Below are 72,089 nucleotides of genomic sequence, written 5' to 3'. Positions count from 1 at the left end.
AACTTGCCTAAGGTCACACAGCAGACAAGTGGAGTTGGGATTTGAACCCATGACCTTCTGATTCCCAGGCCTGTGCTCTATCCATTAGGTCATGCAGCTTCTCATTGGCTTCCCACTGGCTCAGTAATGCAGAAGAAGTGATTTCATAAGATAGCAAGACAGTGTTTTTCAAGAATACAACTTTGGGGCTGTGTGAGGTTTTAATGTAACAAGAGGGTGTCAGAACTGCCTCCAGGCTGGCCACTTGATGACCTGAGATCACCAACTTAATTGTGGGGGGGAGGAAGATAACAAATTGACTAAGGGTGACACGCCCAGAAGGAAGTTAAATTCTTTGGGTTTCATCTTTTATTTGCCACCTGCTCATTTGAGGATGAAGGTGAATACAAGAAATTTGGGTCAAACACAAACAAGATCATCAGTTTCAGGGTAATCCAGAGTGAAACTTTCTCATTCCAGGTCAACTAGTATCCTATAGCAATTCAATCAGTGGTATTTATTGAGGGCAGAGCACTGTTCTTAAGCCCTTGGGTAAGTGCAAAAGAAGCAAGACCTATTCCTTGTCTTCAGTGGGTTTATAATCTAATGAAGGAGACAAAAACACTTTACACATAATAGGAGCAGGTGAAGGAAAAGGCTAGATCAAGTGAAGTACAAATGAATCAGGATGAAATAGTGTACATATGAGCTAAGGACAAAAATAAAATGCTTAAGTGCTAAGGGTAGCTGCTAGTTTTACAGATTGAGGTGTTATTTGGGCAAGGTGTTTTAACAAGGCTGCCATAACATTTTCAACTTCAAAATCATGCTGTCATTATGTATTATGAATCAAAGCTTTCCAGTTGAAGAAGTTGAATAGGGAAGTACAGTGTTTCACTTGGGCATAGGGAAGAAGGTCAAACAGGGGAAAGAGGGTAAGGTGGGAAGGGAGAAAGTGTGCTCCGCAAGAGAATGAGGCTACAGTCTGCTGAAAAAAAATGCTTAATGAGTCAAATTAATTCCTGGGAATTTGAGGGGAGATTAGGCCTTCCTTGGGACCTTAGGTGTTGTGCAGATAATGGAAAAACAAGAAAACAAACACCTCCAAACCCCCCACAAAAAGGCAAAAATGAGATGGCTGTCTGTCCTGCTTCCCCTTAAGGAATGAAATGTCTTCTTTCACTCTTTCAAGGGGCAGACTTGAGTTGTCCGGAGTACCTGCAGGGGGTTTCTAAGATGAATCATTTTCAGAGGCACTTCTGACCAACAGAGGGAGAGAGGAAATGGTGGAGTCTCCCATCAGAAAGAAGTACTTATTAAGCGCTTGGCTGTGTGTGCAGAACACTGTAGTCAGTGCTGGGAAAGAACAAAGAGGTGTATTCTGTGGCTGTTATCTCATCCTTAAAATGGGGATTAAGAGTCTGAGCCCTGTGTGGGACAGAGAATGTGTCTGACCTGATTAGCTTGAATCTACCCCAGCATATCACACTACCTGGCTCCTAGTATGCTCTTAAATGCCATAAAAATAAAAAAAAAGTGGGAAGCATGAGAACCTGCATGCAGCAACAATCTCTGGGTCAAGTTCCTGCCAGGCCAGGAATGCAATGAGTACAGAGGTGGCGGGGGTGCTGCACACCACAAAGTGGCATGTCTGTTCTTTGCCCATACGGGCAGATGTGGGACCAGCCACCAGAGCTAAGGGAGCGTGTCTGCTAATTCTGTTGATTTGTGACCTCTCAAGTGCTAAGCACGGTGTTCTGTACCCAGGAAGTGCTCACTGATTGGCTGATAAAGGGACGGCTGAGGTGGGGAGGGAGATTCTGAGAAAGAGAAGAATCAAAAAAGGAGCCCACTGCCCTCCTCATCTTCAAGGCCCTTCTGAAATGACATCATCTCCAGGAGACTGTCCCTGATGAATCTCATCTTTACACCCTATTCCACCCCGCAACATCTGCCAATAGTCCTGCTTGGGTACTCAAGCGCTTAGTACAGTGCTCTGCCCACAGTAAGCGCTCAATAAATACGATTGAATGAATACTCAACACCATACTGTTGCATTTCTGTACAAATATTTACATTCTATTCCTTCCTCCTACCCATCATTTATTTTGATGTCTGCTTCCCCTACTGCACTGTAAATGTAGGTAAGGATCAACTAACTCTACTTTCCAATGCAGAGAGTAAGTGTTCAATGAATTTGATTGATAGCTGAGGAAGAGATGAAGGTTGTGAGGAGAAAATGCTAAGCAAAGAGGAAAAAAAAGCATTGTGGGAGAGCAGCTTTGCTTATAACTTCTCCCAAATCAATGATTGACAGACCCCAGATAACATGTCTTTAAGACCTTTGAAGCATTTCTTCTGGCTCACTAACAGCTTCTATTGGTTATCAAGGCGAGAATTGATTCATCCTATAATAGGGAAGAGAAACTGTTGGAGGGGGTAGGGGAAGAGGAGAAAGGACCTGAGTTTGAATCCCGGCTTTACCATTTTTCTGCTGTGTGATCTTGGGCAAGTCACTTAACTACTCTGTGCCTCGGTTACTTACCTCATCTTTAAAATGGGGATTAAGCCTGTGAGCCCCATGTGGGGCATGGTTTATGTCCAACCTGATTGGCTTGTATCTACTCCAGCACTTAGTACAGCGCCTGACACATTAAATTTGGAAATACAAGTGGTTAAAAAAGGCCTCTGTGCTTTGAATTTAACTGGGGGAAGCCCCTGGAAGTCTCACCCATTCGATAAAAGTACTGACTTTGAGGCCAGCTCCTGCTTGGCCTTACAGTGAGAGCATGGGCCTGGGAGTAGAGAGAACATGGGTTCTAATTCTGGCACCACCACTTGTCTGCTCTGTGACCTGGGGCAAGTTACAACTGCTTTGTGCCTCAGTTGCCTCATCTGTAAAATGGGGATTAAGACTGTGAGTCCCATGTGGGACAGGGACTGTGTCCAAATCAATTACCTTGTCTCTTCCCCAGCATTTAGAACAATGCTTGGCATATAATAAGTGATTATATGCCATAATTATTATTCTTATCCAACTCTGTTCTACTGTATTCTCCCAAGCTCTTACTATAAAGCACTGCATATAGTGAGCACTCAAATACCACTGATGATAACAAAAGTGATAATAATAATAATGTTGGTATTTGTTAAGCGCTTACTATGTGCCGAGCACTGTTCTAAGCGCTGGGGTAGACACAGGGGAAGCAGGTTGTCTCACGTGGGGCTCACAGTCTTAATCCCCATTTTACAGATGAGGGAACTGAGGCCAGAGAAGTTAAGTGACTTGCCCACAGTCACACAGCTGACAGGTGGCAGAGCTGGGATTCGAACTCATGAGCCCTGACTCCAAAGCCCGTGCTCTTTCCACTGCGCCACACTGCTTCTCTAGCGCTTTGGACCTTAGGATCTGATGTTGTAGACAGGATCCAATTAAAGTGACAGTTTAGGATTGTTACAATTTGAATATTCCAACGTCACCCCTTCTCCTGGAAACGTTATCCAACCTTGGCTTCACTGCCTCTGTCCTCTTCTGGTTCTCCTCTTCTCTCTCTGGCCATTCATTCTCAGTCTTCTTTGCAGGCTCCTCTTCTGCCTCCCATCCCCTAACTATGGGGGTCCCTCAAGGTTCAATTCTGGATCCCCTTCTATTCTCCACCTACACCCATCCCCTTGAAGAACTCATTCACTCCCATGGCTTCAACTACCACCTCTATGCGGATGATACCCAAATCTACATCTCCAGTCCTGTTCTCTCTCCCTCTCTGCAGTCTTGCATTTCCTCTTGCCTTCAAAGACACCTCTACTTGGATGTCCTCCCGCCACATCAAACTTAATGTGCCCGGAACAGAGCTCTTTATCTTCCCTCCCAAACTCTGTCCTCCCCAACTTTCCCATCACTGTAGATGGCACAAACAACCTTCCTGTCTCACAAGCCCATAACCTTCACATTATCCTTGACCCCTCACTAATTCAACCCACATATTCAATCGATCACTAAATCCTGTCAGTCTCACTGTCACAACATCACTAAAACCTGCTCTGTCTTCTCCAACCAAAGTGCTACATGTTAATACACTCCCCCTTACCTGACTGGATTACTGCATCAGCCTCCTTGCTCAACTCCCAGCCTCCTGACTCTTCCCGCTCCAGTCCTTACTTTGCTGCCCAGATCATTTTTCTACAAAAACCTTCAGGACATGTCATCTTACTCCTCCAAAAACTCCAGTTGTTTCCCATTCACCTTCACATGAAACAAAAACTCTCACATTGGCTTTAATCACTTTGCCCCCTCCCATCTCGCTTTGCTACTCTCCTACTACAACTCGATTGGCACACTTTGCTCCTTTAAAATGATAGAGATAGGATAGAGATGTTGAGGGGATTCTCCCTGCTACCACAGCACCAGCATCTTGTGGCTGCAGGCTTGGTATATGAACTCTGCACTAGCTCCCTCCTTCATCTGCTCCCTCACCAGACCAAATCTGGGATGGTATTGGACCCTGGAACTGGTTCTTCCCAGGCACTCTGAGGGCAGGGGATAGTTCAAGGAATAACAGGAAATTTTACTCACTAACCTCAATACCAGGAAGTTTCACATTAACATCCCTACTTAGCCCCTCCTCCTCCCAACCCATCTCATGACCAGACCATGAAATGGCTTCCCAGGGCCATTGAACTGCTAAAGTGGGGGTGGATGGGGGAGAGTTTACAATCTTGAAAGTTTGCTTTGAGTCTAAAATTATCTTTTCCTGGCCTTGGGAGCAGGGGGAGAAATGGTGGAAAGGAACAGGAAGGGAAGAAGATAAGGAGGATTCAAAGTGGAAAGATAGGGAGAACAAGATAGGTTTGGCTTAACTGAAATTCTCCCCCTTCAGGTTATATCTGACTGGGGTAATACTTTGGGGGACTCTACAATATGACCTGGATAAGAAAAAGACAAATGTGGGTATCGTCCGCTGTGAGGAACACTTTACCATTTTCCTTTCTCTGTGGAATGGGAAAGATCCATAGATCCAACCCACAGATACCCACACAACAAAAAATCAGGTTACTGTAACATTTAACTAAATCACAAGGTAACATGAAGATTTTTAAGTCTAGTATGTTACAGGCCCTGAGAATGATCAAACAAACAAAAATATCCTAGACCAAGAACTGATGGTCCAGATTATTTTTCCTTGAATCCTGACAGGGGAAAGTGATAACCGGGACTATTTGTCAAGGGTTTACCATGTACCAAGTACTGCACAAAAAGAGATGTGTAGATACAATATAAGCTGATTGGACACAATAATAATAATAATAATGTTGGTATTTGTTAAGCACTTACTACATGCAGAGCACTGTTCTAATTGCTGGGGTAGATACAGGGTAATCAGGTTGTCCCACATGAGGCTCACAGCTCCCCATTTTACAGATGAGGTAACTGAGGCACAGAAAAGTTAAGTGACTTGCCCACAGTCACACAGCTGACAAGTGGCAGAGCTGAGATTTGAACCCATGACCTCTGACTCCCAAGTCCAGACTCTTTCCACTGAGCCACATTCCCTTTCCCCAGTGTGCTTCACACTTTTAGAGGAAAAACAAAAAGAGAGAAGAAACTCCCTTTTGTCCTTGAACTGAAAAGAAAGGGAGGTGAGGGGTTGTGTGTGTACTCCTAAGTTCTCTTAATGTTAATTTTTGGGAAGCAGCTACTTAGGGGATCAATTTGTGTGTGGAGGTGGTAGGGGGAGAAATATGTTAACATCTAGCTTTTGGGATGCTAAATGACGCTAGTAATGCTGGGAAATTGAAGAGCCATCAAAAGTGGCTGATGTTTGTACTTGGTGCTTCCATCTTCTGCCTCATCATACCCTTTCTGAACTCAGAAATTCATAATTGAATACCTGCTGGGAGGGAGGAGAGGAAAAAAGACCTTCTAGAGTACTAGCTTTCCTATTGGCTAAAGTCTATTCTACATCCGTATTTGGACCTTTAATCAGGTTGGCTTGCGAAGAATTTCGGCATTGGCACCTGTATTTTGACATTAGAAACTGAAGAAAGAGTGGATTAGTTTTGTTGGGATGACCAGTTTTGAACATCTGCTTTCCTTTTTATTATCCCCAGTTGCCAATTTAATAATCAAATCCACTTCCAAAGACAAAAGACACTCAAAAGGGTCTAGTCAGCAGAGTATTGTAGAATCATCCTCACACGAAGCCCTGAATCTTCCCTGCCATTCCTCAAACTTTGGTGTTGCCATCTTCCTAGTAAAATGGGTTGCAAGATGCTGAGAGTAACATAATAATTGTGGTATTTTTATAAGTAACTGCCATGAACCAAGCATTGGGTTAAGCAACAAGGGCATATACAGGATAATCAGATGGAACAGGCAGATGGGACACAAAATATCACAGTTCATCAGTTGCCACAACTCATCTAGGGGAAAGGAAAAGAAACCCGAAAAGCTGAAATTGTGGTCAGAAAACTTTCCTACCCCTTCATTCTCACTGATACTACAGCACTCCTTGGTTCTCTGCCCTGTTTGGGTTTAAGTTTCTCTTTGAAAGTTATTGATAGGAAAGATAAAACTGCACCTGAAGACTGATGTAACTCCTGACTGCCTGAAAAGATTCATTAAAAAAAAACCTTCTTAAAGTCAGTACTTGAGGTAGAAAATAATTATATTTTAATGGCCACCTCCCATCCCTGACTAAACTCATAAAGACCCTGATTCCAGGGTCTTCATCATGTTCTTAACCAGGAAGGCAGCTGGGAGTAGAGAATCAAACATTACCCCCAAAGGATGGAATTCCCTGTTTCTTGACTGAACAGGGGTCTGGCTGGATTCCCAAGGAATAGTGAGTTCCCGGGTTAGGTTTCAGTGGCTTAATATTGGCCTCACTCCTGATAGGAGATGTTAATGAATACCCACAGTGAAAAGGCGGACACCTCAAAGATCGCCCAGTGTTCCATATCCATGCTGTTACACAACCCTGGGCCAGAGACTCCTCATTGCTGACACCATGGAAAGATTGTTACTGAAACCGAAGCCTGAAGAGGCTTGGGCAGCTGGCCAGGGAGGAAGCCAAGAAGTAGGCAGAAGCAATTCTTAGTATTTACCTTCAGGCCTTTGGGGATATTAGGGTTTTCTGCACCAGGGCCCGGGCTCTGACTTAGAACATGAATGAACAACAGAGATGATGTCACCACCCACTAGGCAGGCACATTCCAAAAGTGAAAAAGGGATTCAGCAAAACTCTGCAGCCTGGGCGCAGCAAGAGGTTCAGACTTGCTGCACTTGAAGGGCAAACACAGGAAAACCCCATATCATCTCCCATGCAGGGCAAAACACAGAGGGGACTTGCATTCAAGTTCCCAGTTAAGGGGATTGTGATGGAAAGTGAGCAAATATCTTTCTTTGAACCAACTTCATTCATTCAATTGTATTTATTGAGCACTTACTGTGTGCAGAGCACTGTATTAAGCGCTTGGAATGTATAATTCGGCAACAGATAGAGACAATCCCTGTCCAACAATGGGCTCAACAATCTAAAAGGGGGAGACAGACAGCAAAACAAAATAGGGAACTTCAGAAGGTCCTTCAGATACTTCAGATACTTCCCAGTAAACTAAGAGCCCCAGGAGGGGCAGGGACTGTGAACAACCTGATTAACCTCTATCTATCTTTGCAATTGGAAATGCTTGGTACAGAGTAAGAAATTAAATGCCACATCTGTTATGTCACCTGGTCTTTGTTGCACAAACAACAGAGAAGCATAATTTAGAAATAGATTGGAAGCTGGTAAGATACCGGGCTCCCACAAGAAATCCTATCTTTTTCCTCAGAAGTTGAGGAGAGGGGTTCTCTGTTTTACCTGAAGGGGGAGGGAGTTCCAGGCCAGATGAGGGAGGATGTGAGCCAGGGGTTGGTGGCGAGGTAGATGAGATCGAGACACTGTGAGTTGGTTGGCACTAAAGGACCCAAGCGTGTGGACTGGGCTGTAGTACAAAATCAGAGAGAGAAGGGTGAGTTGATCGAGTGCTTTCAAGCCAAAAGGTGCCTCTACCTCAGCAGAATTTTACTCACTTGTGTGAGTGTTCTAGCCACCTCAACAACCTATGTGAAAGTGCATTCTAACAGAAGCCCCACAAGGAATGGGAATTTTGGATTTGCTTCAAAATTCCTGATGGATTCTAAGTGCAGTACCTCTGTGAATGAGTGGCTCTAGCAGATTTAAATGACATTGTATTCACCAGGAATCTCTGAAATATGTGGAATAGGCTGATTAAAAGTTTCCAGAGTGATTGAAGGGATCACTGACCTTTTAGCTAAGGTTTTTTGTTTAATCTGGACCACTAAGTCTCGTGGTCCATTTCTTGAAGACTAAACTATATACGTTGAGTCACCTCACAGGAATGAAGTAAACTCTAGGCAAATAGACCAGGCATTAATTATGGAATTGATAGAGTACAAATAAATCATTCACTGAAATTACAACACTAACTAAATCCTTTACAAGTACAAATGAGGAAAAGTTTGAGCAACAAACGCTTTTACCTCTCCTAAATCAGTTTTCTCTGGATTCCATTGCAACCCCTACCACCTCAACTCCTTGCTTAACAAATGCCATTAAAATTACCAATTACCTCTAAGGTCTAATTCAAATCACTTTTGTCTCCGATGACCTCTGCACCTCAATGTAAAAATCCTATGAAAACTTGGGAGAATTGAGCTAGTTATATATGAAAACAAGGAAAAAGTAGCCCAAACCTCTTTGAAGACTTTCACTTCCTGAATCTGTGTGAACTATTTGTCATGCTGGTAAATTCTTAGAAATAGATTCTGCATTTCACGAGATTTTTAGGGTATTGACTATAAATGTCCATTTGTGGTATTTTCCATTTGGTTAAACTTGAAGCAAAAGGAAACACTGAAAATCCAGTTTTACATAGTTCATCCCCTATCCCCCACATATTCCTGTGAAGGAATAGGAAAAATTTAGAAGAATGGCTGAAGTGTAGTTGCTGTAAAGAAAAAGGGGGTGGTATTTGATCAGGACAAGGTATCACTTCCCCTGGCCTGTCACCCCTTTCAAAATATGAAACAACCAGCTTAACAGAAGTTTAAAAAAATAGTTGTATACCAAAAAAATCAACCGACTTCCAAATCCTTGCAAAAATAAAGACTTGAGACACGGAACAAGTCAAGGTGTGTCTAATAGATTCCAGGGACTATTCCGCATTTTCTTGTTTTATTTCTCATGCTGTTGGATTTGTACAGTTTCTCTCACTAGCCCAGGATGAACTGGCACTCCTCTGTCACTAAAGTGTGAAGAAAACTGAGTATTCATGAATTTCTAGGACATTTAGAGGATGTAATGAAAATGACTGGGAGGTTGGAGGAGACATAGGGTTGAAAGAATTTCAGCCTTCCAACAAATGGAGATGACTTATTAGAATGACAACTAAATATTCTTGATCTGCACTAAGCCTGAGAGGGGCAAAAGCTGGCTTGAATGGCAGCAAAAGGGATTTGTATAAAGAATGAGGAAGGATTTCCTGATCACAAAGATTATTAGAGATGGGAAGAATCAATCCTTAGTGATAAGAGCATGCTGCTGGGAGTCAGAAGGACCTGTGTTCTAATCCTGGTTCTGTCACTTGTCTGCTGTGTGACTCTGGGCAAGTCACTTCACTTCTCTGTGCCTCTGCTACCTCATCTGTAAAATGAGGATTAAGAGTGTAAGCCTCATGTGGGACATGGACTGTGTCTACCCCAGCACTTAGAACCGTGCCTGGTACATAGTAAATACTTAAATACCATTTAAAAAAAGGAAAAAGTTGTTTTGGATATTTTAGGTTGCAGCTCTGACTAGGAGCAGTGGATTAAGCCTTGGGATTGATTCTACAAACTAAAAAGCTAATCAGGCAGATTCTAGATCAGGTGGCTCTGAAATCTAAAATTCTACTTTGTCCTAACCTGCCCTCCCTTTCACTCCTGGGCCTTTTCAGGGAAGGAAATACCATTTGTACCTAACTGGTATAGCCACTGTTCACTGCAGTAAGCAGTGAAAACTGAATGGCATTCATCACCAAAATGTATTTTACTCAAGAACAAAATTAAAGTTTCCAAAGGGGGGAAAAATGGATCCCTTTATATTTTTTCTCCACTGGGTCACTTTTTGCTCCTTAACCCCACTTTAAGAAGTCATAATTGTCATGAATCAGTCATCTGAATCCCTAGTGTTCACCCCCCCCCCCCCCCGCCTTTATTTCCCCAGTTGGGTAAATTCCATATAACTCTTCTCCCTCCAAATGTATTTCCCTTCCTTCCCCACTCCTATACATCCCATTCAACTCCCTGGTCTCCTCAGCACCAGTATGGCTTCTTTTGCAGTAAGACTTCCCTCTGCCCAGATCAGATACAGAACCTAACACCTTCACTCAGGAGCTGGGAGCTGGTGGATTTTGTGTGGGGAGAGAGTTCCAGGAAGAATAAACCGTGTGAGTAACCTGAGGGGTGGTTGGGAGCCTAGGACCTTTTCTTTTCTGGTTACGTTTTTCTTGGAAAATATCCTGATTTAAATCCAGTCCAACCACCTCAGTGCTAGTGAACAACTTTAGAACCGACCAAACTATAAACCTGCACCCTCAGATGCAACCAGATAAATGGACAGAGTAAGGCAGGATGGGTCAAGATTCACACCGGCAGCCACTACTATCTGTGGACCTACTCTACAGCCTAGGGTACACCCCGTCACCATAATGTAGACCTATCTACTCACGACCAGTAGCCACAATTGTCATCTTGAAGTCCAGATATCAGTTCCAAATGGCAGAGACTAGGACAGACTCCATCCAATCATAGTTTTCCATGAGAATCTCGCTCCTGCTCCTATTCTTGACCCTCCCCATGGAATGACTCATCCTCTCCATAACAATTGTGGTATCTGCTAAACTCTGACTCTGGGCCAAGCCCTGTGCTAAGCACAGAAATGGATACAATAAGAATAGACAAGTGACTTATTCAAGATCATACAGCAGGCAAGTGGCAGACAAGGAATTAAGACCCAGGTCTTCTAACTCCCAGCCCTGGTCTCCTTCCAAATAGTCTCTAACCTTCCAATCCACCAAGGATAGGCAAACCTCTCTCCCAACATTAGGTTTGAATGGGCCTTGAAGTCAATCAAGGCTAGTGATCCAACCCTAAGGGCTGGGGTAAGAGTGTTAAGGAACTCCAAGGTCCATATTGACTCATCAGATATTCCAGAGCAGTGTGCTAAATGGAAGCTTGACAAGACAAGGTAGTTGTGATTTTCAAACAGGTGGAGACCAGAGTGGAGAGTTTTTACTGAACTAGATGCTGTAGGGAGTTAATAAAGGAAAAGCGAGGTACACTCCTTGAAGAGATTACAATCTAATGTAGGTAAAATATATCAAACAAATGAGTACAAGCTATCGAGCTTGTTTTCAAACCCAATATCCAGTGATGCTACACCCACTCGTGAAATCCACAGCAGTCTACTTGAAACCCAGATTAAGAGAGGTGGAAGTACATTTGAAGGTTGTTACAGTCGATACTTAACTGGAAGAATGACTGTAAAGACATCTCTCTGGTGTGCCCTGTCCTGATCTGATGTTCCCCAGAAACTGATTTAATCTCTCATGTTATTGATTAGGCCATGAACTATCCTGTCACCCTAAGGACAGGATATTGCATCTGTGTTTCCTACCCACACTTTGCCTCCCACTTACAGCCCAAATTTGATCATTCTTCCTTCCCCAAGTGACTGCGTAGAGTTTCTAAGCCAGATCCGGAACTATCGCAGCCTCTTCTTGACTGGTCTCCCTGTTTCCTGTACCACTTCCCAAAATCGGCCTCCTATGTAACTGCAGTGCAGAATGCTCTCTTCATTAAGCAGCATGGTCTAGTGGCTAGAGCATGGGCCTGGGAGTCCAAAAGACCTGGGTTCTAATCCCAGCTCTGCCACTTGTCTGCTGTGTGACCTTGGGCAAGTCATTTCACTTCTCTGGACCTGAGTTATCCCAGCTGTAAAGTAAGAATACTGTGAGCCCAATGTGGGACATGGACTATGTCCAACACAATAGCTTATATCTACTCCAGCATTTAGTAGAGTGCCTGGCATTAGTAAGCACTTAAAGACAAAACAAACAAAAAACTCACTTTATTGCCCAACAGTTGATACAAACATGAAATGTATTGAATGGGACAGCTAAAAATATCAGTAAGCTCAAGAAGCATTTGATTAAATTTATGTATGAGACACTGATAAAGAAAAATTAGAAATTTCAAAAAGTCTACAACTATGAACATGAATGTCAAATAATGATAATAATATCAAATAAGCCCTTACTATGGCACCAAGCATGGTACTAAGAACTGGGTTAGATACAAAATAACTAGGTTGGACACAGTCCCTGTCATACTTGGGACTCACAGTTTAAGTAGGAGGGAGAACAGGTATTGAATCCCCATTTTACAGATGATGAAACTGAGGTCCAGTGAAATAAAGTGACTTGGACAAGGTCCCAGAGTATGCAGGTGAGGGGGAAAAGTGAGATTAGAACCCAGGTACTCTGACTCCATGCTCTTTCTGCTGGTCCATGCTGCTTTTCAAGAAAACTATCACATTGTCCCTACAACCATCCTCTTGCTACTTCCAAAGACAGAATTCTAAAATGAATGAACAGTTGACCTATCTTAAAAATGATATATTCTTATGCTCTACCATGTACAAACCTATGGATTTATTTCTTGTGCTTCGCATTCAGTAAATACCCAGCAGGGAAAGAGTGAACAATTAGCTTTTTCCCCCCACAGCATCATGTATATTTGGGTATTTAGGATTTTTAGATAAGGATATGATTCAGAAATTGCCTAATTGCACCTTCTGAATAGTATTTGCCTCATTTAAAATGCTCCATAATATTTACAGACTGAAAATTCAGGAAGAGCAAAGTAGGGTGGAACATCGGCCAAGGTCATTTTGTGATTTAGAGAAGGCGGGTTTCCTCATCTCTCTATTGAGTAATGCCCTCACCCCTGTCATTTGCATTCAAAAACAAATCTGCTGACTTGACTTTCCAGGCAGGAACCGATTGTTGAAAGCAGTAGTCCCAATTCGTCTCTTGCCCACTGGAAAAAAAACAAGGATCTCAAGACTATATTTAGGATGAAGATATTTTAAAATGTCACCCCAATTCCACCCCCGGATTCCTTTTTTAAAAATTATCTCTCTATATATTTTTTAAAGTCTAATGGGTTTTGGGATTAGGCTGCTTCTGTTGCTGCTGTTTCTGGTTCCTCCTCCACCAAAATCACAAGCATGTAAGGGCAGCTGACCAGCCTGCAGAGTGACTGTCAGTAACTGTCCAAGTTTCTAGGTCATAGCAGACAAGTGGCAGAACTGGAATTTGAACCCAGGTCCTTCCGACTCCCAGGCCTAGGCTCTATCCACTAGGTCATGCTGCTTTCTGAAGATAGATTACCACCAAATGTTTTACCCCCACACACACAAAAAAATCTATATTCCAACTATAAATGTATCACATCACTGCATTTCCAATTACACAAGAAAAAAAAAAAGCCCCAAAGCACTTGTTGGTTGTATGCTATAGTAAATTTGATAGTCACAAATTTCAAACTAAATGATAAATCCATGCTCCACAGATAATCTCTAAATAGCCTCTCCCTCCTCATTAAACCTACAGTAACATTTACACTTCATGTGTGATAGTTCAGGGTCATAGTTAAAAATGACTGAATGCTTGGCAGAAAATTTATCAAATCTGCTAACCACAGTCAGTTTGGTCGTGGTTACCAGTGTGGACAGAACAAAATGAGTCACACTGGCTTTATATCACACCATAGGCAACAGCAGAGAACAAGTAATCTGCTTCATTTATGTAAAATGGTTCTTTTGGCAGAACTTTTACCACCAATTTCCTTATCAACTAGTAAAAGCTTGCAACATGTGACAGACCTTGTTATGAAGCCACCGGTTAGGGGTAAAATTTTTTTGAATGGTTTCCACATCATTCATGGATTCCAGTTATGGTTAAAGTACCCCATTAAACATAAACCTGGCCCAGGGCATCCATAGATGAATTCAGAGACCAGAAACCTCTGACCCAAAGTGGGTGTCAATTTAACCACCTATTCTGCCTGACCAGTGTCCAGAACAGCTCATATAGAAATGCAGAACTCTCTGAAAGAATCCAGGTTGGGAACCATTTTCTCTCACAGCAGAACATCACGAACTTCAGTTCCATAAGAACAATCAAGGTCCGGTCTCTAGTTTTTGTGGAGTCTATTTGGCTCTAGAAACCTGGCCATTCTATGCCTTGGTATCCCCAAGTAAAATTGGACTGATCTTCCTTAAAACCACAAGATACAGAAAAACAAGATAAAGTTTCATCAGTCATCATGACTCATAATAATGACTCTCTTTTGAGTAAAAAGCCAAAGGATTGTACAGAAAGTGAATAATCACATAAGATCCCTCTAGGTGTTTTCTTTCTCCAACTCCCAGGGGATTAGTCACTTACCTGGTCAGCTGGCTCCAGGTGAATCTGTAAAGGTGGAGGCTTCCTTGAACAGCTGTTTTCTTGGCATTTCTGGGCCTGACCTTGGATGCAGCTCCATCTGAATAACCTTCTGAAGTACAGAATGAGTCCTTGTTCCCACAGGCATTTTCCATCACTGGCAGAGCAAGTGTCAATGTTTTAAAAATTTGAGCATCCAATGCACCTTTGGCTGGAAATCACTAGTAGAGACACCATTACCTTTTCCTTCAGTGTAATTGTAAAAAAAACACCAAAAAACAAAACATAGGTTTCATCCCTTAGGAGGTAGCTATCCTGAAGCCCCTAAAACATACTTGGCTTCTGGAAAGTTGACAACCTTCATTGTCTAGAGGCAACATGCTTGACAACATTAAAAATAACTGATCTAATATTAGTGGTACTCCTATGGCCCTAGTTTTCTCAAGCACACTTAAAATATGCAGAAGTCTTTTTTTCTGCTGCTTTTGTGCTTCTAGCAGGCTCTCCCTCTGGCGTTCAGCCTTTTTCACACGTGGCTCCAAGCTCCTCACCTCACACGTGGGTCCTAATTGCCTCAGCTGGGCTTCAGCTGTTATACAACCTCCCTCCTCCAGTCACCACGACACTTTTACCTCACCTGAGGCCCCTCCTTTTGCCTCCAAAGCCAGTTTCAGGTGACAAGTGGCCTGAGTAAAGCTCCCTGGTTTACCTGTTTTCCTCTTAGCGAAAAACAAGTCAACAAAGGAAGGAAAATCTCCCCCTTGAGGCAACTTCTTACTCTCACTTTTGGTTATGTGGTATTTTTCTGTAAACTCACATCTTTTCTTAGCCTCCTGGCTGCGTTGATTGAGTTGATTGTTATCTGTCTAAAACAAAACAAATAAAAGGTTTCAGATACATTATGAAAACTCCACTTTCACAAACTACAGTATTAGAGAGAGGAAAAAACGAGAAAAAACACACTACCAAGAACATTTTACCACTGAAAATAAAGCATCTCACAGAACTAAAATTGATCCAAAAGAGAATAAACTTCCAGCTCAGTGGTGGTATTTTTAAGTGCCCAGTGCATACTCTATAATTTCTTTATACTTCTACATTTCTCCTTTACACGATATATAGTCTATATAGTGTATATTCTCTATATGCTCTCTCTCTCCATGCTCTATATATGCTCTATGCACTCTATGGCTATAGTGTAGACCATACCCTAAGCCGGTGAAGCTTGTTATGGAGGCAGCCCTACCATCTTATATTAATAGCATTTCACTTTGAAAAAAACTCATTTCATTTTATTATCAAAGATTTTCTAAAATAGAAAGTTGTACTGAAATGGCTAGCCAAATATGCAGAAAATAGGAAACCATTTTAAACTTAAAATAACAAAATTTTCTAAAGCTGCAAATCTTCAGTCAATTTATTTTGGATGTTCCTTTTCACTTGGCTATGTTTTAAAAAATAATCCATATTTGAACTGTTCATATTATTTTCATTAATTTTGCATTTATTAATGCTTCTCTCCCCACCCTAAGCAGTCCAGAGACATTTTACCCTAAACTTTAACTCTCAAATTTCTGAATTTCTCACTTTTGCCAACTGCATCGTACAAGGTCTAAGGAGGTATATAATTCAACAGCTCTTACAAGCTTTTCCTTGTCACTGCCTACTGCTCTGGGGGATGATTTATCATTATCTCCCTGAATCTTTTACTACCTCCAGGAAGCAGTTTCTTAAACTCACACCATCCCTGCTAGGCACTCACAGGCTCCGATTGATACCATCCCCTTTTTATAGTATGGGAAATTATGGCCCAGAACGTTTTATTGTCACCTTTAAAGTAACAATGCTGGGGATAAAAGTCAGGTCATGCCTCCCAGCCTTGGGTTTTGTGTAAATCACCCTACTTGGCAAGAGTAATGGAAAAAGAAATAGCCTGCTGGCTTTCTATCTCTAAAACATAAAAACCCCAGTCTAAAGAGGATCACAATTTATCTCTGTCAGCTTGTTGTGGGCAGCTTGTCTCCCCCCTCCTCCAGAACCTCCAGTGGTTGCCCACCCACTTCAACATCAAACAGAAATTCCTTACCATCAGCTTTAAAGCACACAATCATCTCACCTCCCCTCCTAGTTATCTTACTGATCTTCTACTACAGCCCAGCCTGCACCCTTGGCCCTTCTAGGGCCTGCTTACTCACTGTCCCTCATCTATCTGGTTGTCAACACCTTCCCTATGTCCTCCTCCTAGTCTGGAATTCCCTCCTCATCTACCAGACCACCCACCACTCTCTCCACCTTAAAATCCTTATTAAGGTCCCATCTCCCCCAGGATCTATGACCTTTGGGCATTTGATATTTGCCCTGCCCTCAACCCCACAGCACTTATGCACATATCCAGAAATTCTGCATTATCAATTATTTATTTATATTAATAGCTATCTCCCCCTCTAGACTGATAGCTCATTATGGACAGGGAACATGTCTGCCAATTCTGTTGTATTGTACTTTCCCAACCGCTTAGTAGAGTGCTCTGCACACAGCTCTCAACAAATACCATTAGTTGCTCTCACACCTGCTCTTTCAGATTTGTCTTTTCAGGCAAATTTTTAATCTTGATGCAGTAACTGATAATTTCTGCTTATACAACTGCAATATTTTCACAGGCCTCCTAGTTGCTAAACACTCCTTACGATCAGTGCTGCTGGTTGTTGTTGGAAATCTACAGTGCTCTGCGCACAGTAAGTGCTCAATAAATACAATCGAATGAATGAAGTCACTGCGGCCAAGGGGAAAGATCATGGGACTGGGAGTCAGGAGACTGTTCTAGTCCTGCCTCTGCCACTTGGTTGCTCTATGACCTTGGGCAAGTCATTTAACTTGGGCCCGTTTCCTCATCCACAAATTGGGGATAAAACACAACCTACAGATACATATATCTGCTCTATTTTTTTTTGGACTATCCTAGTTGTCAAATATGATTTTCTTTCCTGTTAGACTGTAAGCTCCTTAAGGGCATGGAGCATGTCATTTTGCTATTCTGTATTTCCTAAGAGCCTACTATGGCATTCCACACCAATTGGGTGCTCAATAAATGCTGCTGCTACTAGTTTCTTTTGATTCATCCATTCATTTTTTACTTATCCCTTTCAAGAGGTCCCTCATTCCCATTTGGATGGTTTCTCTTCCAGGCTAAAACATCTTTCCTTCTCTTTCAAATTTGTTTTCAATGACTCCTCTCCTTCAGATCAGGTCTTTGTTAGGACTATAAAATGGTCCTTATCTTAGTAGAATTGAAACCCTCCCCATTACCATCAATATTCAGGATTGTTTCAATACCCTCCTAGGTACTGATTGGGTGTTTTTTAAAATGCTATAGAAGTCACAACTACTAATGAATGAGGCTCTGTCAGCACTAACTTAAAGGGCCCACAAAACAACACTGACAGATTCCAATCTTCCCAAAGAAGTCTTTTTATTCTTTTTAAATTGTTTTTGTTAAGCATTTACTATGTGCCAGGAACTGTTCTAAGGCTGGGGTAGATACAAGCTATTCAGGTTAGTTACAGTCCATGTAGCACATGGGACTCACAGTCTTAATCTCTATTTTTCAGATGAGGTAATGGGTAACAGAGAAGTAAAGTGATTTGTCCAGGGTCACACAGAAGACAAATGACAGAACCAGGATTAGGACCCAGTACTTCTGACTCCCAGATCTGAGCTCTAACCCACAGGCCATGCTGCTTCTCAACTTATCTACTCAGCAGCAGCAAAGGTGTTTAAGGAGCATCTACTGTGGGCAGGGTACTGTAGATGCTTAAGAACATACAATGAAATTAAAAGAGGTAATGATAATATAATAATCATAATAATTATGAGAGCCCCTTGTGGGACTTGTTTATCTTGTATCTACCCCAGTGCTTAATACAGTGCTTTGGCATATAGTAAGCTCTCATCAAATTCAACAATTATTATTAATAACGATAATAAAAATGGTATTTAAAAAGGGATTGGGGGATACGAGAATAGGTCTTCCATCTCCATTTTACAGATGAAGAACTTGAGGCATAGAGAAGTTAAGTGACTTGTCCAAACACAGAATCTATATCAAAAATAGGAAAACCAATACATTATATAAATCTTTGTTTTCTGGATCTTCATATTCCCATTGGATTCATTTATGGATCTCTGTCCCTATTGATGTTGTCCAGTGTAAAACCTAAAGGGCCAAAAATGTATCTGTGGATATTGCTTTCAATATGCATCCCAAAGTATCTCTTGATTAAACTTTACCAAAAGTGGTGATGTTTCCTTTTACCACAGAAGTGCCACTATCATGAGTGTTTGAGTTCAAGTGAAGAACAAGAATAGAAATACACAGGCAATATGTATTTAGGAACCAATGAGACCAGCTGTTTAGAGTGTTCCGACTAAAAACTGGTGCCTTTTTCCTCCTTAGGAAAGAAAACCTAAGCTCTGTGGAAGGGGATGGAGCAGCTAACCCTCCTTGCCAAGTGACCAGTGATGTTTCCATCTCATTTTAACCTCCATATTCAGATTGTTAGATCGGTTCCATCGAGAGCCTGAGTCATTTTGTGAGTAGTGCAGCAAAAGAGGAAGTGTCCTTGAAGACAGGACACAGAAAGTAAGGTTTTTCTTATAACAGAAATTTAATGAAAGGTTTTCTTTTGAATTATAGACAGGTAGACAGGTGACATGGGGAAAGAGAGAGAGTTTCAAACAGAAACTCCTTACCACTGGATTTAAAGTAGTCATTCAGCTTGTCCCATCCTACCTCACCTCACTGATCTCCTACTTCAGCCCAGCCCGCACACTCGGCTCCTCTAGCATGAGCTTACTCACTGTGCCCTGCTCTTGTCTATCTCTCAAAGACCCCTTTCCCATATCCTCCCCCTAGCATGGAACTCCCTTCTCATCCATATACTCCAAACCACTACTCTCTCCACCTTCAAAGAATTATTAAGGAGGCATCTTCTCCAAGAGACCTTCCCTGGCTCCCTCTCCTTTCTACGTCATCTATGCCCTTGGATGTGTTACCTTTGGATATTTGATATATGCCCCACCCCTAACCCCACAGTACTTGTGTACATATTTTTAAACTATATATTATAAATTACTTATTCATTCAAATTAGTGTCTGTCTCCCCCTCTAGACTGTAAGCTCATTATGGGCAGGAATCGTGACTGCTAATTCTGTTGTGCTCTTCCAAGTGTTTAGTTCAGTGCTCTGCGTGTAGTAAATACCACTGTTTAATTGATTGAGAACCGCCATGGCTGAGTGGAGAGAGCACTGGCCTGGGACAAATGTACATGCTGTGTGACCTTGGGCAAGTCACTTTGCTTCTCTGTGCCTCAGTTTCCTCATCTGCATAATGAGGATTCAATATCTGTTCTCCCTCCTATTTATATTGTGAGTCCTATGTGGGGCCTGATTGTCTTTTATCACCCCAGCACTTAGTACAAAGCTTGGCACCTAGTAACCACTTAATAAATACCACAATTATTATTAATATACTTAGAGTGAATTGGCACCCATAGTGAGTCCTCACTGGATCCCAAATATTCAGTCCTTTATTGCTGCTCACTCATTTCCCTCTCCATCTCCATTGCTGGAGTTGGGATTTAGGAGAGTCAGGCTGACAAAATGGAAACACACATTCAGGTTAATGTGGGGCTGATCAAGGGATGATGGCATAAAGCGACTGTGAATGTGTGCGTGTGCGAAGGGTCATAATACGCATTTAAGCCAGACAGATCCCCAAGTGATATGAAACCCGAGGAATGATTACCAAACTTCTGGCCAGATCTGCCTCTGATCTACAAGTGATAGCTAATGCCCCACCTGGGTTTGATTGATAACACTTCATTTACAAGCTCTCCATAGGGCAAAAACTTGTGCATGACTCATGATTTTCCTCTCAGGAGACCCGAGATCTCGTGTTCCAGCTTTTCCAACGCAATTTAGACTACAACAAGCTCTTGCTAATAGCAGTGTGACACAATCTCAAAATCCATTTAATGAAAAGTGAGCATCTTTTGTGGAATATGTTGCCTAATGGGAGGGATAGAATAAGGACGAGGGAATAGAAATTTGGATCTCTAGATTTTTGGCCGAGTTCCACTGCTGATGATGTCTAATAAGAAGTGTGGCCTGGTGGAAAAAGCATAGGCGTAGGCGTGAGAAGACCTGGGTTCTAATCCTGGCTTTACCACTCTGTTGGGTGATCTGGGGCAAGTCACTTAACTTCTCTATGCCTCAGTTTCCCCATCTGTAAAATGGGGAATAAACTCCTGTTCTCTCCTACTTAGCCTGTGAGCCCCATGTGGGGCAAGGATTGTGTCTAACCTGATTATCTTTTATGTTTAGGACAGTGCTTTTCACATAGCATTTAACCAAAACCACAATTACTATTATTAGGTTAGCTTATTTTTTTAACGGTATTTATTAGGTGCTTACTAAGTTCCAGGCACAGGACTAAACACTGGGGTAGACACAAGATAATCAGGTTGGACACAGTCCCTGTCCCACATAGGGGTCAAAGATGAGTCCTATGATGAGGTTCAGACGAGGTAACAGAGACACTAAGAAGTTAAGTGACTTATGCAAGGTCACCCAGCAGACAAGGGGTGCAGTTGGGATTAGAACCCTGGTCCTCTGAATCCCAGGCTCGTGCTCTTTCCACTAGGCTTCGTTCCTTCTCTGTGGTTAGGTTTCTCTAGGGGCCTTAGATAGATCAGGTTTTTTTCACTCATTCAGTCATATTTTTGAGCGTTTATTATGTGCAGAGCATTGTACTAAGCATTTGAGAGAGTACGCTACAACAGCAAATAGGCACATTCTCTGCCCACAATGAGCTTATGGTTTATCTTACAGTCTGTAATCTTATTTGTTTCAAATAAGCATAGCAACAATGGCTATAAACTAAAGTTTTGAAGGGCTCCAATAAAAACCAGAAGGCTCAGGAGTGTAAAAGTAGAATACATTCAGTTCTCCCAAAATGCAACTTTTCACTTTGTGTTCTAGATATAATATTGTTAGGGGGCTAGGGAATGCTCTTTTGATAACATATATCTATTTAGATAGAAGGCAATGTCATGTTGGAAAGAACTTGCATTCGTTTGGTGAAGATCTAGGGTTTGTTTGCCCTTACCCTGGGGTTTGTCAAAAATATAAGCAGCATGGCCTGGTGGATTGAGCATGGGCCTGGGAGTCAGAAGGAACTGGGTTCTAATCCTGGCTCTGCCACTTGCCTGCTGTGTGACCTTAGGCAAGTTACTTAACTTCTCTGTGCCTCAGTTCCCTCAGTTGTACAATGGGGAGGAAGACCATGAGCCCTATGTGGGCCAGGGACTGTGTCCAACCCGATTATCTTGTATCTACCCCAGCGCTTAGAAAGTGCCTGGCACATAGTAAGTGCTTAATTATTATCATCAAAATTATTGTTGTTATTCTCTCCATTACTAAGAACTGAGTGTAAAGCCTGGGAGAGGAATAGGAATTTTCAGTAGTGAATTATATTACAGTGCACCTCAAAAAATATGATAGCATTCTGTTAAACTTTGAAATCATTTTACAATAGAAAAGCGAAACCTTATCCTTACTTACATATCTCCTCCGTGTCAATATCACCAACAAAGGATTAGCTCCAGTCTCTGAATGCTATCTGTGATGTCCTAGGTGTCAGAATGCTTTTGCTAAGAATGGAAACCTATAACTGAAAGTGGAAAAGGATTTAGTAAGAGTGCCTGAAATGATAATAGATGGTAATTGAAAGCACTGGTTCTGCTGCCTGATAGAAAGGACTTACTAAAATATTGACTCCTCACTGCCAGCTGAAGCACAAAAGCTGCCGTAACAGCGTGGCCATCCTGTTACTCTGACTGGCTTTGTGGTCTTGTGGTTTGGCTGCCTCTGGTCACCAGGTCAGAGTCCCCCTCGAGGGCTGACACAACTTCAGGATATCCCAACAGGGCTTTAAGTCACACTCTAAAAGAGTCTTTGCAGTGGTTTGGGGCCCAGAGAACTCTGTGCTGAGTCAGGCAGGAGGCTGAAGAGAGCCCTGAGGACAGAGCCTAGGTCTAGCCAGACCCCCAACGATGCCCACCAGAACTTCTGAAAGGGTAATCTAGGAAGGATGAGGCAAAGATATTTCTCTGGTGAATTTGCTGAAGAGTCTCCCTGAAACTGAATCATTTCAGGAAATGATTCTGTCTGGCTGACATTACAGCAAAGGAGACCCAATTCCCAGCCTGGGCTGCTGGAGAAGATGAAAGGAGAATTATTGCTGGTAGGTTTCAAGGCAGGGGGGCTTGGAGGAGAGAAAGGGCACAGGATGATGGGAGATTGTAAACTCTAGACTGCAAGCTCATGTCTACCAACTCTCTTACACTGTACTCTCCCAAGTGCTGAGTACAGTGCTCTGCACACAGCAGGTGCTCAATAAATCCGATTGATTAACTGATCCACCGAGAGTGCAGAGAAAGTTGGAGCACTTTGAACATTAGCTCCTTGTGGGTAGGGAGCATTCTTACTAATTCTGTTGTACTCTCCCAAGTCCTTAGTGCCCTGCTCCACACACAGTAAGTGCTCAATAAATACCATTGATTGATTGATTGGCACCCCGAAGGATACCCCAGGAGCAGCTAGGACACCAACGGTGATCCTGACTGGATTGGGCTAGCCAGCAGGGCTGACAGTGACCCACAGCAGTACTATAAGGGAATCCCTGCTTATCAATTCATCGGTGTTTACTGAGTGCATACTATGTGTCATAATGAAAGCCCAGCTTCCAATTTACAACGGCCTATTTTTATGAACAGTGCTGAGCACCACAAATTATTTTCAGTGATATTTTGCAGGAGTTTGATGGTATGACTCAGTGACCAGTCTTTTCCAGAATATTTCCTATTTTGAAATATCTTCTCCTGGATGTAGGGAAACATGAGTCAGTGAATTTGTTCTCCTTCACCTATGTGCATATAAACTCTAAATATCTGATAGGTTCAATTTTTACATGGTTCTTTTGAAATGTCTTCTCCTGTATGTAGGGAAACATGAGTCGATGAATTTTCTCTCCTTTATCTACGTCCATAGAAACTCTAAATATATAAATGATAGTTCAATTTCTACAAGGTTCTTGAAAAGTGTTCCATTTAGATAAATTCAAATAATACTTTGTAGCATCTATTTTTCATAATTAAAGTGCACTTTTATGTAACTGAAACACAGACTGTATTTCCTATTAATGAAAAGGCATTTTCCACTTCTTGAATTTATATATCCAGCATACTGATTCTAGAACTGGCTAGAACTTCAGGTGTGTCTTCCTGGGGGAGTCCACATTTTCTTAATGCCTCTTACAATATTCTGTAATGAGCTAGCTATTTGCAAGCGGGATTTAATACTATCACTTTTTAGTTACTATTCAGCATGTAGGCTCAAGCAGGGGAGCTTGAGTTGGGACAGGAAGTGAAATTGGTATGGCTGATTACCATCTACAATCTGGAGTTGTTGGGGTCTCAGCGTTGTCCCTCTCTCCCTGGAGACAGTCTGCCTGAACTCTGTGACTGAGGCAGTCATCCTCTGAGACAATATGGGATCCAGTTTTTATTTTTATGGTATTTGTTAAGTGCTTATTATGTGCCAGGCACTGTACTAAGTGCTAGGGTAGATACAAGATAATCAGTTTTAATCACATTCATAAGGAAGCAGCATGGCCTAATGGATAGAGCATGGGCTTGGGAGTCAGAAGCTCTTGTTCTGCTGTGTGACCTTGGGCAAGTCACTTTACTTCTCTTGGCTTCAGTTACCTTATCTGTAAAATCAGGATTAAAACTGTGAACCCATTGTGGGACAGGGACTGTATCCAACCCAACTACCTTATATTTACCCCAGAGCTTAGTTCAGGGCCTGACACATAGAACTCACTTAAAAATTGCCACAATTATAGTAATAACAATAATAATAATCACCACTTTACATATTAGGTAACTGAGGCACAGGGAAGTTAAATGATCTGCCCAAGGTTACCCAGAAGACAAGTGGCAGAACAGGGATTAGAACCCATGTCCTTCTGACTCTGAGTCCCATGGTCTATCAACTAGGCCACGCTGCTTCCAGGAGTGAGAAGGGTAAATGCCTATTTTATACTACAGGATGGATCTAAGTTTGGCTGTTTGCCTTATTTTACCTATTGGTAAAACGAGGGTGGCAGGAAAACCGGTTACTGATTGGATGAAGTTTGAAAAATGCTTTGCAGATCTCTGAATGAAAGTTACCAAATAAAAGCAAATGTGATCATATTCCTTTCCAGAGCTAATTAGTTGAATTTCCTAATTTTCTAAGTAACGAGAGCTTAGTGCATCAGAGCTGAGTCACAGGCCACAGTTTCTTCACTGGTCTCCCTGCTGCCAACTTCTCCCAGCAATGAATCCATGGTCCCCGCAGTTTCATCTTCCTGAAACGTCGCTCAGCCCAGGTCTCTCGTCTTCTCAAAATTCTCCAATGGTTGCCCAATTTCCTCCACATCAAGCAAAGCCTTCTTCATCTTCAAAGTCCTCCCAAAATCCCACCTTCTCCAACAGGTCTTTTTTATTATTATTATTGTTAATAATAATAATGATAATACGGATGTGTTATGCGTTAAGCCTATCTGCCAAATATTGTACGAAGTGCTGGGGTAGATATGAGATAATCAGGTCATACGTAGTTCCTGTCCCACATAAAGCTCACGTTCTGAGAGAGAGAGAGAACATGTATTGAAACCCCATTTCACGGATGAGGAAAGAGGAACAGAGAAATTAGCAGCATGCCCAAGGTCACACAGCAAGTAAGTGACAAAGCTGGGATTAGAACTCAGGTTCCCTGACTCCCAGGCCCTGACTAAATAGCAGTACTCTGAATTTTATAAAATCTTAGCCACCTCTTGTACGTATGTATTAATTTATTTTATTCCATCCTAGCAATTGTGCATGTATGCATTTGATTGAGCAATTAATTTATTTATTCTGATTCCACTACTAGAGAATATTTCTATGCTTGTCTCCCAATTAGAGGGTAAACTCCTTGTGGGCAGGGGATGTGTCTTGCATTTCTGTTTTACTTTACAGGGGTTTAGTAGAGTGCATTGCATTCAAGAGATGCTCAGTAAATAGTCAGATCATTTATTGAGTGCTTTGTGCAGAGAACTGTACTAAGCACTTGGGAGAATAAAATAAATGTGGAAGACATGCCCCCTGCCCACAAGGAGTTTTCAATCTAATGGAAGAGAAAGACATAAGTAATTTGTAAATAGGAGGAATAAATACTCAAATAATAGAGTAGGTATATAGGTGCAAACTTTCAGTGAATGGGTGTGAGTACATAAGTGGGGAGATGAGTAAGCTCACTGTGGTCAGGGAATGTGTCTGTTTATTGTTATACTGTACTCTACCAAACACTTAATACAGTGCTCTGCACCCAGTAAGTGCTCAATAAACTTGACTGAATGAATAAATCAATGGAAATGGAAAAGCTAATTGGGGAAACCTTCCTGAAGGCAGCAGGATTTCAGAAGTACTTTGAAATTAGAGAAAACTGGTTGACTGGTGGATGTGAAAGGGGAGGAAATCCCAGGTAGGAAATAGGGAGCAATCTAGGGGTCAGAAGTTGGAGAGTCAGGAATGAGGCAGAGTGAGAATGGGAGGTTGGGAGGTTAGGAGGATGGGAGATCGTGAGCTTGGGCCAACTAGGAGAAAAGATTGGAAAGGCAAGGAGCCACAGAGCTGTTGGAGTGCCTTAAAATCAATAGGCAGAAGCTTCTGTTTTAAGTGAAAATAAAAGGGTAACCATTGGAAGTTTCTGAGTGCAGCGACATGTGCAGAATGACATCTTAGAAAGACAATTAGCAGTCAAATATAGACTGGAGAATGGAGAAACTGGAAGCAGGGAGTCCAGAGGGCAGGAGGATGGAGTAACCATGCCAGAATATGTTAAGTGGCTGGACCAGCATGGTGGCTGTTGGGTGGAGAGGAAGGGAGAGATTTGGGAAATCGATACTACTATTGTTCCTTTTCCTGTTTCTCCTCCTCCTCTTCTTTCTCCTCCTATTACTAGTTATTTCTAAGAGGACACATCCTAACTTGCAGTTTGATTTGCCCTTCAATCTCTGAGTGGAAAAGTATCTCTTGTAGTGGTAATAATAATTTGGTATTTGTTAAGCGCTTACTATGTGCTGAGCACTGTTCTAAGCACTGGGGTAGATACAAGGTAATCAGATTGTCCCACGTAGGGCTCACATTCTTCGACCCCATTTTACAGATGAGGTAACTGAGGGCACAGAGAAATGAAATGACCTGCCCAAGGTCACACTGACACGCGGTGGATCCGGGATTAGAACCCATGACCTCTGACTCCCAAGCCCGTGCTCTTTCCACTGAGCCATGCTGAGTAGCAACAGGAGCAATAGTATCTACCCCAGCACTTAGAACAGTGCTTGGCAAATAGTAAGTGCTTAACAAATGCCATCATTACAAAGTGCTTACCATATGCAGAGCACTGTACTAGAAGCAGCGTGGCTTAGTAGAAGCAGTGTGATTTAGTGGAAAGAGCAGGGACTTGGGGGTCAAGCGTCGTGGGTTCTAATCCTGGCTCCGCCACTTGTCAGTTGTGTGACTTTGGACAAGTCACTTAACTTCTCTGTGCCTCAGTTACCTTATCGGTAAAATGGGGATTAAGACTGTGAGCCCCATGTGGAGCAACCCGATTACCCTATATTTACCTCAATGTTTAGAACGGTGCTTGTCACAGAGTAAGCGCTTAACAAATACCATTGTTATTATTATTATTACTAAGCACTGGGAGAGAATACATTGAACGTTTCCAAATCTGAATGGTTCTGAGAGGGAATCTATCCCATGCACTTGCTTGAAGAATAATAAACATTAAACTGTATCACAATCAACACCCTTTGATTGTCCCGAGTGCTTATTTCAAAGCCTCACACTTTGAAAAAGCTTAAGAAATTTTCGTGTTGGGCTTTCATGATACGATTATAAAACAATAATAGGTAAAGGAGCAATACTAAAAAGTTCAATATTTTGAGTAAAGAAATATTAAACAACTCTTAAAAGGAACGTATAAGCTTGACGACAGGACAGTCAAATAGAGGACTAATGGATTTTCAGATATTAATTAAGTTTGTTTGTGGTATTTCAATGAAAGCTTCATTCTCACCACTGGATGCTCATCTTGCATCAGCTCATTGTCAGTAATGACTTTGCAAAATCCATAACAGTTTGTGCTTGACTGGTGCTTGTTGAGGTAACATGAGTCATGGCATTCATAAAGTTACAGCTGCAGTTAAGATTTCAGGATCAACGATTCTCACACAAAGTGTTACACTGGTAGGTTAATTTTGATGGCTATCTGTCAAAAATTTGCTGAGGTTATTCACGGCTCTGGAATTTCAAGCAGTCTGAGAAAACATTCACCCCATGCACTGTCACCTGCCTCAACACGAAATTTGCTTGGTTTCATTTGAAAGTTAAGACATGGAGAGACACCTTTAGACACAATCCTCTGAACTGTGGAATATTTTTATCCACATTCAATTTCATAGTCAAAAGTCCCCATAATAAAAATGATCTAATTATAAGTCCTCTAAATTTTTAAAGACACCTAGGATGCCAATCTAAAGAATTAGCCCTGGCAAAAGGCAAGAGGAAAGGGTGGATTTTATATGGAACTATTTCTTCATTGAGGGGAGATGGGGTCATCCATGCAGTCCTGCAAGTGATAAGGGGAAAGAGAGGAGATGGTACAAGAGAGGTGTGAGGGAATGAATGAGGATGGGACATTCCCATTCTGTGGGTGGGAGCAGCTTTGGGAAGTTGTCCAAGATCAGGTGAGAAAGGGATTGCAGAGGAAAGAAATGAGGCATTATAGCATCCTGCCTCTTTCCCTTTAAAAACAGCAAAAACATTCTCCCCAATGATGGATAGTCCTGGCAAAATTATGAATGATACTCAGGGAAGAAATAAGAGAAGCAGTAAGGCCTAACAGCCTAGGAGTCAGAAGGTCATGGGTTCTAATCCTGGCTCCACCACTTGTCTGCTGTGTGATCTTGGGCCAGCCACTTTACTTCTCTGTGCCTCAGTTACCTCATCTGTAAAATGGGGATTGAGACCGTGCACCCTGTGTAGGATAGGGACTGTATCCAACTCGATATGCTTGTATCCACCCCAGCGATTAGTACAGTGTCTGGCACATAGTAAACGCTTAACAAATACCATAGTTATGGTTATTAATTATTATTAGTAAAATATTCAATAGTCTCAAAGTCCTTTTATCACTCTGCTCTCTAACTGATCTTCACAATGTTCCTAAATGGAAAGGAAAGGGCAGATACGTGACCCCTGTTTTATATATGAAGAAAAAGAGACCCAAAGACACTTGGTCACCTGATTCCCTGGCTGGTTTGTCCCCAGTTAAGTGCGGAACTGGTTTCACCAAACCTTTCCCCAAAGTCGCATTGGAAGAGCTTTGATTTTCCCTGATTTAGTATTTCATTAGGTTGCCCAATGTCCTGGGTTCAATGAAAGCGGATTTTGGATCACTTGGAAAAGGGTGAATCTCAATCTCTCTCCTACTCACGTCTGCACACACAGAAACACATATGCACACAAACACACACACACATATTCAGAATTTAAAGTAGAGAGAGGTTTTAATCCCTGATCTCTCTCTTCAAGAGGAAATAATCAGTCGTATTTATTGAACTCCTACTATGTGCAGAGCACCATACTAAGCTCTTGGGAAGAGTAAGATATACCAGAGTTGGTCTAAATGTTCCCGGCCCACAAGGAATTTACCTTTCAGATATTACAAAAAACCAACTGATCTAACTGCAGCCCAGAGCTACACAGTACTTCCGTTGGTTTCCGAGGAGAGGGTTTTTTTTTTCCCTCTTTGAACTTCTCCATGTGTTGTTCAGGGTTTTTTTTTTTCTTTCAGTGTTTGTGTTGGCTGGATTCAAACCGCCTTCAGAGTCTTGGTCTGGGGCCAAATGAGAGTCAGCTCCCTGCAAAGTTTCATTGAGAATGCAATCTCATTTTCCAATAGTGTCAGAAGCAAAAGCTCCACCCTGAATCATACTCCCACTACTTTCATTAGCATATCCCAAGCTTTAAAAAGTACTCTCTGTATCCTCAAGGCCACCAGTCATTGATCTTGGAGGGTTCTCCTGGAACAATAAAAATCAATCAGTCCTTCAGTTTCTGCTTTTTTCAGCTCTCTGCCTCCCATCAAATGAGAATGCAACAGGTGGAGAATTTGCCTTTAAATCACTTAGAGGCCGGTACAGTTCCTCGAGAGGAAGAGAGGTCATCCTGGAAGCAGACCGTCATCATGATCATGGCTTTACTGGGACTGCTTTTGTCTAGCACTTCCCTACTCTACTGTTTCTTCCAGCTCAAGGTAAGGAGGCAAAAGCAATGAATTATTGACAGAGTGTTGTTATTATTATTTGTTATTAGTTGTAATTTCTAACATCAGAAGAGGAGTAGAGTGAAGAAATGTATGTGGTAAGGAGCCAGGAATCCTCCTTATCCCTTACCTTGCTGCAAGATTGGGTAAGTTTCTTTACTCTTCTAAGGCCACTTCTGAATGAACTCTAATTTCACTCCCAGAGGGTTGCGTGCAGTATATTTTTATAATTGCCATCGAACACTTTGTGATGCGGCAAACTGGTATTCCTAAGCATCAGTAATTGCTTGCAGAGTACTTAGGGATGCTTGAGAGAAAGATACCATGATTTTATTTCAACCTGCAGTTAGCCACTTGCCTGTATAACTAATGATTAAGGACCAGTAGGAAAGAAAGTTGATTTTTTATTTTGTTACTCAGTAAAATAGGTTGGGTAACCTAGGAATAGTTCTGGATAATAAAATGATTTTGTAGGCTGACATATTTTGGAATTTACCTGGATGGCTGAATTAGGTGCTCAGTGTTTCTGTTTCGCTGGTCGCCTTTTCATTTTCCCTTCATTTAAAGTCTTGTTTCCGTCGGGGGCGCTTTTCTGTGTTGTTTGTTTGAAAGATGTGTACACTACTGAAAGTGAAAGATGTTAGGAGGAAGGCCAAGCTGAGCTGGGCTGAGCGGGAGTAATCCTGGGTTCTCTTCATTCCTGAAAACATCTTATTTGGCTGATCCAACACTCAGGGGCCCTTGAAAGTTCTGAACCCTGAAAAATGAGAAGTCCAGTGGAGAGACAAGGACAAATTTAGATGCTAAGGAAACAAGCTTCCCAATGTTGTTGTGACTTTCTAGGCCACAGAAGCCTTCAGATTGAAGAGATAGTTCCACCACTTGCTGTATTAAAAAGCCAACCCTCACCGGTCTCTAGGCCACGACATAAACATGCTCCCATGAATTAATATAACACCTAATACACTTATCTGTGGTGTCACTACTTATGGCATCTTGCCATCAGTGTTCCTAGACATACACAGTCAGTGTATCTGAGTCAGTCATATCTATCCCTCCCTCAAGAGGGGAGAATGATAAAGCCATAGAGATGATTTGTTTAGTAGACTGGCTTTCAGGAGAAAGGAAGAGGGGAGTTTAGGCAGGAATTGATTGGAAGGCAAATCTAGGGATTGAGAGATTTACAGATAGGAATAAACTCCCTTCTAGATTGTAAGGTTCTTGTGGGCAGGGAACTTGTCTACCAACTCTGTTATATTGTTCTCTCTCAAGCTCTCAGTCCAGTGCTCTGCACACAGTAAGTGCTCAATATGATTGACTGATAGGACAAAAACAGAATAAGAAGATTCTTTGGAGATATTTTTTTCTCTAGACATGGCCTCTTAGGCCGACACAATAGTTCTGAGACAGCAGGTGTCGTGAACAAGCATAGTTTATGGAAATCAAAGGATCAGAGGACCAGGATGGAGGTCATAATAATAATAGCTGTAGTACTGGTTAAGCGCTTACTATGTGCCAGACTCTGTACTAAGCAATGGGGTGGATACAAGCAAACTGGATTGAACACAGTCCCTGTCCCCCATGGCATCACAGTTTAAATCCCTATTTTACAGAAGAGGTAACTGAGGCCCAGAAAACTGAAGTGACTTGCAGGATCACCCAGCAGACAAGTAGTCATCTAAGTCATCCTCTTGCCTCTAGTCTGCTTCCCTATCCCAGACCATTCCCCCTGGCTTACTCTCCTCCTCAGATTAATGGGACTTGGATCACAGATACATTCTGGCTGAAGTAGGAGGAAACCAGAAAATTGGAATTAAACATCTTCTGGTTACTGGGATGCCAGGAACTAGCTTTGGGAAGTACTCTAGATGACTGGCCAGTCAGGCTACAACTCCAGGGGAAAGGAGAAATTAGAGAAGTATAATTAGCTCATGCATTCCTTTTAGCAACAAGACTTCTCTCACTCACTTACCCACAGTTAAGGGCCTTTAGGAAATGGGATGAAGTGGTTGACAGATAGTGAATCATAATTGTGTGGCAGCTGTTCCCTAGAAACAGGGACCATGAGGCTTGGGATTTCTTAAAAATTATTCTTACACTTCCATTTCTGATACACAAAGCCCCAATTTCTAAATTTTGGAGCACTAGTTCTCAAGCTTCGAGAAGCCCAGTTTCCTTTGGGGTTTGTTGAGTCAAAGCAGTTTGGTTGTGAAATTTGTCTTTTCTAACAAAACACTTAGTTGGCAGGTTTATTCCTAAGAAACAGGTTTTGGCAACAGGGTTGAATGTTCACCGTGCAGATCTGGGTTCAAATCCAGAAAAGATCACAAACAAACATGGAATAGAACAGTCCCAGCCCAGATCTTGGGGTGAGCTTTCTGGTTGGCTAAAATGAGAGCACAGTGATGCTGCTATCAAATAAGGATAGCAATTAACTTATACCTGAAAAATATGGACTCAGGCAGCAGACCTGAAGGTTGTTTCATTAGCTCCACTTGGTAAATTGCAAATATCTGTAAAGTAGAAACAAAAGTTCAGACATGTAATCACTTTCAGAGCAGGCTGTCCATCAGAAGACACATTCATTCAGTCATTCAATCACATTTACTGAGGGCTTACTGTGTGCAAAGCACTGTACTAAGCCCTTGGGAGAGTACAATATAAAAACAAACTCCCCACCCACAATGAGCTCAAAGTCTAGAGACAGGGAAGCAGCATGGCTTACTGGAAAGAGCACAGACCTGGGAGTCATATGGCTTGAGTTCTAATCCTGGCTCTGCCAGTCACCTGCTGGGTCCCTTGGGCAAGACACTTAACTTCTCCATGCCTCAATTTCCTCCTCTGTAAAATGGGGTTATCTGTTCTCCTTTCTACTTATGCTGTGAGCCTGCCTCCCATAGGATAGGGACTGTGTCCAACCTGATTCACTTGCATCTACTCCCGCACTTGAACAGTGCTTGACACATAGTAAGTGCTTAACAAATGTCACAATGATAATAATAATACTGCTGCCTGAAAGAGAGCGGTGACCAAGAAAATCCACAACTTCTTTTATTGAAATAAGGGATCAGTTGGCTAGCAACCCTCCAATAGCCTCCCATTTTAAAAGACTGCTGTTGCCCAGGTTTCATTATGTTGGGACAATGAATTTGCAACAATAAATAAACTAGTTCCAAAAAAAGATGGAAATAGCCCTTAAACCTGACCTATTTTTGCCTTTTCTTCCCCACCGTAGCCACCGGAGACCTGCTGGGCTAAAGCAACCTGTGAGTAATCCTTTAAATCTTTACTTCTGGCTTCTCTTTCATCTTTACACTTTCTTGATTCCTAGAGGGTGGGCAATCCCAGAGTTGCAGGCAAAGCGGATCTCAGCAAGAGAGTTGGAGAAGAGATTCAGAGACCGTAGAATCTACTTCTAGTTCTTCCAGTGGTAGACATAGAAATTCTGTATGAACCCCGTGGCATAGCAGGGACTTCTAGAGGGTGGGATTTCTCTGGTCCACTCTGCAGAATCAGATAAATATGGATTTCTTGAAGTGTAGTCTAGGAGGATGAAGTCTCCCTCAAAATAAAGCCAAATTTACCTGGCATCCTCTAAAGGTTTAGGGAGGCAGGAGGTTTTGAGTACCAACCTTTCATCTCTCCTTTGAACCTGTGAGGACAGGGGCCTTTTCTACTTCAACCTTTTCAAGGTTGAAGGGAGAAGTTAGGGAGAAATAGGGGTCTAGATGAATGAGTTTTGCATCTCCTGGACTGTAGCTCTTCTATGGCCGAGGGCAAGTCTACAGTCTAAGCTTCCAGGATCTTCCCCTCTGGGAAGGGAAGAGCTCAGGTTTAAAGTACTCTTGCCAGTCACACCTAGCATCCTTTAAATGAGCTAGGAAATACCTACCCTTACATATGAAGGTCTCTTGAAGCAACTGGGAAACAGTTATCCCTGAGGAAGACATAGCCGAGTCAAAATAATTAGAATATAAGCTCCTTGTAGAATATAAGCTCCTGGAGGGCAGGGAACATGTCTTGTACTTTCATTGTAGTTCCCAAGCACTTAGTATAATGGATCGCATTCTGTAGCACTTGATAAATACCATCACTACTAGTAAAAACACAGACCACTTGGGTAGTAAAAACTCAGGCCACTTGGGCAGTCTCAAGGAGTAAATTGATGATGGTGTCAGGTCCAACTCTAGATCCTTCTTTTATCCTAGCCCTTGTTCCCCGGCCTCAGCTTCTGCCTTAGTAGAGGTAAAGCAAGTGTGTAAAGGAATTTAGAATCTGCAGACAGAATGTTAGCTCACTGGATGGACTGAATTGCCTAGGGAGGGGACTGAATTTTTGAAATAATTTGTCATTCTTCCTTCTTATTTGTCCTTTTTTGATTTCTCAGTGGAAAATTCCCAAGAGGAACTGCTTTGGAATTGGCAAACAATTCCTAACCACATGAATTACTGCATAAAGTCAAGTCAAGATAAGAAGAAGCTGGAAATCCTGCAGGAAGGCCTATACCTAATTTCTGGTCAAGTGGCATCCAATTCAGAATACACTATAGGCAAGCATTTTTCAGTGCAGCTTAGGAATCAAGAGATTGTTCTCAAACATCCAAAGGAGTCCAATATGTCTGATCCTAAACTTTACCTGGATTGCCTTCATCATCTGCACAAGGGAGACACAATTTTTTTGGAATTCAACAATCCTAAATACATCAACAAAGAGCCCAACAATACTTTCTGGCAAATCTTGTTTATGGGGTCTTAGGATCCCGAAGACTTCCCTCACCAATCTCTTCTCCCTAAAAAACATATCCAGGGATGAGGGAGGTTTCAGAATATGTGGTTTCCCCGCATTTGAAAGTTAACAAATTGCTGGTTCTGATCCTTCTTTCTTCCTGTTTTCAACATCTGAGTTTTGGTACTCCTCAAGGATCCAATAAAGCAAATTACTCCATTAAAAATGACAGAAGACATCTTACCGCTGCTGAGCCTGGATCTAGAGGGAAAATATTCTAGGTGAAAAGAAAAGAAGGGTAGTAGGGGTTTGTAAGTAGAGTGGCTTCCTCAAAGAGACTTTTCACCCTGCCAGTTTTCTAGGGCTTCCCCAAAAGCCATGATCCTGAGGAAACGGCTCAGAAAGTTAGAGTTCCCAGGGCGGAAACTTAAGAGTTTATCGGCCTCGTTTCTGAGGTCCAAGGATCCTCCCTGACACTTCCTGTCCCAATCCACTGATTTCCACCAGATTAAAGGGAGGGAACAACCTCACCAGGGAGATCACATTGCAATACTCTACTCATAGAGGTGGCGTACTGATCAGCACGAAGGAGAGTGAATAAAATGCTGACTGCCTCTGAAGCTCTCGGCAGGTTCTCAGAAAAAGATATCCGAGTTGTGAGGATGAAGATGCAGGAAAGGACTGAACATTATGCAGGAAGAGAGCCTGGCCTCTTTATACTCAGGACTAATTGGCGTAAAGGGAATCTGTGGAAGGAAGCAGTTCCTCTTCATTGAATCATCACTTCACAAAGACAGTTCTGTTTCTGTTTTAAGACTCTAAAACCTGTATACGACTAGACATCACTTAACACTTTGTTTTATTGTTAAGCTAGTGAACTGCCTCATTGTTATTATTATTATTAATTATTATTATTATTATCATCATCCTTTAGCAGAATTTAGCTGGGTATTTCACACTGCATAACAGCCTTGAATCTTTCCCTCAGTGTACCTTCTCAATTCTCCACTTCTTTCCAGGAGGCTCAGTGTACATGTTGGGTTTTCTGTAGAAAATATCCTCAAGCCTACCAGCTACTTTCTTTTTTAAATGGTATTTGTTAAGTGCTCACTCTGTGCCAGGCACTGTACTAAGTGCTGGGGTAGATACAGACTAATCAGGTCCATGTCCCACATGGGGCTTATTGTCTTAATCTCCATTTTACAGATGAGGAAACTGAGGTCCAGAGAAGTCAAGTGTCTTGCCCAAGGACACACAGCAGACAAGTGGCAGAGCTGGGATTATGTACCCCGGTGCTTCTATCAGTCCCGTGCTCCATCCATTAGGCAACGGTGCTTGAACTGTGACTCATTCACACATACGAGTTTCAGGGTTATACTGTACTTACCTAGTTGGGTTGAACTTCCAACAAGAGCTGAGTAACTAAGGCTTGGAGGGAGGGGGAAATTTTGGAGGTGAATTAAAAGCTACATTCTGATTACCAGCCAGTCATCCAGCAAGGCTACAGATGGACTGTAGCAAGTCAAGAACCCCTTTCTGGCTTAGTGGAGAAGGAACAGAGTCAGGCATCTGAATGATATACAACCCCGTTTGCTTACCTCTTTCTCAGGAAATTAAAATTGCTCAACTTGTATATTTATAAAACTTTTGTGATGAATAAATGAATATGTTTATCCCTGTAACGTAATGCAAGACTCTTCTTTCTGTATTTACACTCCTCTCCACTCCACCCCCTCACCAAGGATTGGAGGAGAGAGAGGTTACGAGATGTCAAGATGAGAAAGCAAAAGATCTTCAGTGTAATACTGTCTCTTGAATTACACCACAGGTTGGGAATACAACTTGTTAATCCTGTTGCTACTGTATGAACCTCCCTTCACATGCTAAGCGCATCAGTTAGGATGGGACTCTGTTAATGCCATTTGGATTTCAACTTCTTTTCTCTTTAGTCTGTCCTTTGGTTTATTCATCCCAAAACCAATAAATACCTAGATGCATTTTGGTATTCTGAATGCAGCTGGTTTATTTACACTTCTCCATCTCAAATAGTGGGTAATGGTTGTAAACACTTACTACACCTTGAAACTTGGGAAGCAGCATGGCCTACTGTAAAGAGCATTGGCCTGGGAGTCAAAGGACCTGGGTTCTAATCCTGACTCCACCACTTGTGTACTGTGTGACCTTGGGCAAGTCGTTTAACTTCGCTGTGCCTCAGTTCCCTAAGCCACAAAATGGGGATTCAATACCTGTTAACCCTCCTACTTAGAATCAGGCTCACCCCACCTGGGACTTGATTTTTATCTTATCTACCCAGCACTTATTACAGTGCTTGACACAAAGCACTTAAATACCATCATTATTATTATTATTATTATTATCCAATTTAATAAACTCTCTAATTTATAGTTTTAGATCAAAAGGAGCCAAAAGGAGCCAGAAAGGGAGTTGATTACTGAAAATCTTCATAAATTGCACTGGCCAAAGATGCTTGATAGTGAGAATAGACTAGATTTTGGATTTAGCAACTTTGGGGTTTGCAACACTGCAGTTATTCCAGTAACTAACTTCCTGCAGAAAGTTGAAATTATAACCCCAAGATGTCACATGGACCAATGCAACCCAAATGCTTTACTGACCTCATTTTATGTCTCATGAAATAGGCTCAGAGAGTTTAAGTGACTGACCTAAGATCATATGTGAAGTTAGCTGAAGAATTGGGAACAAGATTCAAAGCCTTAGCTCTCTCTTGGCCCTTCTGGCCATCAGCTCCCTCTAGACTTTAAGCTCCTTGTGGGCAGGGAACATGTTTACCAATTCCGTTGCAGTGTATTCTCCCAAGAGCTTAGTACAATGTTCTGCATAGAGTAAGTACTCAATAAATTCACTGATTATTCACCCTGCCTTAGGTCTCTTCAGTTGTGCAGGTTTAGGGGCCTTTGGTTTCGATTCTATGGGGGACAATTCCAAGACTCAGCTTTAAGAGGTTGGCTAGTAGCAGCAGTTGGAGCAAAGTCTGACTGGAATTAAATATAACCTAGACTTGATCTTACAGAGAAAGGATCAAGTTCAGGCTGTTTTTGGTAAACTTATGCTGCAGCGGGTAAACTGATGTTTTGCAGTTCCTAGGAATGAAATATCAGGGAAATAGAAGCCTATTTCTATCACAGTCCAAATCTCACCTTTAATGACAGACAGATGAGGGCCCTGGTAACATAACCACTTCTGGATAACAATCAATCAATCATATTTATTGTGCACTTTCTGTGTGCAGAGCGCTGTACTAAGCACTTGGGAGAGTACAATATAACAAAATGATAGAGTTGGTTGACACATCCCCTGCCCACAACAAGCTCAATGACATTAATACAAATAAATTGAGCCTATGTACTGTGGAGATGATGGAGGGGTGAATTAAGGGAGAAAATCCAAGGGCAGAGGTGATGCAAAAGGATGTGGGAGAAGAGGAAATGAGGGCTCAGTCAGGGAAGGCCTCATGGAGGGGATGTAACTTCAATAAGACTTTGAAGATGGGAAGAGTAATTGTCTGTTGGCTCCAAAGAGGGAGGGTGTTCCAGGCTTGAAGCAGAAGTGAACCTCTTCAAGGGTTGTTCTAAAAGACTCCTGAAGGGCATCAGTGCAGAAAGACATGAAGGCTCTCTCTTTTTCTGTCAACAAGGCAAGTGGTCTTTGAGAATGACTCTCCAAGAGGTTCAACGAGTTAGTCCTTTCTTCTTCACCATTTTAGCCTTTGCTAAGCAGATTCAGAACAAGGGAAAATGTAGATTTTTATGGGGTCAGAAGGCAAAAGATCATTTGCAGTTTATACTCCCCTTTTTATAGCATTAGAATGAGAAAGGATTGCCATTATTTTCATGATTGGGTCTTCACTTGGTTAAACAAAAACCAGAGCAGTAGGAAACAGGGTTCCAGCAAATGAAGCTGAGGAGATCTTTTACAGTTCCCATCTATTTCCCGTGGAACGACATGGTCCAGCTATAGATTTCCGTTTTCATTCAAACTGGCCCATCTGAAGCACTCTGGGAAGTACATCCTAGGTGGTACTTCAAGGATGACCTTTTTATGCACACAGGTTGGAAAGGAGTGAGAAGCAGTGTGCCTAGTGGATAGAGCACAAGCCTTGGAGTCAGAAGGCCCTGGCTTCTAATCCTGGTTCTCCACTTGTCTGCTGTGTGTGACTCTGGGCAAGTGACTTAACATCTCTGTGCCTCATATCTCTGTCCCTTTAGATTCTAACCTCGCTATAGGCAGGGAATGTGTCTGTTATATTGTACTCTCTCCAGCACTTACTGCAGTGCTCTGCACATAGGAAGAGCTCAATAAACACGATTGACTGACTGGCTGACTCAGTTACTTCATCTGTAGGATAAGACTATGAGCCCCTTGTGGGACATGGACTGTGTCTAACCTGACTAGCTTGTAACTACCCCAGTGCTTAGTACAGTGCCTGGCACATAGTGAGTGCTTAACAAATACCATAAAAAAAGTTGCACATTAGGTCTTTTGGCTTCACCTACTCCCCCAGTCACAAATCTCTCCATCCACCACATTGTCCTGGAACATGAAGGGCAGTGGTAAATATGGTAGAGATATATAAGGGTCATATATATGAAGGGTAAATACCGTAGTCCAGTTCCTCAGGGTTTCAGTGACTAAGACCTATTCTGTAAGTAGGGATTCAAGCATCCTGATTTCTTGGTTGGGAATCAGAGAAGGTGAAGGGAAAGACAACCAGGTAGGCAAACAAGGAGGGTAGGGAGATGGTTGTATTTTAGCCATTCTCAGAGAAAGCAAAATCTCAGAGCTAATATGCTGCATTGGGAAAAGTTCAAAGTACTGGAGAAAAAAACACCGATTTGGGGTTCTCTCGACAGGGGGTGAAGAGCATGTGGAAGAAGGATTTTACCCAATCTCAGATACAGGACATTTTTAGGGTGGGTCCAGGGGCGAGGGGTTGGAACCTGAGTTCTTGGCTAGTTTGGGGGAACCTAAGATCTAGAGCCCTTCCTTCTGTCATCAGTAAAGCCCCAAACAGCCCAAGGAGTCAGAACAGGAAATGACAGCTCGCAGATCCTTCCTTTCCATCATCTTCCCTCTTGGGCCTCCTACAAATGTGAAAGGGATTTTTTTTTTGATGGAAAGATGATGCAATCCTAGGACTCCAGACAGATGGCATTCGCTGAGCTTCCTTTTCCAGACAGGGTTAAGGCCTCCTCTGCCCTTTTTTTTTTCCAGTTCTGCTTTCACAATGAATGTAGAGAGAAGAGACCAAAACAGAGGGGAGGAAAAACAGACTCAAGTTCTTGGTCAGGAATATTCTCAAGTTCTGCACAAATCCAGAGGATATCTGGGTATGCTAACTGGCCCGTTTACCCATCACTTGGATTTCCTTTTTCTATATCTGTCTTTTTTCTGTTTCCAAGTGCTAACTTCTTCAAAAAAGGGATGTTCCACTACTCACGGGAACTATTTGAAGTTAGACTGAGTGCACATGACTTGGACCGTGTACGACTACAAATTATTCAGATCATTTAGATTGCTAAGTACATTTAGCTTCAAATATCTGGCCATTTCATTTGAAAGTATTTTTTCTCACCTGAATTAGTGAGTTAGTTGAAATCAAAGGGCATTTTAGATGCCTGTATTGGTTTAATCATGTGATGGTTTGGCCTAGGTATAAAGTCTCATTTCATGAAGTGACGTCTTTGGACAGTAAGTGACCCTCTTGATGGAGAGGTCATCAGTTGGAGAAATGGGGTCACTATTGCCTGATGTGATACCCCAAAATAAGGGAAGCAGCATGGTCTAGTGGATAAAACATGGGCCTGGGACCGAGAGAACCTAGGTTCTAATCCTGCCTCCACAACATGTCTGCTGTGTGACCTTAGGCAAGTCAGCATGGTGAAGTGGATAGAGCACGGGTCTGGGAGTCAGAAGATCATGGATTCTAGTAAATAAATGATTGACTGACTGACTGAAGGGGAAGCCTCTTCCTAAGAGTCAAAATAATCAATCGATGGTATTTACTGAGCACTTAATCTGTGCTCGGCTCTGTTCTAAGTGCTTGGGAAAGTACAGAGTTGGTAGATGAAAGCTCTACTCACAAAGAGTTTACAGTGGACAGAAGTTAAAGAATTCCTTAGCAATGGGGAAACTGAGGCAGAATGTTTGGTAACAGGGACAAGGGAGGAATAAAATTAAAGTCCCAGCTCCTGATGCAATGAATTAGCTATTAACCAAGGGGGGAGATTGAGAAGCAGCATGACCTAGTGGATAGAACATGGGCCTAGGCGTCTAATCCCTGGGTTCTGGGTTCTAATCCCGGCTTTGCCACTTGCCGGCTGTGTGACCTTGGGGGAGTCAATTTACTTCTCTGGGCCTCAGTTCCCTCATCTGTAAAATGGGATATAAAGACCATGAGCCCCATGTGGGACAGGGACTGTGCCCTACTCAATTATCTTGTATCTACCCCAATCCTTAGTTCAGTACCAGAAACACAGTTAAGTGCTTAGCAAATACCATAAAAAAAGATGACTTGAGAACCTGAGGCTCAGCTTTTGCGGAGGTGATTAGTGAAACTCACAGGATCTGGCTTTTAGTTTCTCTGATTGTAATATCTGTCCACATTTGCCTGGAAACTCAACTCTCTTTTTAGAGTAGATCTAAAATGGTATTTATTAAGCACTTATTGTGCTCAGAGCGCTAGACTAAGCGCTTGGGAAAGTACTCTTCTCTAAGTGAGAGACACATCTCTGCCCATTCTCCCAGCCTGGAAATTAGCAGGGAAAGTTGGGCTCATTTGAAATGTACAGCTTCCAAATCTGTTCAGGAATCACCAGGGAGGGAGGAAACAAGTCTCTTGAATCTAAACTCCCCCCAGACGACATTGACTACAAGCATCAGGGTTACCCTTTCCCTCTTCTTTTTCTTTCTCTGCCACTGGTACCTGGGGTCACAGTGATATACAAACCTTATCTCTCGAGTGGAGTGGTATTCCAGGAAAGGAAAGAGCTAGAGAAGGGATCCAAAGACACTTGAAGCCAAACTGCCTCTTGGGTTTCCTCTTCTCCTGCTCCCTTTTGCGTCCCCCTAACTTGCTCCCTTTATTCAGCCCCCCTCCCAGCCCCAGAGCACTTATTTACATATCTGTAATTTTATTTATTTATAGTAATGCCCAACTCCCCCTCTAGACTGTAAGTTCATTGTGGGCAGGTAATATGTCTGTTATATTGTTATATTTTACTCTACCAAGCATTTAGTAAAGTGCTCCCGATTAGACTGTAAGCCCGTCAAAGGGCAGGGACTGTCTCTATCTTCATTCAATAGTATTTATTGAGCGCTTACTATGTGCAGACCACTGTACTAAGCGCTTGGGATGAACAAGTCGGCAACAGATAGAGACAGTCCCTGCCGTTTGACGGGCTTACAGTCTAATCGGGGGAGACGGACAGACAAGAACAATGGCAATAAACAGAGTCAAGGGGAAGAACATCTCGTAAAAACAATGGCAACTAAATAGAATCGAGGCGATGTACAATTCATTAACAAAATAAATAGGGTAATGAAAATATATACAGTTGAGCGGACGAGTACAGTGCTGTGGGGATGGGAAGGGAGAGGTGGAGGAGCAGAGGGAAAAGGGGAAAATGAGGGTTTAGCTGCGGAGAGGTAAAGGGGGGATGGCAGAGGGAGTAGAGGGAGAAGAGGAGCTCAGTCTGGGAACACCTCTTGGAGGAGGTGAGTTTTAAGTAGGGTTTTGAAGAGGGAAAGAGAATCAGTTTGGTGGAGGTGAGGAGGGAGGGCGTTCCAGGACCGCGGGAGGGCGTGACCCAGGGGTCGACGGCGGGATAGGCGAGACCGAGGGACAGTGAGGAGGTGGGCGGCAGAGGAGCGGAGCGTGCGGGGTGGGTGGTAGAAAGAGATAAGGGAGGAGAGGTAGGAAGGGGCAAGGTGATGGAGAGCCTTGAAGCCTAGAGTGAGGAGTTTTTGTTACCTGTATCTGTTACCGATTTGTACATTCCAAGCGCTTAGTACAATGCTCTGCACATAGTAAGTGCTCAATAAATACTATAGAATGAATGAAGTGCTCTACACACGGTAAGCACTCAATAAATACGATGTACTGACGGACTATTTTGCAATATTCTCTCCCTTTGTGAGCAAAGACAGAAGTCCATGAAATGATCCATCCTCCACTATCGGCCTTCCTTTTCGTGACTGCGGAAGAGATGGTAAGTTAGTTGAGCACTGATTCAAACCTTGAATGAATTGGGGTGGGTCAAGAGGAGGGAGTGTAGAAAAATGGGAAGATATATGTGTTTGTGTGGAGGGGGGGATGAAGGGAGAGAATGAGAGAAGAGGAGGGAATGGAGAGATGAACAGTGCTCTGCACATAGTAAGCGCTCAATAAATACTATTGAATGAATGAATGAACAGTTGAGAGTACTGGGGAGTAACTCAGTAGCTGTGCAGTGGGGTAGAAACATGAGGAGGTGTTTGTGGTTTTTTCCCCAACCACCCTGTGTGACTTTTTTATGCCTGTTCTCTCCTGACGGCGAAAGGAAAGCTTGCCAAACCACCACGCTCCTATATACTGCTGCCAGCTCCATGGATCTTCCATTTGGGAAGGCTTCTGCTAGCAGATCTTTTAATTATTCAATCAGGGGTGTTTAATGAGTGCTGTGTGCACAACACTGTACTAAGCGGTTGGGAGAGTGTGATAGAGTTACAGATACAATCTCTGCCCTATCCGGTGGGAGAGGCAGATGTTAAAATAAGTTACAGATGGGGGAAAGGGCAGAATATAAGGATGTGCATATCAGTGCTGTGGGAGTGAGGCAAGTACCCAAGTTTTGAGCTAGTATGGACCCAGGAGCCTAGGTGACACTGGAGGTATTACTCATTGTTCATCACGATATCAGATATTGTGATAATGCATCTCCAGGCTTATTCTCACAATTTGGGCAACCATTCTTATAATTTTAGGACAAGCATTTAGAAATGCTCTGAAAGTCCCATAGGATGCAGTATGCTTGGGTATTTCTTCTAAGAGCTGACACACCCCAAATGTTATCAGATCGCTTCTCACTTACGTGAACAGACAGATGTTTGGTAGACTATTACCCCATCTCAGCTGCAGATCCTGGCATATTTGAGAGATGTTCTCCAAAACGAAACGCACAGGGCTTTGATTTTCTTTCCCAGCAGGGAGCATAAACTAGTGAAACAATAAAAACAAAACAAAAAACCCCAATTTTTTTGGTTTAGATATTTTTGTGGGGTCTGGAAAAACAAAGTAGGCCCCCTCAGTGTCAGTGTTTATGAGTGGGATGCCTTTCAATAATAATAATGTTGGTATTTGTTTAGTGCTTACTATGTGCCGAGCACTGTTCTAAGCACTGAAGTAGATACAAGGTAATCCGGTTGTCCCACGTGGGGCTCACAGTCTTCATCCCCATTTTACAGATGAGGTCACTGAGGCACAGAGAAGTGAAGTGACTTGACAAGGTCACAAAGCTGGCAAGTGGCAGAGCTGAGATTCAAACCCATGACCTCTGACTCCCAAGCCCGGGCTCTTTCCTCTAAGCCACACTTTTCTTAAGTCTCTAAGAAGTCGGGGGAGAATACAATTTCATATACTCTGTAAGGGAGTTCAGAGAATAGTTTGATAACAATTATGATGACTTTTAGACTCTCTTCCCTGCCCATCTTTTGACCAAGAACATTTACAAAGAGTTCCTTGTGAGTTGAAGGCGATGATTTTCACCTTTCATTTGGCTTCTTGAAGACTGTCCTAGGTTTGGACAGGAGAAGGATGGTCAGAGCTCTGGGGTCAATGAGTTGATTCACTCTCCATAAATTTTTCTTTCTTGGGTGCCAGAGAAAGAACCAAAGCCTATAAGGAGCAATCGAGGAGGCTCTTGGAATTGTCTACACCTCTAGCATACCCCAGAATGGGGTCTTAGATATGGATCCTGGGCTCCCATAATGGGTCAGGCCTTGGTTTACTTTCAAAGTTCCCAGAATAAGTTCCTGGGCTCTGAAGTGAAGGCTGGAAGGGAGACTTGTTGAAGGGCAGCCAGTGAGGAGGGTGTGATTTCTTGGCGAGATGCGTGGAGGAGGTTAGGATGCCAGGTCAATGTGGGTGCAAGGCAGAATCAGAACCCAAGCCCTCTGACTCCCAGGCCCATGCTCTTTCCACTAGGCCACCTTCTCTTTATTAACTCACGTGGTTTCCACTATCTCCTTTTTTCAGGTGACTCCCCAAACTGCATGTCTCATTTACTGTACAATCACATATTTCCTTTGGCTTCACTTAGATGACCCCCTGAGCAGTACTGCCTTGTGGAAAGAGCATGAAGCTGGGAGCTGGGGACCTGGTCTCTAATCCCGCTCTGTCATTGTCCCACTGTGAGACCTTAGGTAACTCATTTCACCTCTCTGTGCTTCATCTGTCACATGTAGTTAAGATAGCTCTCTGACCCTCCCTCTAAGATTGATTGTCTTGATCTGATCATTTGGATTTAAAAGTTTACTATGCAGAGCACTAAACTAAGTGCTTGAGAGAATATAATATAACAATAAACAGACACATTCCCTACACTCTTCCAGAAACTTTCCAGATTCTCTGAGTGTCAACTGACACACACTACAAAAATTCCTTATGCTTGCCACTTACTAGGTGAAAAAATTTCCTTTTTTTCCCTACCATTTCTTACTCATAAAGGCATTCTATGATTATTGTTCCAGCCCAGGCAATCTAGCCTCTTAGTCATTTCAATTACTGTGGCTGACTTTCTGTACTTGGCTTATTTATTCACTGGTGCATGTTAGTTTTATCTATTTTCACATATTTTTAATGGCTTTTTGAGGGCTTATCTTTCCCCATGGATTGTAAACAATATTAATAATTGTGGGGTTCGTTAAGCGCTAAGTGCCAAGCCTTGTGTTAAGTCCTGGGGTAGACACAGTGCATTTAGATGAACCATAGTCCCAGTCCCATCTCAGACACACGGTGTAAGGGGGAAAGGAGAACAGGAATTTATCCTCATTTTACAGCTGAGGAAACTGAAGCACATAGAAGTTAGCTGACTTTCCCAAGGTTACCACCAGGCAAGCTGATATTAAAATCTGCATCTCAACTCTCAGTCCCGCTGCTTCTCTTGGGCTTCATGGATTGTGTTATGTACTTTTTTCCCAAAGTATTTGTTAAGGGGTTATTCTCTGCCAGGCACCGTACTAAGTGCTGGGGTAGATACAAGCTAATCAGGTTGGACATGGTCCCTGTCCCTCATAGGGTTCACAATCTTAATCTCCATTTTACAGATGAGGGAACTTGGGCACAGAGAAGCTAAGTGACTTGCCCAAAGTCACACAGCAGACAAGTGGTGGAACTGGAATTGGAACCCAGGTCCTTCTGACTCCCAGGCCTGTGCTCTATCCACTAGGCCAGGCTTATTTCTGAATGTTCACTCACCGTACAGGACACCGTTAAGTTCTCAGTACCTTTAATGATGATGTTGACAAGGATCCAGAGCAGTTTGAGTTCAGTTTCTCAATCAAGTGACCCAGAAGCCTACGTGGGTGAACATAGGGGAAATGTTAATAATGGCAGAGAACTATTGTTCAGGGACTTTTGTACTCGCCTTTAGTTATTCTTTTCTTATTGGTGGGGAACCAGAAGTACGAAGAAGTCATCAAGTTCCAGCAGTCACCACCACTTTCCTTTTTCACAGCAAGGCTTACTGCAGCCTTCCTTGTCTGCTCCAAAACAAGAAGATTTCCATTTCCAACTTATGTTGTTTTCCAGGTTCTTATATTCTTTTTCAATGTAAAAACAAACCCCGTAGGGGTGTTTCCATCTGAAATAATTTCCACCTTCCAAGGCTATTTTTAAATCTTGGCATTTCTGACTTCTAAGGCAAACATTTCTACTCCTCCCTGAAGCATGTGAACTCTCCAATGAAGTGAGTTGGGGCTAAAGAGGAAGCTAAAGCCATGATGAAAATGATTAAAATAAGCAAACAAAGATCTGGGAAGAGGAAGGTTTGGGATTTTATTCTTTCTATTCACTTCTGGCAATTTAAATTTTCTGGAAGCCTTGACAGATGTATTCAGTAAAAAATCTCTTCTGGTGACCTTGTGTATAGGAGGTGATTTCAATATTCCATTGGACAGCTATAGGATTTGATGCAGTTTGCATAGAGAAAAATTAATTAGCAAATGCTTTTTTTCCTGGAAGAGATTATGCAAGTACATTTATGTTTGTATTATATATACATGGGCATATATGCTCTTTAATGGGTTTAACGATCAGGAAAATGTAATATATTTATAAGATATAGCATTCATTAAATTCTTGAGAAAGTTGGAGAAGGCTTAGTAGGCAGCAACAAAGATAACTTTTAGGTGGAAAACAGAACTTTAGGAAGGAAAAGTTAAAGGAATTAGAGTTACTTGGGTTCATGGGACACAGTTGACAGGTGACTGAATATGGATTTGTAAGGAAAATAAACCAATGAACAGCATGAGGTCATTGTGGTAGCTATCAAAGGGGTGGCAACCAAAGGAGTGAGGAGCAGCATGACCTAGAGGAAAGAGAATAGGCCTGGGAGTCAGAGGACCTGGGTTCTTATTCCAGCTCTGCTGTGTGAACTTGCCTCACTTTCCTCATCTGTAAAATGGGGGTTCAATGTCTGTTCTCCCTCCTACTTAGACTGTGAGACAAGGACTGTTTCCACCCCTGATTATCCTATATCTACCCCAGTACTTAGTATAGTGCTTGGCACGCAGTTAAGTGCTTAACGAATTCCATAAATATTATATGAATTTCAGTCTTTTTTGCTGTTAGGTCTTGAAGGAATGATTTGGTCTCTGCTTCCTCTTAAGCTCTTGGTAGGTACAGTCCTCTAGACTGTAAGCTCATTGTGAACAGGGAATATGTCTTCTAACTCTGTTGCAAGGAAGCCGCGTGGACTGAGAAGAGCAGCGTGGACTAGCGGAAAGAGCATAGGGCTGGGAATCAGAGGAACTGGCTTCTAATCTTGGCTGCGCCACTTACCTGCTGTGTGAACTTGAGCAAGTCATTTAACTTCTCTGTGCCGCAGTTCCCTCATCTACAAAATGGGAATTCAAACTTATTCTCCCTCCTACGTAGACTGTGAGCCCATATGGGATCTGATTATCTTGTATTACCCCAGCATTAGAACAATTCTCAGCACACTGTGCATAACAAATACTACAACTATTAATTGTTGTATCGTACTCTCACAAGCACCTCATATTATGCTCTGTGCGCAGTAAGGACTCAATAAATACCACTGATTGATACAGAAGGTGTTTTATGCTTGTGTTGTAGTTTCCCACACACTTAGGATAAGGCATTGCATACAGTGGGTGTTCAATAAAAATAATAATTATTACTATTATGGCGTGAACAGCATCTGTACTAAATGCTTGGGGAACATACCACAGTAGGAAAGAACCTGAACACAGTTCTCATGGAATTTACACTTACTGGTGGAGAGAACCAATAAAGACAGAGATAGGAGATTCATATTTGGTCACCAGTGTTCAGAGCTACAACCGTTCACGTAAGTCACTGAGACTTGCTTGATTTTTGTCTTCAGTTATGGTGAACTGCAGCCTCTTCACTGTGGTTTTCATTCATATCCAGATTTCCCTCCCAAAGGATGGGTTCCTAAGGCTCAAAACAAATCAACAATTCATCTTCTAATGCTCTTAGAGTTGTTCGGGTCTCTACCGTGACTCTGTCTTCACTCCCCATCCAATATGTGCAACCTTTTTTGGGCCGCACACACCCACAGAATTGTCATTCAAAAATGCAACTTATGCACATGTGAAATATAGGCCCAGCCATCCTCTTGTCCTTAACAGATCTGCCCGTGTTCCTTATTCAATCATTCAGTCACATTTATTGAGCCCTCACTGTGTGCAAAGCACTGCCCTAAGCACTTGGGAGAGTACAATATGACAATACACAGACACATTTCCTGCCCACAGTGAGCTCAGTATAGAGGATATCTATCTCAGAACACAAGATGCTAAGCAGATGAATAACATTTAGTATAGTGCTTCACGCAACTGTGACCTCAAAAATTCTGCTGCTACTGTAGGGTAATCACTCTAAGATTTCCCAAGTCTGTACGCTGTTATTTTTGATGGGAATTAAGCATGTGATCTGAAAGACAGAATGCATCTTCTGGAATCACCATCTGGAGTTATAGGAATGTACTGGACAAATGCACTGAAGTTCACTCCCAGACCCATGATTCAGAGGCTGTGGTCACATCTTTTTTTAAATAGGCTTCCCACTCCCTGAAGTCTCTTCTCTGCCACATTCCCTGTCCATCCTGCCTCTGCTGGCCCTAGTCAATCTATAGTATGTATTGAGCACTTACTGTTTGCAGAGTATTGTTCTAAGGTCTTGGGAGAGTACAATGTAACAGAGTTGGCAGACGTGTTCACTGCCCACAACAAGTTTACGGTCTGGGTGGAGACAGCCATTAATATAAATAAATAAATTACGGATACGGACATCAGTGCTTTGGAGTTGACAGAGGGGTGGATCAAGGATGAAAATCCGAGTGCAAGGGGGAGGAGGGAGTGGGGGAAGAGGAAATGAGGGCTTCTGGAGGAGATGTGCTTTTCATAAGGCTTTGAAGGCAGAGACAGTGATTTTCTGAGGGAGTTTCAGGCCAGAGGCAGGATGTGGATGAGGGTTGGTGATGACTCTGATGAGACTGAGGTACAGGGAGTAGGCTGGAATTAGGGGAGTGAAGGATTCGTTCAATCGCATTTATTGAGTGCTTACTACGTGCAGAGGGTTGTAATAGGAAACATCCAAGTAGAGATATCCTGAAGGCAGGAGGAAGTACAGGACTGCAGAAAAGGAGAGAGATCAGGGCTGGAGATGTAGATTTGAGAATCATCCATGTAGAGTTGGTAGTTGAAGCCACGGGAATGAATGAGTTCTGCAGGCAGTGGGTATAGATTGAGAGCTCCAGGGTCGGGCTCCACATTTTCTGCGCTCCTCCCTGGTCCTGCCCAAACCACTGAGCATATCAGGATTGGGGAGGGGAGGGGAGAGAAGAGGGTAGAGGAGAGGGAAAAGACAAGAAAGCGAGGCCAGAAGGTAAGGCAAGGGAGGATCGGAAGGAAAGAGAGAGGCATCGACTCAGAGCCATCGATGGGCCAAGAGAGATCAGCATCTGGAAGCCGACATTTAAGGAGGACACTCAGGCAGATTGACCCAGGCAGATAGACTGACCCAGGAAGATAGATGGACATAAACAAATAGAAGAGAAAACCAGCTTGGATGGTAAGGGTGGCCAGCACTGTAGTCACCCACAGTCACAATTTTCACTTTCCAATATGTAATTCTTCCTATTAAATAAATTTCTTCAAAAATTTTTGAATTTTTTTTTTACATTTCTTCTAGAGCACTGTTTTTAAAGAGCACCAAGTAGAAAACTGAGCATTGTTAGAAGATGGGAACCTAGGTTTTTGGAAGCAGTGTAGAAAGAGCAGAGGACTAGGAGTCAGAAGTCCTAGGTTCTAAACCTAGCTCCACCACTTGCCTGCTGTGTGACCTTGGACAAGTCATTTATCTTTTCTGGGACTTGGTTTCCTTTTCTGTAAAAAGGAGATTCAACACCTGTTACCCCTCCCGCTTAGTCTAGGAGGTCTATATGGGACAGGCACTAGTTTTGATCTGATTGTATTGTATCTTCCCTGATGCTTAGAAAATGGTGGAAGCTAGCAAATATTATTATTGTCACTATTACTATCATTATTAAATTATGCCCTGATTTTTTCCTGGCACAAGATCTCAATGTTTCTATCTGGCCTGGGCAGGAATAGACAGAGACTATGAGGCAGACAGGGAAGGCGCTTTTCCCAATACTATTCTTTATCTCACTCTCCACCTCCCACCCTCTACCACCTCCTCTTTTTCCGTTTTTTCCCTCCTACTTCTCCACCCATCGATTTCCTGCTTCCACCTCATTGTCATCTTTGTTGTTGTCCTCCTTTACCTCCTCCTCTCTCTCTTCCTACTCTTCCTCCTTTTCCTTTTCTTCCCAAGAGTCACTCTAGTAGTGGTAATAGCAGCAGCGGTCACAGACACAACAAGGTTCAGTCTTTATAAATGTAGGAGATTACACAGCTACTTACCTTGTAATAGACCAGTCTCCTCCCATAGAGTGAGGAGCAGCAGTGACAGTCACTTATATAGATGATATCCCTGCCTCCAAGAAGTCCTCCAGGTTTAGAAGAGGAAACACTCACAATGACTGGGAAACCTCGGCTAATAAGGGAAAAGACCAGGAAAGGGAATGAAGGGGAAGGAGAAGGTAAATGTGGGGAGGAGTGGGGAGAGATTTTCGGAGGAGGAGGGAGGGAGAGAAGAAAAAAGAATATATTTAGAATTCATTTGTAAATGAAAGGCATTATACTACTTATTGTAGCGGGGTATGTAGTTTTGCTTAGAGACGAGTACTTTAAAGCTTTGTCGAGATCTAGAAATTTCCTATCTTACTACACCCTTGTGTCCAGAAAGTTAACTTAGTCGAACTTCCACCCAGAGAATGAATGCCCTCAGGTGTACTTAAGCGGTATTCTTCAAAGGTGTGCATCTTTCACTTCCTTTCCTAGAATTCCTTAATCCCTCTGCCTCTTTCAGAAAGTCATAGTATGAGCTTCAGACTCATCTCCAATTCTTCTGAACTTCCCAATCTATTTTTAACTTTTAAACACTTATTATTAAGTGCTTTTGAGTCTTTTCCACTTCACAGTGACTCTATGGACATATTTTCTCCAGAACATCTTGTCTTGTGCCATAATCCATAACCTTGCTAATGGTTCTCCCATTATCATCATTATGGTTTCTATTTATCTAGCTGCTGGCCTGTCTCTTCTACATCTTTCCTGAACTTTTCCTAGCATTACTGTCTTCTCTAGAGAATTAGTCCTCTTGATTATGTGCCCCAAATATGTTAATCTAAGTCAAGTCATTTGGCCTTCCAAAGACCACTTTGGCTTAATTAACTGCAAATTAAATAATAATAATAATGATGGTATTTGTTAAGTGCTTACTAGGTGCCAAGCACTTTTCTAAGTGCTGAATTAAACCAAAATTAAGTGCTTGGGAGAGTACGACAGAGTTGGTAGACACATTCCCTGTCCACAGGGAGCTTTACAGTCTAGAGGGAAGCTTACAGCTTTTACCTAGTACATGTCCGGGGCAATCCGATGTCATTATAGACAGTGAGATACAACTGGCTGACAGAACTAACTGCTGTTGTTGCTCTCAGGGAACAAATTGCTACTGACAAGACCAAGCAGAATGAGGCCCTGTGAATGAGGATAATGGGAAAAGGCCTTTGCTGTTATGCCACAACAGCAAAGGTATTGGTTGGAAAACCCTGTGTAGGGAGTTTCTGGCTAGAAGGGTTTCGGAGGCAGCCAGCCAGAATCCCTGGAGGGAGGGGCAGCAGAGAAATGCTCTGTCAGCCTTCTCATCTGGCTTGCTGCTGCTCTCCTGTGTCGGTCTGGCTTCCCTGCTGCCTCTGCTGCTGAAGAAATTGCCATTCTCACCAGCGCTTTCACCAGGCTACCTCATGTCCCATCATGTCCTGTCACTTAACAGGTCCCTAAAGTAAGGCTGCATGTATCTAAGTATACATATATGTAGATATACACACAGAAGCAGTGTGGCTTAGTGGATAAAGCATGATCCTGGGAGGCAGAGAGAGCTGGGTTCTAATCCTGGCTCTGTCACGTGTCTACTGTGTGACCTTGGCAAGTCACTTCACTTCTTTGGGTCTCGGTTACCTCATCTGTAAAATGGGGATTAAGAGTGTGAGCCAACTGTGGGACAGGGACAGTGTCCAACCTGATTTACTTGTATGTACCCTAGAGCTTAGAACAGTGCCTGGCACATAGTAAGTGCTTAATAAGCACCATAATTAACTATTATTACCACCCAAAGAAATGTTCTTTACTGAATGACTGCTGAGTGCAGAGGGGGTGCCAAGCACCTAGGACAGTACACTAGAAGCAAAATGCATAACCGGTGAGGATGGCTATAAATACATAACTGCAAAGGGTGGCTATTGGTTTGACATGGAGTATTTTTTTTGTGTGTAGTGTTTGTTAAGCACTTACTAGGTGACCAATACCATTCTAAATGCTGGAGTAGATACAAGTTAATCAGGTCAGACACAGTCCCTGTCCCACATATGGCTCAGTAATTCTAAGTAATGGGGAGAACAGATATTGAATAACTATTTTCCAGATGAAGAAACTGAGTTATAGAGAAATTAAGTGACTTGCCCCAAGTCACACAGCAGGCAAGTGGTGGAGCGGGGATTAGAAGCCAGGTCATCTGGCTCCCAGGACTGTGGTTTATCCACTAGGATACCCAGTTTCCCAATCATTTAAAATAATTTAAAACCTGAAAACTGGCTTATCCTCATGTTCCTGGGGATCAGCAATAGCATATTTGACACAACTTTTCAACCCCAAATCTCACTTTAGCCATTAATTTCAACCGCCTTTCCATTTATCAACAAGATGAGATGTCTAATAGACACCCCCAAATTCTGTGGCAGCTTTGGGGGAGCTGCTTTGGGAATCTCCACTGGGGGCTGGGAGACTCTCTCTCTCTGCTCTTCTCCCCAACACCTCCACACAGGTTCTGAGGGGTTTGAGGAGACTTGGAAGTGTCCAATTTTGCCTCAGTCTCTCTCCCCTCCCGTCCCCCACCCCAGTATTCCCTAGTTTGGGGAATCTCAGCTGAGAGTTTAACTGTCCTGAACCTCCATATATCAATTATTATTATTATTATATTTGTTAGGCAATTACTAAGTGTCAAGCTCTATTCCAAGCACTGGGATAGATACAAGTTAATTAGGTGGACCCAATCCCTGTCCCACTTGGAGCTCACAATCTAAGTAGGAGGTGGGAAAGGTATTTAATGTCCATTTTACAATAGAGGAAACTGAGGCAGAGAGTAGTTAAGTGATTTGCCCAAGGCCATACAGCAGATAAGTGGGGGATCCTGGATTGGAACCCAGGTCCTCTGATTCCCAGTCCCATATTCTTTCCATGATGCTTTTCTATTGCCTTCAGTGGTCTCCAAGGTCATCTGTAACTTAGTAGATTCTTGGGTCCTCAGAGTGCTTCTCAGTATATGGGGTGCTGCAGCTCCCCAATACTAGAAATTCCAATGCAGGGTTTGCCATCACTGGGAGAGTTGGGCAAGACATTGGGCACTTTCATATTTTACAGGAACTCAAACAAATAGCAAAGCAGACAGATTTCTATTATTTACTTCTTCCTTCCCTTCCTCACTCTTGAATTAACTCCAGGGTGAGTGAAAAAAGAAATCATCAAGTGGAAAACAACAGGTAGATATAGGAGAACCAAGAGGTCAAGATAATAGACAAACTGGATAATCAGCCCCTGAATAATACAGAATTGAATCAATTAATCATATTTATTGAGCACTTACCATACGCAGAGCATTATACTAAAGGTTTGGGAGAGAACAACAGAATTTGCAGACATTCCCTGCCTATAACAAGTTTGCAGTCTGGAAGGGGAGACAGACATTAATATGAAAGACAGACAGTAATATGAATATTAATTGAATGACCAACTTCAGTTTCCCCATCTCCAATCTGGGGAGTCAGCAACAACTTCCTATTTCAGGAATCTAATGACAACTAATATTTTAATACTACATATGTGAAGGACTTTGAGATCCTGGAAGAAACATAATTTAGAATTTCAAAGGACAGATGATTAAAATACAATATCCAAATTTGAAACCTACTGAGGCTTATTACCCTATTTGAGACCTATTGGTGTGTAGACCCGTCTTATTTGCAAAGCTGAAGCAGTTGAAAGCACTTATTACATTGAAAGTAAATATTTTAACTTCAAATAGATATAGGGCTATTAAAAGGATGTAGAGAAAATCTGAAAGCCTAAAATCTAATCAATGTAGTGTTAGTAAAGTTATATGCGATGCCTTTTTTTGTGCTTGGGTGCTAGTTCCATGGATGTCCAATTTGTGAGGTGATATTATATGGGGAATATTTTGCTGCTCTCTCTCTCTCTCTCTCTCTCACCTTTAGAATTCATTCAATAGTATTTATTGAGCGCTTACTATGTGCAGAGCACTGTACTAAGCGCTTGGGATGAACAAGTCGGCAACAGATAGAGACAGTCCCTGCCGTTTGACGGGCTTACAGTCTAATCGGGGGAGATGGACGGACAAGAACGATGGCAATAAACAGCGTCAAGGGGAAGAACATCTCGTAAAAACAATGGCAACTAAATAGAATCAAGGTGATGTACAATTCATTAACAAAATAAATAGGGTAACGAAAATATATACAGTTGAGCGGACGAGTACAGTGCTGTGGGGATGGGAAGGGAGAGGTGGAGGAGCAGAGGGAAAAGGGGAAAATGAGGCTTTAGCTGCGGAGAGGTAAAGGGGGGATGGCAGAGGGATTAGAGGGGGAAGAGGAGCTCAGTCTGGGAACGCTTCTTGGAGGAGGTGATTTTTAAGTAGGGTTTTGAAGAGGGAAAGAGAATCAGTTTGGCGGAGGTGAGGAGGGAGGGCGTTCCAGGACTGCGGGAGGACGTGACCCAGGGGTCGACGGCGGGATAGGCGAGACCGAGGGACGGTGAGGAGGTGGGCGGCAGAGGAGCGGAGCGTGCGGGGTGGGCGGTAGAAAGAGAGAAGGGAGGAGAGGTAGGAAGGGGCAAGGTGATGGAGAGCCTTGAAGCCTAGAGTGAGGAGTTTTTGTTTGGAGCGGAGGTCGATAGGCAACCACTGGAGTTGTTTAAGAAGGGGAGTGACATGCCCAGATCGTTTCTGCAGGAAGATGAGCCGGGCAGCGGAGTGAAGAATAGACCGGAGCGGGGCGAGAGAGGAGGAAGGGAGGTCAGAGAGAAGGCTGACACAGTAGTCTAGCCGGGATATAACGAGAGCCCGTAACAATAAGGTAGCAATTTGGGTGGAGAGGAAAGGGCGGATCTTGGCGATATTGTAGAGGTGAAACCGGCAGGTCTTGGTAACGGATAGGATGTGTGGGGTGAACGAGAGGGACGAGTCAAGGATGACACCGAGATCGTGGGCCCGAGAGACGGGAAGGATGGTCGTGCCATCCACGGTGATAGAGAAGTCTGGGAGAGGACCGGGTTTGGGAGGGAAGATGAGGAGCTCAGTCTTGCTCATGTTGAGTTTTAGGTGGCGGGCCGACATCCAGGTGGAGACATCCTGGAGGCAGGAGGAGATGCGAGCCTGAAGGGAGGGGGAGAGGACAGGGCGGAGATGTAGATCTGCGTGTCATCTGCGTAGAGATGGTAGTCAAAGCTGTGAGAGCGAATGAGTTCACCGAGGGAGTGAGTGTAAATGGAGAACAGAAGAGGGCCAAGAACTGACCCTTGAGGAACTCCAACAGTTAAAGGATGGGAGGGGGAGGAGGCTCCAGCGTAGGAGACCGAGAATGATCGGCCAGAGAGGTAAGAGGAGAACCAGGAGAGGACAGAGTCCGTGAAGCCAAGGTGAGATAAGGTATGGAGGAGGAGGGGATGGTCGACAGTGTCAAAGGCAGCAGAGAAGTCAAGGAGGATCAGAATGGAGTAGGAGCCATTGGATTTGGCAAGAAGGAGGTCATGGGTGACCTTAGAGAGAGCAGTCTCGGTAGAGTGGAGGGGACGAAATTGTTCACTCACCTCCGTCTTTCCTAACTCCTCTCTTCTCTTGCTACACTGTGAGAACCAAGGAAAATTCTCCTGAACCGGAAGTCGGATAATAAATAACAGCAAAGAAACCATATTGGGATTTAGCCAGCCAATGGGGTGGGGGCAGTTGGCAGAGGGGCACAAAGCACCAAGGCAAGTAGTTTCACAATGTATTTCTCTTGGCACCTTGCTGGCATGATCAGGTTCTTTCCCTGTTCAGAAACCAGGAGCTGTTGCTTCAAGCAGGGATCCCAGTGACTTACAGAAACTGCTAGTCGGTAAGCATTCCCTCCTTTCCATTTCTGCCAGCTGATAATAGGCTGAAATAGGAGCTTTGTCTTTGGAGGTGTCTTCCCTCACAGTGAACCTCTTCAAGTGAAATTCAAGGTGGTGATCTTCAGCTCTCCGACTGCTTTAGGGCTCCCTGTGTCCTCCCCGGATCAAATGTCAACAATCTTCCCCATTGTCTTACCTTCCTGGGAACTCTATGCTGCTGTTGGGTGCAGGTCGGGGGTTGCTGAGGCTTATGAGGATATTGGATAGCCATCTTCTTCTTCTTATTATTACCACCTATAGTTGGGAAACACATTAATAATAATGATGGCATTTGTTAAGTGCTTACTTTGTGCCAAGCACTGTTCTAAGCACTCGGGAACATACAAGGCAATCAGGATATCCCACGTGGGGCTCACAGTCTTAATCCCCATTTAACAGATGAGGTAACTGAGGCACAGAGAAGTTGAGTGACTTGTCCAAAGTCACACAGCAGACAAGTGGCGGAACCAGGATTAGAACCCACGACATCTGACTCCCAAGCCCATGCTCTTTCCATTAAGCCACTCTGCTTCGCATAAAAATGGCAAGATGACAGTATGGAAAGATAGCAAGACCTATTTGTAATCTTTGTTATTGTCAGGTCCGCTGATCTCCCATTCAGCAGAAGAATGTTGAGAACCTCCCCGAGTAATAATTATAACACTGGGGTTTGATAAGTACTTTCTAGATGCTAAGCACTCTACTAAGTGCTGGGGTAGATGCAAGACAATCAGGTCCGACACCATCCCTGTCCCATTTAGGGCTCACAGTCTAAGGAATATGGAGAACAGATGTTTAACCTCCACTTTACAAATCAGGAAACTGAGCCACAGAGAAATGAAATGACTTGCCCAAGGACACAGAGCAGGCACTTGGTGGAGTCAGGATTAGAACCCAGGTCCTCTGATTCCCAGGCCCATGCTCTTTTCACTAGATCACACTGCTTCAGGGTCACTAGGTAAATTAGTCCTTTAGCTAGAGAAACAACATCACCTAGTGGATAGAGCACAGGCTTGGGAGTCAGAGGGCCCGGGTTCTAATCCTGGCTCTGCCATCTTTCCTCTTGTGTGACCTCGGTCAAGTCACTTAACTTCTCTGTGTCTCAGTTTCCTCATCTGTTATAAGGGAATTTTCCCTCCAACTTAGACTGTGGGCCCTTTGTGGGGCAGGGACTGCCTGACCTATCTTTTAATTTACAGTGCTCAGCATATACTAAGTGCTTAATAAATACTACAGCTATCATTTATCACTCCAAGTCCTTGCCTATAGGGAGCCAATGATTTCATGGCATGGCCACAGAAAAGGTGCTATGGTATTTCTGAAGTGTTTATTCTAGGCCAGACACTATACTAAGCACTGGGATAGATACAAGCTAATCAGGTTGTCCCACATGGGGCTCACAGTCTTAATCCCCATTTTACAGATGAGGTTAACTGAGGCACAGGGAAGTTAAGTGACTTGCCCAAGGTTCCAGAGAAGACAAGTGGCAGAGCCAGGATTATAACCCAGCTCCTTTTGACTCCCAGACCCCAGGAGTCAGATAGTGCATAACATCGTTGGCCGTGGTGCTTGAGAAGCAATTGAGACTGCTTTTGGACATGTTCCAATAAAATGCGAAATCATGAGGCACTGACTTTTAAGTCTCATATTGCACTTACAAGATGTCTCTTACATTAGACTAGGTTCTTAAAAATTGCTAGATTCTTATGCGCAGCACTTGGATTTGTACCCTTTATTCATTTCACCCTCAGCCCCACAGGTCTTACATACGTACCTATAATTTAATGCCCGTCTCCCCCCTAGACTGTAAGGTCTTATTGGACTTGAACAGTGTCTACCAACTCTGCTATATTATACTCTCCCAAGTGCTTAGTACAGTGCTCTGCCTGCAGTAAGCACTCAATAAATATATTGATTAACCGCTAGAATTTAGCATTTAATACACATCTTAAGGCCCAGATGACCACTTAAAGAAGGACTCCACCTATAATCCTAATGTATAAATTAAGGCAAACTAAGGTGTTCACTTTTCAGAAGAACCATGTCTAGTGGAAATGAATGATCATATTTTTGCTTCCAGCATAAGGACAATGGCCCCGCCCAGCTCAGATCACTCAAGAGATTCTACAGATCTGATTATTCTGGCAGCCTGGGAAGGGACTGACAGAGAAGGAAGATGGGACTTAAATTCCACATCAGGAGCACTTGATGTACTTCTTAATTGTTCTCCCTGGGGGAAGAAAAAAATGAATCAGTGTCCATAGGAATTCCTAGAAGTTCCCAGTGCCCTCCAGCATTTCCTCAGGTTGAGACAGAGCTAGGCAGCTTACATTCCCACTGCTTACATTCCCACATTCATTCCTTCTCCTCGAATTCTTCCTGTCCAAGTCCATAGAAAGGGGACGGGGTGGCATAAATATCACTTCTGAGGCTCAAAGTCACATCCTCAAGAAGTTGAAGGAGACTCACTTATTCCCCAAAGTCATATTGAGCCCCCAAATGCTGAATTAAAAGCCCAAATTGGCAGCTGCCCACTCATTCCCTTCCTGCCTCTTTCAGCCGTCGCGAAGTTCATTTATTCATTCACTCGTATTTATTGAACGCTTACTGTGTGCAGAACACTGTATTAAGCACTTGGAAAGTAAAATTCAGCAACAAAGAGAGATAATCCCTGCCCACAACGGGTTCACAGTCTAGAAGGAAAGAGACAGACATCAAAACAAGTAAACAGGCATCAGTAGCAACAATAATAGAGGAGCCTTTTTTCTCTCTGAGGCACTAGTGTAAAGCCTGAGAAAGAAAGATCAAACCTGGAAGGGGCAGGGGAAACATTTCTCTCCAAACATAGATGCCAACTCCATGGGAGTGACAGAAGGCCCTGCTCTCGCGGATTTCCCAGCAGAAGAGTGAAAGACTTGTATTGGTCCCCACAGCTTTTTGGAAGGGAATTCCAGCCACGCCATCTCAGGTCTCTGACAACACTTGAGAGTTTTCCAGCGGGGCTGCAACGACCCGAATTCAGCTATCTATGAACCCGTGAGCTCTTCAAAGTCATTTTGGAACTCCCTAGCCCCATCCCTACTTTCCGGCAAATACCCTCCCCATTTCCCTCCTGCACTCCGAGTGATAAACTGACACCTATCTTCCAGAGGACAGGGACCATGTCTAATTTCCATCTGCGTATTCTTTCCCAGCACTTAGTACAGTGCTCTGCACACAGTAAGCGCTTAGGAATCGCTATTACTACAACTGCTATTGGACTGTAGGACCGACTCTTCAGTTTCAAGGGGAGAACTCATAATTTTGTCTACCCACATCTTGAGCCTGGAGGGAGTCACTGGAAGTCTTTCATCATAGCTTAATTTTCCTCCTGGGGGAGTTGATTAATTCGGGGTCCTGACCTTGGTGAGGGGGTAGGTGAGGCAAACTAAGGTCCTTTCCACTCCAGTGTTTTTGTCCGCCTCCTTGATTTTCCAGAATGTCAGTTTGCGAAGTACTTGTCTAGTGCATTCTGCATACTACACCACTGGCCCCCGCACCTTGATTTGTCTCTGAGCCCTGAGGGCAGTGGAACCCACGTAACAAAGAAGCAAAAGTAATTACCTCAGCAAGAGGCCTTCTTGGATCCCCTTTCCGCAGCTCCCACTCGCTGAGAACTGAAACTGCTTCTGAGAAGCTGTGACGGCGAAATCCTCCCTGGCACTAATCCCTCCCAGTTTATGCAAATCTGTGGCTGGAAAGAAGTAGGAAACATCAAATCAATGCAAGAGAGGGAAAGAGTTTGGGATCTCAATCTGAAAGCTCTGAGCCAGGCTTTTCTTGATACTCTTAGAGGCCTAAATATTAGCCCAACATTGAATTTTTACCTTCCCCATCAAACCATCAATCGGGGGTATTTGTTGAGCCCTTACTGGTGCCTAGAAAAGCCCTGTACAGAGCTGCCAAATGAATCAGCTGGAGGCTACAGGCCTAGGCACTAAAAGATATGAAGGGGTAGGCAATCAAATGGATCAACTGACGGTGTTTATTGAGTGCTAACTGTACGCGGAACACTGGTCTAAGCGTTTGGGAGAGGACAGTACAATGGAGTTGGTAGGCGAGTTCTCTGCCCCAGTGAATTTATGGTGGGCCTAGAGGCAGGAATGTACAAGCTAGAGGTAAGAAAGCATTTGAATACTACTAAAAATTACAACCCACACAGACAGTGCTGGATGGAGTCTCCTTTCTGGTACGGGAGATGCTGCCTTGAGTTACTCTCCCTTTCTGGCTCCGGCCCTCGCCCCCGGACCACTGACTCCAGGGGTCTCTTTCCCTGTTTGGATAGGATGGGCTGAGTGGGACTGTCTCAAGTGGCCGTACAATCAGTGGTATTCATTGTGCTCTGAATGTGTGCAGAGCATTTTCTAGGAAAAATCACTTTCTCACTTTCACCCTGATCCTCTTTGATTCTTTGTTGTTTTACCACTGTATACTTCAGTCTCCAGGTTTTCATTCTCTCCCTGCCGTCCCCCAACCCTACACTTGATATGTTCAGAATTAATTACTGTGTGTGTGTCTGCACTTGTGTGTGTTTGTGTGCTTGTGAAGGGTGTTTGATACTCTTTTGGGCAGGGAATGCGCCTATTGTTGTATTGTACTCTCCCAAGTGCTCTCTGCACACGGTAAGCACTCAATAAATACAACTGAATGAAAAAAATCTATAAACACATAAAGTTCAAGTAAGGACAGAGTATAAATCTTCCTTAAAGTCACTTTTTTCTCTTTGAAAATAAATTAGAAACCAGAAAGATTGAAGCAGCAAGGGGAGAGTGAAACAAGTAGGTGAGATTCACCCACTAAGAAGCTAAACACTAGGGTAACATGACAATTTCTTGTACTACTATGCACTAAACACCTGGAAGGAAGCACATGGCTATCATTAATGCACAATATTCCAACTCAGATAGACCATTTAATGAAGGGAGGCAGTATTGAGTTACTTGGATATTTTTATTTTCTGAAAATTCTTGTCCCTAAGGTTATCAAACAAGAATCGAATGACATGTTGGGAAAAATAGTAACTGCAGTTTGTTGACGATATTAAATTTTAACTAGGCAGTCTCTTTCATTACAAACATATGTAACAAAATTCATGAGAATGTCTGAGGGCTAGAGTACGTGAAAATGGGTTTGAGAGGGTTGTGTTTTCTGATGAAATTGTATTTCTGTGAATAACTACACCAAATGTCATATTCTTGTGGTTTTAAGGTTGGCAAAAAAATACCATTGGTCTAACCTTATTTTTGTGGGATGTTATCCATTTGTTTTTAAGCTGGTCCTGCGATGTAATGGGGCAGCCAGAAAAAACTACTTCAGTAATTGCTTTGCTGTGTCTTTAAGTGGGTCACTGAAAATAACAGAAGCTTGACCATAATACTAGAGGAGCTATCACACTTTTCTTGAATTTTATAGTATTTGTTAAACGTTTACTTTGTGCCACACAATGCACTAGAGATGCAGCATGGCCTAGTGGAAAGAGCACCGTTCTGGGAGTCAGAAAGACCTAGGTTCTGATCCTGGCTCTTCATGCTGTGTGACCATGGGCGAGTCACTTAATTTCTCTGTGCTTCAGTTACCTCATCTGTTAATCGGGGATTAAGACTGTGAGCCCCATGTGGGACAAGGAAGGTGTCCAACCTGATTAGCTTGAATCTACCCCAGCGTTTAGACACTGCTTGACACATAGTAAGTGCTTAACAAATGCCATCATCATCATCATCGCTAAGTGTTTGGGTAGATAAAAGTTAAACAGGTCTGAGACTTGGGGCTCACATTCCAAGTAAGAAAAGAGAATAGATATTGGATCCCCATTTTACCGATGAGGAAACTGAAACCCAGAGAAATTGAGTGACTTGACCAAGGTCACACAGCAGGCAATTGACAGAGCCGAGATTAGAACCCAAGTCCTCTGACTCCCAAGCCCATCCTCTTTTCACTAGGCTGTGCTTCTCCTCATCAGGCTACACTGCTCCTCACTGAAGAAACAACACAGTGCTTGTGCAGCATCTGTGATTCACATATTTGACAGACTGAAAGAGCATCAAATTCATTATCTGTGGAATTGGTACTGTAACAGAAGCACTGAGTGGCAGATAGAATGGCAGGCTAGATAAAGAAGAGTGGGTGAAGTGACTATATCTTTTTTTTGGTCTGTCTCTTCTCTCTGACTGTGTCTTTGGGCCTCTTGCTAAGTCTCTGGCTTCATCTCCAGGTCTCTGGAAGCCTTTCTGGAGGTCTGGCTAGACCTGGGTTTTCTGCATTTCTTTGCCCCTTCTCACATCTCGCCTTATTTTTAGTTTGGGAGTCCCAGGAGGGCTACAGATCAGGTCTAATTCTTTCCATGGTATTATTGTCCCAGCATTTTGCAGAGTGCTTTCATTCATTCAGTCATACTTATTAAACACTTATTGTGTGCAGAGCACTGTACTAAGTGCTTTGCACACAGTAGACACTTTTATACAAGCACTGGTCCAACCTCATGCTCAAAAAGAAAAGTTAGCGTCTATGACAAGTAGTATGCAAATTCCAGAGTCGTGGTGTCTGTGCCTCTAGGGGCAAAAAATGACATTTGGATCTTCTTGTTATAAGCCTAAGACTGAAGAAAGCCTTAATTTCTCTGTGCCTCAGTTACCTCACCTGTACAATGGGGATTAAGACTGGGCCCCATGTGGGATCGGGATTGTGTCCAACCCAATTATCTTGTAACTACCCCAGCATTTAGAACAGTGCCGGGCATATAGTAATGTTTAGCAAATATCACAATATTTATTATTATTATTAATAATAACAAAAGCGGTTACTCTCTTCACTTCTAGACTGTAAACTCACTGTGGGCAGGAAACCTGCCTACTAATTCCGTTATATTGTACTCTCCCAAGTGTTTAGTACAGTGCTCTGCACACAGTCGGTGCTCAATAAATGCCACTGATTCACTGATTCACCACGGCTGCATGAGACATCTGGTAATGGCATCTTCGCCTTCCTGTGTGTACTTAGCTCTGTGCACGTCAGGCTGGGGATAAAAAGCCACTGCTGAGCTTCCTTGGCCTCTCTTCACCACAGCCAAGACAGACATCTGGTAGCCACAGGCTCGCCTTGCCTCCCAGCACGATCTTGGCCTCCCTCCACCACGGCCAAATGAACTGCCTTAGCTCCCAGCCATTCAAGGATCCTGCCAAACTCTGCGAGCCAGCCACGCTGCTCCCCCAGAAACCTGCTCCATTGAGGGCGCCGCCGCCCCTCCCCATCCCCCCCTGTTTTTTACCACCCCAGCGGGAAAGAGAACAGCACCTGCAGCACGAGGCCTCCTACGATCTCGGGAAGGCTTGTGGCTGCGGTTGCCGTTGTTGTGGCCATAGCTTTAACGTGGTCTCTGCCTCTCTTGGCTCATCAGTTTGCTTATACTGTTTTAATGTTTGTTTCATTGCTCCCGATGTGTCAGTCTCCAGTCCTTCTCCCCACCCCATATTCCCAACCCTTAGTACAGTGAGCCGCACACAATAAGCAGTTCATAAATGTTATTACATTCCTGTCATGAGTGGCTTGGCACTGACAACCAGTCAGGCGGATGACTTAGAAACCAGCCTTTCACAGGAAATCACATGAAAAAGGAAACCCAGAAAACATCCCACACAAATATTTGTGGGTCTGTCTCATTAATGATTTGAATTTTTGGATAAAAGCTCTTGGGAAACCCAGGCTTCCCAGTAGGTAACTAAACCAGTCTTGGATGTAATCGAGCTGAGAAGCAGCATGGCCTAGTGGAGACAGTACAGGCCTAGGAGTCACAAAGACCTGGGTTCTAGTCCTGGCTCCGCCACCTGTCTGCTGTGTAACCTGGGTGACTTCTCGGTGCCTCAGTTACCTCATCTGTCAAATGGGGACAGATGAAATCCACCCCTTTCTCTCCATCCAAACTGCTACCACATTAATGCAAGCACTTATCCTAACCCACCTTGATTATTGTATCAGCCTTCTTGCTGACCTCCCTGCCTCCTGTCTCTCCCCATTCCAGTCCACACTTCATTCTGCCACCTGTATCATTTTCCTTCAAAAATGTTCAGACCATGTTTCCCCTTTCCTCAAGAAACTTAGGTGATTACCCATCCACCTCCGAATCAAACAAAAACTCGAGTGCTTTAAAACACTCGATCACCTTGCCCCCTCCTACCTCACCGCGCTACTCTCCTACTATAACCCAGCCCACACACTTCTTTCCTCTAATGCTAGCCTTCTCATTCTACTTTGATTTCGTCTATCTCGCCCTCAGTCGCCTCTGGCCTGGAATGCCCTCCTTCCTCATATCAGACAGATATTGCTCTCCCCCATTTAAAACTCTTGTTGAAGGTGCATCTCCTCCAAGAAGCCTTCACTAACTAAACTCTCCTTTCCTCTTCTCCCACTCCCTTCTGAGCTGTTCTTACTTGTTTCTTCATTCAACCTCCCTCTCATACCCACAGCACATATGTATATATCTGTAATTTCTTTATCTATATCTTTATACTACTGCCTCCCCATCTAGACTGTGAGCTTGTTGTGGGTAAGAATATATCTGTCTGTTAGTATATTGTATTGTCCCAAGCACTGAGTAGTGCTTTGCACACAGTAAGTGCTCAATAAATACAACTGAATGAATGAATGAAGATTATGACTATAAGTCCCATGTAGGACTGAGACTGTGTCCAACCTGGCTTGTATCTACCCCAGAGCTTAGTACAATGCTTGGCACATAGTAAGTGCTTAACAAATGCCATTAAAGAAAGAAAATCAAGAAATGGACCTGATGGCAAGTCCAAAGAGATCAGTGAGGGTTAATAGATCCACATGGCCAGTAATGGGCAGAGAGCAGAAGGAGGCAAGAAAATACAAAGGACTTCCAATTGGGTTTCTGGGTGCTCTGAAACAGATTTAGGAAAAACAGCATGACTCTAGTGGATAGAGATTGGGCGTGAGAGTCAGAGGCCTTTTGTTCTAATCCCAGCTCTATCACTTGCCTGCTGTGTGACCTTGGGCAAGTCACTTAACTTCTCTCTACCTCAGTTACATTATCTGTAAAATGGAGATTAAATCCTATTCCCTCCAATTTACGCCATGAACCCTATGTGGGACAGGGGCAGCGTTCAATCTGATTATCTTGTATCTACCCAAGGGCTTAGTCAGTACATGGCACATAGTAAGCACTTAGCAAATACAACAATAACACTATCATTATAATTGATGATGATAAAACTTCCAGGGCTGCGACCAGCAAAGCTCCAACAAGCTCTGGCACAAACTTGCAAAGCATCGGTGTCAGGGCAGGAAATCAGCTCTCTTCCAAGTTGGCACAGTCTCTTGACCTTGGTCAGGTCTCTTGGTCTAAGACCACCAGCTCTCAAATACTCTCCCCCTCTTCAAAGCCTTACTGAAGGCACATCTCCTCCAAGACCTCTGACTTGCTCCCTGTATTCATCTCCCTTCCTGGCCCCATGGCACTTATGTACGTATCTGTAATTTATTTCTATTAATGTCTTTCTTGATTTACTTGTTTTTTTTTTCCATCAAGCAGAAACTTCCCTCAGAGAGGAACCATCCACTTGCATATCGGAACCATCCCCTTCCCGCTTCTTCATCCAGCAGATCCCAGCTAGGGGGCAGGGAACATGTCTGCTAATTCCGTTTTATTGTATGTTCCCAAGTGCTTAGTACAGTGCAGTGTACATAGTAAGTGCTCAATATATACCATTGATTGATTGATGAAAGACAACTGTATGGCTCCTATAAGGATTCTACTACCCTTTGGCCTTCCTCTCTACTCTCAAGTTTGGCAGATAAGAAGGGAGAGAGCTAGGAGTGTGGGGTAGATTGGGTGGGCAATTTGTAATAAAGAGTTTGTGCCCTAGAGTCTACAGAAGAGGATTATGGATAGAAAGCAAACAGTTTCCTTTGGACTCTTCATAAACTTTCTCCTGACCATACAAATGGTTGTGGGTTCATTTACAAATTGTTTACACAACTTGGCTCCAGAGGTTTGCATTTTCTGTTAATCCTATGTAGAATGCAGATATTTTCCCATATGGTCTCCCGGACAGGAAATGCAAGCACACATTTAGTTTGGTTGGTGCAGTGGTAGGAGAAGCAAAGGAAATTTTCCGCCTGGAGTAGGTTCAAGCACCGAGAGGAGTAGCACAGGATTTCATTCCTTCTTATTCCACAATATTGTGCTCTTGACTTTTATGCTGTTCAATCAATCACTCATATTTATTGGGTGCTTACTGTGGTTAGAGAACTGTACTAGGTTTCCAATTTGAGCTTTATAAGTGTTACAAGCTTGTTTTTCTGAGACACAAGGATCAGACATAAATTTCCAGCTATTTTACATGTGGGTTCAAAAGGTGGGCAGGCACACAAAAAGCCAGCATTGTCCCTGCACCCTAGTCAATCACTCAGTGGTATTTAAGTGCTTCCTGTGTGGGAAGCATTGTACTAAGAGGAGAATACAATGCAACAGAGTTGGTAGACGCATTTCCTGCTTACAGTGAGCTTACAGTCTAGAAGGGTGGACTCACTGGAAGCTGAAACAAAAGAGAAGCACTGGACCTAGTAGAAAGAGTGCCAGCTTGGAAGTCGGGGGACCTGGATTCTAATCCCGGCTCTGCCACTGCCTGCTGTGTGACCTTGGGTGAGTCATTTAACTTCTCAGTACTTCAGGTGCCTCATCTGTAAAGTGGGTTCTAAATACCTGTTCTCCTTCCTCCTTAGACTGGGAGTCCTGTGTAGGACAGGGTCTGGTTCTGATTTGATTATCTTGTATCTATGCCAGTGCTTAGTACAGTGCTTGGAGCATAATATGTACTTAATACCACAATTGTTATTATTATTGTTATTATTATTATGAAACTCAAAATTCCACCTCAATCTGCCTGGAGCAGGGAGGAGACTGAAGCCCCAACTGAATTTTACTGACCAGACGGTTGAAGGATCAATGCGAAGTGTCCCCGGCTCTTGCTCCCTGACTCCCAAAGAGGGCCTGCGTATCTGGATCTGCCCTTCTAGCTTGGGTCCGGCATTGCGAGAAGCTCTGGAGCAGCTCTGGACTCCAGCAGCACCTACTGGGATCTCACCGCTCGACGTCTGGCTGAGCAGCAGTCTGCATTCCGCTGGGACAGATGACATCTTAAAGAACAGAAGCAACGCTCCGAGCCCTCAGGATGGTGCCTTTTTGATCCACTTCGGGCCGCGGGCTTGTTAGAATCTGTCTCTCTCTGCTCGCCATTCAGTTTCATTCCTAGTAAGCTCTTGGTAGGAGTCCAGCAGGTAATTTTCCATATCCTGCTGCCAAACCACACCTTCCTCAGTTTATAGTGTGCACGATCGACCTCCTGGTAGGACAGTTCTAAGTGTTTTCCCTTTCAGGATCCTGATCTATACAGTCCATGGGCCCATTTGCCAATTGTTGGTGCACAGATCTAGCTCTCTGGGCAGAGACCCGGGTGGGTGGCAAACCCAGGCAAAGGTTCAGACCCTCACTGGCACTTCAACTCTAGCCTGCACACGCATGTGCCATAGCGGGTGTCTGTCCTCTGTGTGGACAATAAATGGTCACCCATGGAGCCACAGGGCTGGCTCTGTCTGAGGACCTGAGCCAGGGGAGAGTGACTGGCAACTTCCGCTCTTTCCTCTCTCTCTTTCAAGTTCCTCCTCAAGGATTTCTCCCATAGTGCTAGTTTTCCCGATGGGCTTTCCCCATGCACAGTGGCTGTTCTGGAATAAAGTATCTCCACACATGAACTTAAACTCCTGAAATCTGGGCCTCCTTCTCTCCCCTCATCCCCTTGCTTCGAGTGTGCACCTTGCTTGTGCGGGACAGAGAGCCAGTTGCTTCTTTCCAGACCTGTCAGAGAGCCACAACTGTGGGTCCTGGTGGAAACCAGTGCCCCCAGAAAGGTGGAAGATGAGGTTAGCCCACCATTGTCCCCACATTCAAAACCCTCCTAAAATCACAGTTCCTCCAAAAAGCCTCCCCACACTAAGACTTTTATTTCCCCTTCCCACCCTTCACTGAAGCAGTAGAGTGTAGTGGATAGCGCACGGGCTTGGAAGTTAGAAGGTCAAGGGTTCTAATCCAGATCCACCTCTTGTCTGCTGTGTGACCTTGGGGAAGTCACTTCACTTCTCTGTGCTTCAGTTGCTTCATCTGAAATGTGGGGACTGAGAGTGTGAGCCCCATATGGGACAGGTTCTGTGCCCAACCCAATTTGTTTGTATTCAACCCAGCTCTTAGTACAGTGCCTTGCACACCCTAAGTGCTTAACAAATACTAAAATTATTATTAACTACAAACTTTTGGCTGAGCCCCTTCAGCAATCACTCAATGTTATTTATTGAGCACTTACTATATACAGAGCACTATAGCTTGGGAGAGTACAACAGAGTTAGCAGACACATTCCCTTCCGACAACAAGCTTACAGTCTAGGGGCATTTTATTAATCACTCCAGCCCCACAACACTTATGCAAATATTCTTATACTCCACTCTTTCTGCTAGCCCTGATCTATTTTAATGTCTGCTTTACCATATAGTCTCAAAGGTCCTTGTGGGCAGGTATCCTGTCTACCAACTCTGTTGTATTGTACTTTCCTAAGCACTTACCACAGTCCTCTGCACAGCAAGCATTCAGTAAATACCACTGATTGATTGAGTGTAAAGCTCATTTGGGGTGGGGAATGTGTTATATGGTTATACTGAAGTGTCCCAGGCGCTTAATTCACTGCTCAGCACACAGTAAGCACTGAGTAAATATCATTGACTGACTGATATTCCCAGCTCTGTCCATTTCAAGGGGATACTGGATAAAGAAGCTCTTTTTTAGTGGTATTCATTTAATGCTTACTAAGTGCCAAACACTGTACTAAGCACTGGGACCGAAACAAGATAATCAGATCTGAGAGCTAGCATTACAGCGAGAGAGATTTAGGTTTGACTTAGGGAAGAACCGCCTTACTGTACAGGTCATTCAACACCAAGACAGATTCCTTAGGGAGATAGCAGGATCTGCCACCCACAGATATCTTGTAAAACAGAAGTCCAAACATCTACTTTGAAAGGTTAAAGGGCAGCCCTGTTGGCGGGAAAGGGGCTGGACTAAAGTGATTTTGCAATTCCCTTCCCATCCTAGGATTCTATGACTCTGTCACCTTGATTTCACCTCATTTTCTCTATCGGAATTGGGCTTTGCTATGTTTCTTTGTCAGGAAAAGGTTAGTGAGGCTCTTCTCTGGGAGGCTCGGCCTAAAAGCAAGGTGACCACCACGGAAAGTGCGATCTTTGGGGACCCCAGAGTTCATATCTAACCTCTGACTCGCAATGGGACGTTAGCCCCTTGCTCTCATATGGGAGGCCTTCTCTTCTTCGCACAGGATTTTGATGAACTTGACGTCGTGAGGGTTTGTGGCCTCTCTTTGGTGGCGATGAAGATGTTGGCTTTTGTTAAGGGCTTACTATCCATCAGTCATATTCATTGAGTGCTCAGCATGTGCAGGACACTGTACTAAGTGCTTGGGAGAGTACCACACCACAATATAACAAACACAATCCCTTCCCACAGTGAGCTTACAGTCTAGAGAGGGAGACAGACATTAATATAAATAAATAAATAATTTATGGATATGTACATAAGTGCTGTGGGGCTGAGGTGCGGGGTGGGGCGGGTGAATAAAGGGAGCAAGTCTCAGTGAGCAGAAGCAAGTAGGAATAGAGGGAATGAAGGATTAGTCAGGGAAGGCCTCTTGGAGGAGACACGCCTTCAATATAAGGCTTTGAAGGTGAGCAGAGTAATTGTCAAGTACAAAAAGGGAGGGCATTCCAGGCCAGAGGCAGGATGTGGACGACAGGCCGACAGCAAGATAGGCGAGATTTAGGTATAGTGAGTAGGTTGGCTTTAGAAGAGCGAAGTGTGCGGGCTGGGTTGTAGTAGGAGAGTAGTGAGATGACGTGGGGGGGGCAAGGTAATTGAGTGCTATAAAGAATAAGGAGTTTCTTTTTGATGTGGAAGTGGCTGGGCAATGGTTACTGGAGGTCCTTGAGCAGTGGAGAAACATGAACTGAAAGTTTCTGAAGAAAAACGACCCAGGCAGCAGAGTGAAGTATGGACTGGAGTGGGGAGAGACAGGAAGCAGGGAAGTCAGCAAAGGAGGCTGATACAGTAATCAAGGTGGAATAGGATACTATCAATCATTTTTAGTGAGCGCATCTTGTGTGCAGAGCATGATACCAAGTGCTTGAGAGAGTATTCTATAACAATATAACAGACACATTTCCTGCCCACAGTGAGCTTACGGCTAGAGGGGGAGACAGACGTTAATGAAAATAAATTACAGACATGTACATAAGTACTATGTGCCAAGCACTGGATTAAATACTAGGGTAGATACAAGTTAATCAGGGTGGATACAGTTCCTGTCCCACACTGGGCTCACTGTCCTTTCTGTCAAGCTATCCCCATCACAATCCCAACTCTCTGCGTGCCCGATGCCACCTCGAACTTTGAAACCTGGGCTCGAACACTGTCATCCCTGTCTCCCTCTCCCCAGCCAACAGTTCACTTCTTGAAGTAGTCACTGCCACTAGCCCTGTGGAAAGGAGGTGATCCCATGTTGGGGTACAGAGATTCAAGCCGCAAGAGGAGGGGGAAGGTTCCTAAGGCAGTCAGACAGAGTAGAGGTGAGGGGGGTGGGTCAGAGAGACAGAGACAGGGAGAAATCCGGAATCTCTGGGAACAGGAAGTCTCCTTAAATGCTGTGGCAGTACAAGGTGAAAAAAGGCTGGTTTGGGGTTGCTGGAACCCACAGTCCTTCCCCCAGCAAATGGATGGCACTCAAAGATGTAGAGACTGGAGACAATAGCATTGAAGTGCAGAGAAGGGGCTGATTACTCCGTGGGCGGGAAATGCTTGACTGAAAGAAGGGGTGGTGGGGAGGAGGAAGGCAGGGAGGGAGGGAAGCCCTGCCCTGTTTACTGTACATACAGCTGCAGAAGATTATGCAAGATTGATTTCATCAGCACTCAAATGTTGCTGCATTCCCACAGATTATGACACACGATTGATTTTTTTTTCATGTCCTGGGGCCTGAGTACTGTCACCCAAAAAAAAAAAGTGCTGATCTGAAGCTGTTGGCTTTGGGTGCTCTGGAGCAGTGAGGGCGAATACCAAAAGGTTGGGGCTAA

General features: G+C 43.3%; 1 protein-coding gene and 1 long non-coding RNA gene across 2 annotated transcripts; one reads left to right on the top strand and one right to left on the bottom strand.

Annotated features, from left to right (window-relative positions):
• The first annotated feature begins 29,733 nt into the window (after nucleotides 1-29,733).
• On the top strand, nucleotides 29,734-35,885 carry TNFSF18 (TNF superfamily member 18). Its single transcript, XM_003430859.4, has 3 exons — nucleotides 29,734-29,998; nucleotides 33,243-33,273; nucleotides 34,395-35,885. The coding sequence occupies exons 1-3, from the start codon at nucleotides 29,831-29,833 to the stop codon at nucleotides 34,760-34,762; spliced, it is 567 nt and encodes a 188-aa protein (XP_003430907.1). The 5' UTR covers nucleotides 29,734-29,830; the 3' UTR covers nucleotides 34,763-35,885.
• Nucleotides 35,886-50,815: 14,930 nt separating this feature from the next.
• Nucleotides 50,816-60,566, bottom strand: LOC114817503. Its single transcript, XR_003765367.2, has 3 exons — nucleotides 60,449-60,566; nucleotides 57,003-57,100; nucleotides 50,816-51,077 (listed from the first exon to the last, which is right to left on the bottom strand). It is a non-coding gene; the product is annotated as an uncharacterized LOC114817503 (long non-coding RNA).
• Between the last annotated feature and the right edge of the window lie 11,523 nt (nucleotides 60,567-72,089).

The sequence above is a fragment of the Ornithorhynchus anatinus genome, chromosome 16 (genome assembly GCF_004115215.2).
Source record: "Ornithorhynchus anatinus isolate Pmale09 chromosome 16, mOrnAna1.pri.v4, whole genome shotgun sequence".
Lineage (NCBI taxonomy): Eukaryota > Metazoa > Chordata > Mammalia > Monotremata > Ornithorhynchidae > Ornithorhynchus > Ornithorhynchus anatinus.
Note: the sequence above shows the minus strand (reverse complement) of the source record. Positions and strands in the feature narration are given on the sequence as shown.

Excerpts from the sequence above, each read along its gene's own strand:
- TNFSF18 (XM_003430859.4), top strand. The coding sequence starts at position 29,831 with ATGAGAATGCAACAGGTGGAGAATTTGCCTTTAAATCACTTAGAGGCC. Across the intron at positions 29,999-33,242 it reads ACTGTTTCTTCCAGCTCAAG|CCACCGGAGACCTGCTGGGC; the intron begins GTAAGGAGGCAA and ends TCCCCACCGTAG. Across the intron at positions 33,274-34,394 it reads CTGCTGGGCTAAAGCAACCT|TGGAAAATTCCCAAGAGGAA; the intron begins GTGAGTAATCCT and ends TTGATTTCTCAG.